At 42.2% G+C, this 72,089-nt stretch overlaps 1 protein-coding gene across 1 annotated transcript; it reads right to left on the bottom strand.

Annotated features, from left to right (window-relative positions):
• Positions 1 to 45,385: 45,385 nt before the first annotated feature.
• Positions 45,386 to 64,056, bottom strand: wscd1b (WSC domain containing 1b). Its single transcript, XM_063486329.1, has 9 exons — positions 63,813 to 64,056; positions 62,140 to 62,787; positions 56,061 to 56,175; positions 54,829 to 55,013; positions 49,968 to 50,089; positions 48,949 to 49,126; positions 48,338 to 48,502; positions 48,031 to 48,231; positions 45,386 to 46,274 (listed from the first exon to the last, which is right to left on the bottom strand). Exons 2-9 carry the CDS (start codon positions 62,531 to 62,533, stop codon positions 45,922 to 45,924), a joined length of 1,713 nt encoding a protein of 570 aa, XP_063342399.1. The 5' UTR covers positions 62,534 to 62,787; positions 63,813 to 64,056; the 3' UTR covers positions 45,386 to 45,921.
• Positions 64,057 to 72,089: the final 8,033 nt, after the last annotated feature.

Here is a 72,089-nt window from a genome sequence, read left to right as displayed (position 1 = left end):
GTTCATAATACAGCGTTACAGATGTCAGTTCCACTGATGTTTGCAGTACATCTTTTGCGTGTTATACTTGGCCAGTTACAGTCTGACTTTTTTCTAATATCATAGCCTTTTCTGTCTGAATGAGCAACTGCATTCTTTTAAAAAGGATAAATTGTGGCAGCTTTATTTTTCTTTGATTAGAGCCTGCAGAGATGTATTTTTTCACTGGTAAAAGATCTTTTTGTTTTCAGGCAGTGATTCAGGCTAAAATGTGTATTTAATTCTCGTCTTTCAAATGCACGGCCATGTTTCACTCGTTTAAAACATCGATTTTCACTTTCTTTGTGAGATTATGAAGCAGTTTAGGTCAGTAACCCACATTTCATTGTTAGCAAACTATCTGGAGAGGTTCTGTTTGTCGGCTCAAGGTATTTTAACTAACTTTAGTATTCACGTTCTGCACTGTTTGTAGGACCAAGCATCGCTATGCACACATATCTTGAAAACTCAATTTGGTTTAAACCAAAGGCTCAAACATCTGCTGTTGTGGTGGATTGTCATGAGAAATATGGTGATATAATAATATTTTGGGCATTATTTTCTATTTGGCAAGAAGTTATGAGAGGGGAAATGACAATCCTAAATTTGTAATGTTTGCTCATTTGAAATTATTCACCCAGAGAAACGGACGCGGGTGTTTCTCGTAGGATTTCTGGAGCGTAACGGTTTCAAGCTACTGTTTGACCTTGCTGCTCTTAAGGTGCACCGTGGGCATCTTTAGATTCGCGACATGTTTCCGGACCCACTCAGATGTTGCTCGATTACCCCTTAATGGTCATTTTCTAGGGAAGGCAGGGCTGATTCACCTGCTGATTTACCTGCTAGTCCCCGGCTTTATTTGCCACAATAACAGCCGTGAAGGCCTCCCACTATCTGGTACCCGACTGTGAGCAAAAGTCATCTGAGCTCCAATAGCCATTTAAAAATCATCAGATATTAATTCATCTCCTCTTGCTTTTGAGTTTTCAGCTTATTGACTGGTACCTCCTAATTGTGTCTGATTGTTTTGCAAGGGCCTAATTAAGGTCTTGAATCAGCAATCATTTTTCCATAGTCCTATACTAATTCCCGTAATTTCCAGTGTTCTCCTTTCCATTGTCAGACGATTGCTTTGATAATGAGCGGCTGTGCAGGGGGATTATCTTGGAGAAAGCATTTGGTGAGGACACACAGAGAAAAGGTATCATTATGATAACTGCTTTCTCTGCCTCCTAAATGAGAAGTCATCCTTAAAGTAGTCGATTACGGTCTGCGCCTCTAGAGAAAGCCTGCGCAAAATTATTTGTGCCATATAATGTACTGAGGTTCTGTGAAATTTACACACCTGTCTCTATGATATTATGTGGCACAAAGAAGCAGAAGACTGGCTCGTAGTTCGGCAGCATCTATAACTACAACACAGGACTGAATGGTCTCTGTAAGATATGTACCAACCTCAAACTTAAATTAATAAAGAATAGCAGCGTCGCCCTTTGTGTCTCCTTCAGGGTGAAGTGTTTTGGATATTTTGTGTTTACGAGTCCCTTCAGTTATAGCTCACCTGCAGTGATGTTTTGCCTGATAATTTCCCTTAATAGCAGTAATACACCTACATATAAATGTTCCTTTGCTTTTTAATGTTGAGCACATAGATCACAGCACACAGCGTCTTTCTAGTGAACGACAACATGAATGACGCGATGTTAAAATGTTCTGAAAAGCCTGTAATGATCAGAGAATGTATTGAAGTACAAGTTAATAATTTTAAAGCTGTTTACACTGTTTGAATCATATTTTAAAAGGTGGCTTCTTCAAAAATAGCTGTATTTTAAAAACTGATTGGATTTTTTGAACCGGATTTTTAATAGACATCAACATCTGTGACAAATCACTTAAATGTTCACTAGCTCATCAGTGATTAGACCATTAGGGTTCAAACATTAGTGTATTTCTTTAAATGACAACATGTTTGTTTAGTGCTCTTTCCATCAGTATGTAAATGGTAACCTGAGCCTTTCGTGTCTCTATTGTTTTTACCATCTGAGCAGCCTGATAGGAGACAGCGGTAATTAAAGCACAGGGGCGGGCCGTGAGGGGAGCCAAACGCACAATAAAAATCTTCTGTGAGATTCCAGGACGAAGGTGCCACGCAGTCCGATCCATTTTAATTGTCGTTTGAATTAATTTGAGAGCGCTCAGGTCGATTAAAAAGATGCATTCCTCCGGCTGCGCGTGATGTCATATTCATTGATCCGTAGAGGTTACTTTATGCAGTCGTGTAGGATACGTTTATGCTTCTGAAACTCGGCCGTTTGGAATTCATTAGCTATTGATCCCTTTTAGCGATGGTAAAAGCAGGGTCTGATAGCAGCCTTGTCTGAAGCCAGGTAATCAATTCAGTGCCATTCAGAAAACAAATGCCCTTTTACTTTATTATTGTTCTGCATCAACATTTGATACTCCAGCAAAAAAAACAACCACCCACTCATATCTCTGTCACAGAGTGACTTTGAATTTACTGTTTATTTGTCGAGCTTTTCTTCTGCCTTTGCATTCTTTTCTCCTCTTGAGTTTGTGCGAGGTTCGGTTGTCTCTGCACAGCCTCTTCCTCTCTCCTCTGCTCTCACTGACTGATTCTTGTCCTCCATCCATGCCTCCTTGCGCACTGATTGGCTGCCTGTTAGTCAGTTGCAGCCAATAAGCCATTTTGAAATCTCAGTGTTTAGTCTGGTGCTAGGCAGTAGGATCAACAGACAGGTGGGTCGGGCAAAGTCATTGCCGCGGCTGGCTGCACAGAAAAGCTGCGTTAGCTTTTAAAGCAACATTACCCTAAGTTAATAGTAACACGGCAGTATTTCTGTAATCCCAAACAGGTTAGCCCATGTTTGTGAGCAACTGCTATGTCACAATGCTCAGAAGCATGTGCTCGACTCTTTCTTTTGGCTTTTCTGCATAATTAAGCTGAATTTGTTATTGCTCCTTACATATACATGCCTGTGTCGTAGCAGCAGTAGCAGGTTTCACATGCCTGACCGTGTTGCTTTTAATTCACTTGTTCATATCAGCTAATCGGCTTTTTTTTAAAGTCATCTTTTTCCTTCGTCAGTCCTCGTAGCTGAACACTGAGAAAGAGGCGCTAGAGCAGGGCACAGTAAGATGAGGCCTCTCTACAGGGGAAACAGAGAAAAAGTAAATCTTGTGTACTGCCTCAACTCTGTTCGCTTTCTTTGCCAGTAATAGTGTGCAGGGTTTTTTCCCAGTATACTAAAACACTCAGCAAACAGAGCTATCCAAAAATATTCCATGCACAATGTTAGATTTCAATATTTGGGGTTTTTATTGGGTTCTTGTCCTTGGCAAGATCAAGTCTCATACTCAGACACAATGAAGTGGCTGGATGGGTACGTTTCATTAATGCGAACTGTACAAACTCTGTCTGGATTAACCTGTTGACTGTTTTTCAGTCACGGCTTGAGGCAACATTAAATTAATGGAGATAAGAGCTTTGAGCCAAAAATAACCCCCTGTCTCTGGTGTGCCTGCAGAGAATAAAATAGCACAAATTATCTTCCTGCTTAGTTTTGGCTGCCAGTATGCAAAGTTTTGGTAACGATAACAAAATGTATAGTGTTTTATACACTTTGAAAATGCCAGGTTTCTAAATGAATAGCTGCTTAACACAGCTTTTACATTTTCAAGCTTATAAAGATGTAATGCTTATTTTTTCCTTTACAAAAGGATGTCTCAGGTGGAGTCTGGTTTGGTGGTTATAACCACTGATGTAGTGTTTGTGTACCTACACAGATGTATGTTGCCTTCACAGTATAACAGGGTTCTCATCAGTGTATAACAGGACATTTGATAAAAAACAAACACTAGCTTTTCTCAGCCTTTCTTATATCCTCGCACATGTAAATCATGTCGTTTCCTCCCCCGCTGACTATATTGCATTTTGTTGATGACAATGTTGATTTTTTTCCACCCCTGTCTGGTTCATAATGGTACGTTCCATACCCAAGGGAAGTCCTTCAAACCCCCACCCCTCTGGTTCTCATTTGAACTTTGACCCTGGCCTTCTGCCTTTCAGGACATGAACTGACCCCCTCATCGGGGGAATGTTTTGGCTGAGCGTGGCTGACGTATCAGATGAGGCGCTCAGGTGGCCGCATGGCCATTTTCTTCTACATCCCAGAGCTAGCTGTCTCGTAGCTATGCAGACCAGTACAAAGTATGTATTTGCACTTATTTTTCCCTTTCTACAACATAGTATGTGTGAGAGAGTTGTGACATTTTGAAATGGATATTGTGGTTAATAAAGATGACCTAATTATGGAGAAAGATGAAAACGGCACACAGCAGTTTCTCCAAGAAGAACATTAGGATGCCGCCTTTTCCTATCAGTAAATAGCACCGTCAGTTCTAAGTGAACAGTCTGAATTGTCGACAGAGAAGTGTCGACGTTTGTGTGCTTGTTTTGCACCAGCGAGGTGTTGACTGCACACGATTTAATCAATGTAACCACATTAGATTCTGATGATAGCGTTGCACAAGTTAGCCCAACAGGTGTAGCACGCTGCTGTCCTTCTTCTTTCTGTTTCCAGGGGTTTAATCAAGTGAAGGTGAGTTGTTTGCTACAGGCTGCTCTTGATGACAAATAATGGGGGGAAACACACATTAATCTTCAGCTCAGAACAGACTGCTTACTGGCATTACAATCCCATTACGCTGGCATCTTTGATGTTGATCTATCGGTTGGAGCCTGATCGAAGTGTTTGCTCAACGTTTATTCTGTACCGTCAGTGTGGTGTTTCTGACTTGGTCTCATTTGTCACGAGAATATGAAATGGGTAACATTAAAAAACAGATCATTTCTTGTTTTGTGTTTTTATTTGCACGCATCTGCAAATGTTTTGTGCCTCTCCTCCACCTGTGTTCTTATCACACTGTCTTCTCTAAATTTGATTCTGTTTTTCTTCTTTATTTTAATGCCAGTTTAGAATTGTCCTTTCTTGCAGCAGGTCTACAGTTATAACTTCAAACGATGTCCTAATCCACTATGAAAATTAGCATCATATAATTTATATAAAGGCTAATATATGCACAGTAATATTTTATATGTTGCCGCTGCATCTTACTGTCTTATCCATCCATACTGGTGAACTTTTCTTTGAATGACTGCTACACTGTGGAAACAAAGGCTTTAGATTATGTGCAAAATGTGAAGTATTTCTCCACATTTTGTGTTAAATTAAAGTAACACGGTGATTGAAAATACAGAGGTCGGGAGTCATTGCTACACTGATCGTTTCCTTGAAGTCATGAGCAGAGCTGAGCAAGTAAGGCAGATGCTCAACAGTCTGGCGTTAAACTGAGTGAGGAGGCCGGCGTGTGAGATGCTCTCAGCACAGAACTGTAGTGTGGTCTCTGGCGGATACCTTTCTCTTTAGTGAGTCACAGGTCCATGACATATGCTTGTGTTACGGTAACAAACCACCTGACTGTGCTTGGCTACTTTTCTGGCTAAACTGCAGAAGCGTGCGGCACAGGAAAACACGCTGCTGATGATGCATGAGTGATTGATACACTATATCCCAGCGTGTAAGACAGAGCTTGTCTCGTCTGCTTGAAAAAAACATTGCAGGAGTTGCCAAGTGGATTATTCCATGAGATTCCTTATACTACCGAGTGTCCTTTTTTATGTTTTTTTAATACTTTCCAGCAAAGCCACATAAAGTGTTTTATTTGATGTATGACGAATTTGATCCAGTGTTTGTGTTTACTGTAAGAGCTCACATGATTTTGATGAATAGTGTTTTAAAACAGAAGCATGTGAACTTTATTTCAGTCAGGAGGTGCAGTGTGAGCGAGTCGTCAGTTTGTCATGTATCTAGACGATTGTATTTACTTTGTCAAGAAAAAAGAAAAATCTGGCATCGGCACTGAAATCTTAAGCAACCAGCACGCCCATGGAGTTGACTTTGGAAGGCGATAAGCATTCCTACTCCACTCCATATTAGCCCCTAGTTCTCGTGTGTTGGGCAGCCTGCCAGGTAGAGGTTGCTATGGCTTCTAACACCGCCCTTTACACTGCCTAACCCCCCCACCCCCTCCCAGAAGGTGCCAGATTTTGGGAGGGGGCAGGCCACGCTTTGATTTAGACAAAAGATGTCTTTACAGTGTCAGCAGAATACTAACTGGGAATGCTGTGGCTTTCTGGTAGGAAATCATGTGATCTTTCCAGCCAAGGTTTTGTGATGGTGCCAGGCGAGGCAGAGGGAGAGAGAGACACACACACGGAGGGAGAAAAGGGGAAAACTTTGAATAATGATGCCAGCAAATCATTTTTATACAATTTTTTTCTCTTCTACTTTGTTTCGGAGAAAATGGCGGACAGCACATCGCTGAACTGAAGCCGTGTTGTCAGTGAGCTCAGTTTAGAAGTGTCCCTCGGTCTTTTCATCATTCCTCCATTTAGCAAAGTAATAAACCAACGGTCCTAGCACCCACTGCGCATAGCTCACACCCAAGTAGAAAGTGTGGATACAGAAAGATAGAAACATAAAGTCTGACAGAATAGTAGAGACGTAGGTAAGTGGCATTTTCTGTTCTCTTATTCCAGGTTTTCCTTTGTCGCACTGCGGCCGTAGGAATATTCTGTTGTTTGTGGCTCTGTGGCACTGGCACAGTTAATGGTAGCTGACCGTGGCATGCTTGATTACACTGGCATCCCTCTCAGGCTCTGCTCTCTGCTATCTGCGGTCTTGACTAAGTTGAGCTAAGCTCTCACCACAGCCACATTGCTGTTGGCCAGGAGGAGGACCGCTCTGGCAATTCTGTGGGCTAGTTTGGGATACAAGTCCGCAGCAGATTGTTATTATTATGGATTTAATTTTGTAGCTGGGAACTGCAGAGACATGTGACACTCCCAAACTGAGGCACAGAAACTTACCGATATACACACATTTGTGTTTGTGTTTTTCTTTTTTCCCATGTGGATGTGATGTTGTCAGAACAGTTACTGACATGTAACTGTGAACCTTTTTTTTTTCGTTTCTCACAACGATAACAGTCATTGTTAAAAGTGAATCGTAGCATTAAGCTACAGGTCCTGGCAGATGCAAAGCATTGTGTGGTATTTAAAAGCAATTCTCTTTTCCTGTTTTTAGAAAAAAAAATGGCCACCCTAGCGAACCCACTGGCCCAACGACCCATCCTCAGAGCAAGATGCAGCCACGATGGGTAAGTTACCACAATGCTGTCACCATCTGTTTGATGAACTTTGATCGTGTGGGGCGAATGTCTTGCTGCTAGCTGCGGTGTATTCACTGGCACTGCCGTGATCTGCATGAACGCCAGTGTTCAGCACACGCGTCCTGTTTTTGTACACCTGTGTTGCTATAGCTGCGAGACAATATTAGTCCTTTATTGAATTATTTTGCTACTTTGGCCATAACCATTTGGCACAAACCCGTAGATCCGATCTTGTGGCAAATCTGACAGCACAAGCTCGCCTCTGTGGGTCTTTGTCATTGTGGTGTGATCGTCGTCCTTGAACCTTTTTTTTTTCTTTAATAATTTAGGTTTTAAACTGCTCCATATATTAATATTCAATCTTTCTCCAATTTTGCAACATCTCCAAAGCGTAAACCTGAAATGTGGGGATAGTGATGAGACACAGTTTGGCTTGAGAATGACTTAATTCAGTACATAGACGAGAGAAACCCTAGTTGAAAATGTGTGCATCCGGGTTGAGGTAGTAGGTTGTATGGTTTAGAATTACACCCTGGGAGTTAACTGTACAACCTTCTAGCTTTCCTTGGAGTACACGTATGACATCAGTTTGCAGTTTGCTGAACATGCAGCACCTCTAAAGTGATGCTGATCTTTAGAATAATGTAACTCTGGCTCACACGTGGTTTTTGTTTCATGGTGGGCCTGCCAGCTCGGCCCGAAACCTGCAGTTAGTGCTCACTATTGCCATGCTAGAGTTCTAGTTAGAACACATTGTACTTAGGCTTACTGCTTTTCTTCATCTGCCTTTTAAGTTCTAACATATTCACTCCTGATAAAAGATGTTAGGAGTTGCTGGAGTTATAAACAGTTGTGAAATTCAGTATGAGTTAAACAGGGTGCTAAAATATCTGCGGCTCTGCCATATTGTCTTATTTTGAAGTGCTTTCTACTCGCTGAGGTGTAATTGTGTGGTGGAACCTATTTCACACAGTGATGGCCTCGTGTTTCAAACCGCCGCTTCATCTTTGCGGCCTAGTATTACACGTCGGCCTTTTTATTCAACACGGCTGTGGCGTCTTTCTAATGTGTGCTGCGTGCCAAATATTATGATACACAGAGGGTTCGCTGTAAACACAAAGTATAAAATATAATAATCCGACTTGTTATATTTAGCAGATCCTCTGTGATTGCCATTTGCACACATATTTTGCACAGCTGACTCAGGTTAGGTACTTCTTCAGAGAATTTAGGTCTAATTGACACACCTAACACTTCCTAAAACTGTCTACCCAACGCAGCCCCACTCTATTATTGCAGTTGGGTGTTTATAGGTTGTTGCCAAGTCTTGTGATACATTGTCCACAGTTCCATACTATGTGCATTTGTGATATGAGGTCCAGTTTCAGGTTGAAGCTTGCCTCAGCGACACTAGAGTCTCTGTTTACTGTGGACTTGTCCACTGACTGACTGCGTCAGACTTCATCTGTGTCTGGCATTCAGCCACAGCTTGTAAAATGACTCCAAAGCACCACACAAGAGAAAAACGGCCTGGCAGATCAGCTTGAGATTGTTACTCTTCAGGACGGTTTGATGTGAGCAAGCTGCCTGCTCAAGCTGGAGCATGCAGCTTTGTTGTAAATTCTGCTGTAGTTCTTCATCATTGTGATAGTGTTTTTTTTATTGATGACACAGATTTTACAATGTTTGGGGCTGAAGCTGAGCAGGCTACCCTTCTGCAACCTTTGTCATTTATCCAACGAGCTTGTATCGTTTTCATTGTTTGATGCTCAGAGTTTCCATTGAATTGCGCTCATGCTTAGCCAGATACGCTGTTCCACTCTGAAATATTTGATGTTAAGATGTTGAAGAATTTCTTTGGCTGAAGGATTGTCTGCAAAGTTAGCCTGCTTTTCCAGTGTGAACAGTTGTGGAAAACCCCTTACCTGTTTCCTATCAGTGCAGCTATTGAATGGAATTAATTGGCTATTTTTAGATCATCAGTAATTAAATCTGGAGTGAAACTAACACCTCCGTTGAAATCCAGCGATCCTTGTCAGCATCGCATGGCTGGTAGAGTCACTGTCATCAAACAGGTTTCTGTGTGGGAATATGATCCTGGTAAATCCCTGGAAACCAAAGAAGGCCTTTTATCTTCCATTTTGTAATCCCACTGTCAGGAAGATCACGCCTCCTTATTCAGCTACACACCACCGGGTTTCACATTTTCGCTGCTGCTGCTGCTGCTGCTGTTCTGACCCACTCACAGGAAGAAGAGTCAGAAGAAGTGTTGAAAAGTGGACAGTGTGCTGAGGAACGCAGAGGGGATCTCGTGCCAGTCAGCTTGAAATGAAGAGTTAGTTCAGGCAGCACCAAATGTAGCTTCTTTATTTAATCACAAATGCAAACTTTGTTTCCTTCGTCTTTAGCTCTTACAAATTTAACAGAGTATGGAGAATCAAGATGTGCCTCGCTAGTGTTTATTTCAAGAGCTGCGATTTTCTCATCTTTCCTCACCTCTGAACCTCAGTCGTTCCTACAGATGTGTCGAGGAAAGCCTTGCTGCTGAGAATCATGCTGCCTCAGCACTCTTCTGTCCAGCTGCCCCAGCTGCTCAGCTAAAAGTCATTGGTTCCAGCTGGGCCTTCATTTATGGGATGGTTAAACAAATAAATTATGGGATTAGATAGGGCCGGTTTAGGTTGCTGATTTATTTATTTTTTTCTGTCCCCACTGCTATAACAGCTCCTTTGAGAAGTACGCTGGCAAGGAACTTCAAGGTTATTCAGATGACTTTAAGAATTAATAAAATAAAGATTGCCTTGATTGAATTTGGTGTGCTGCAGTCCAAATGATGTACAGCAGGAAGAGCTGGCAGCACTGCGCAGACAGCCAATCATGGAGCATCACATTTGCTCTACATTTCATGAGTGAAGGCAGCCAGAAACCTAAAGAGTGCGTGCATTAGACCAGCAATAAGGAAAGTTGCTGAAACCTAGAATAATAATTCATTTTGGATGATTTTTCTTCTTCTTTGGCCAGTTTATAGTTGTTTCCTGTTGCATGTGTTCAGCTAAACTATAGCAAATGCTGCTGCTCTTTAAAGCTCCATATGAAGATCTCACTGAGCTCAAAACAAAAATATACAGTCCCTAAAGTGAATTTATGTTACCGCCTGTGGAGTGGATGCAGTGTTTACATTGTGATCACATTGCAGATTATCCTGCATTTTTGTTTCGATGTCAGAGAAACTGTATATTCAAAGCAAGTGACCCATCACACGAGGCTAATACACTTTGTGATACTTCTCAAAGTTCTGTGAGCCGTTTAGTTGTATTGCAGACAGTGACACTCAGGCACAAAACACTGGAAAATCAGCCAACTGCTGCTTACATCTGTAATCTCTCTGAGAGCAGAGATTGGCTTCTTGCTTTTGACGTCACCAATGGGTGGAAACCTTGGTAACAAATCGTCTGAGACCAGAACGCTGTCGGTTCTGGCCAGAACGCTACTCTAGCTCCCCAACTCATAAAATCTCACTTCCCTATAAAAATGAGCAGCCTCGAGCACCATTTCTTCCCAAGGAAACATATTCCCTTAATGCATTCGGGTTAATGGCAAATGAATAATCATAACTACTTTCACCCGCCCCCCAAACACACACAGACACACACACAGACACATGGGGGTGGGGTGTCATCGATCTGTCTGGAGTGCGCCCCTCTCTGCCTGCTGCATCAGCCACTCTCCCCCTATTGATACGCTCTTGCCCCTTGACCCCTGGGACAGATCGATGCAATTGATTGGAGAAGGGCAGGGACAAGGGCAAGATCTGCTGACTGGCCGACAGCAGTGTGACAAGACATGATCGTCATTAATGTCCCGCTGGCTGGCTGGCTGGCTGGCGAGGTGCTGTGCATCACATATTCCCCGCCGCCCGCTCTCCTCCCCTTCCAGCCTCCATCTTTCTCCTTGACTCTTCTCTTTCCCTCCTCCTACTTGTGCTGCTCCATGTTCCCAGTCTGTGCTGCTTCAGCTGACCGAGATAACTCCATCAGTGGGATACCTGTCTAATGCTCGCCTGGCATCTGCCAGCACAGATATGCATCTCCAGGCTGCATGGAGATATTCTGAGCTGAGTGTAGAAACACGAACAGTGTCATTGCGAGTGTCTGCTGCATAATGTCTTTGGGCTCATTGTGCAAGCTACTTACCAATCACAATGGAGCCGATCCTATTTTTGGTTGCTTTGAAAAGCTGTGTCTTGATGCAATTCAAAGCAAGTGTATCAGAATCTGCTTCATCTCTGTCAAAACAACTTTATGCATCCTCTGATTGGAGGTGAATCCCATCCTAATATTATACATGCATGCACTGATTCTGAATCTGAGAATATGTCACTGATACACAACAGAAACTCAAACGCATCTGTTTTTTTACTGTGTTTACTCTCATGGACCAGTTTAATCACGCTGCGGGATTCTATTTTCCAGTCTAGACTAGAAACAAGGCAGGCGATGTTTGCGTGTATTGTGGAGGGGTGATGGGCAGGATAACTCCAGACTCGGCAGTGACACTGCTGTAATGGAGCTGATTGATCACCTATATGGCCGCCTGCCGGCCCCACTGGCTGTAGCATACAACAAAATCCCTACCCCCCCCCCCCCCCCCCCCCCCCCCCCCCCCCCCCCCCGATCTCTGCGTCACCGCCACCATCGCCGAGCCGATCTGCAAGGACCAACCATCCCCCATAGACTTCATCCTGGCCACGATTTTGACATTGGCAGCAGGATTTACTTGTGCACCTCTTCGGCGCTTAGCTCGCCATGTTTCTGTGTGTTTCTGCAGGACAGAAAGGTACAGACGAATTTGACATCTTTGATGAAGTGACATTTGCTGTGAGAGCCTTTTTCCTGCACTGCAGCAGAGTTGGGAAGCTGATGCTTTCCATTTGAATTAAAGGGCATAATCAATCAATGATAACATTTGCAGACCTCTCTCTCTCTTTCTCTGGCCCCTCTTTGTGACACAGGGTCGTAACCCTAATCTATCCACGGTGTTGAAGGTGATTAAGGTTCGAGATTAGCGCAAGCTGTCAAGGGCAGATCTGGTTCGGGCTGAATGAGAATGAGTAAAATGTCATATTTTTAAAATGTACTCTCTATGGGTTTGTCCCTCGGTATCTCAAACAAAATATCTTAATTACATAAAGACAAATGTATGTCACATTTCTTTCTATTGTTGAGGTTTTTAAACATTAAAATGACCCAATGATGCTTAGGCTAGGAACAGTGAAGAATTCTGGCAAACGGTGAAAGTAGGTTTGATTTTTTGTGACCCTTCGAGTTAATCAGTTTGACTCAAAATTATGCTTGCTGAGCTCCATTATGTATATTTCCACACAGACATAGATGTAGTAGCCGGGCGGCACAGTGACACGTTTCTGTATTTTGCGTGTGATCGTGCAGGATCCAAAAAACATGATCTGAAAATGTAACGCTTGACAAGAACGATGAGGAAATTCTTGGACCAGATATTTGCTTTTGTGTCTGACTCAAACAGCCGTGTGCCTTATGCTGCCGCTCGCTGCTGTCAAGCCTCGGTCACAATATTGTGACAGTGACAGTTTGTGTTCGTGCTTGTGCTGACCACATTGCTGTGTGTGTGTCTGTGTGTGTGTGTGTGTGTGAGAGAGAGAGAGAGAGCGAGAGAGAGAGAGAGCTAAGCAAAGCAGCTGGAGTGTCACTCTGTCTCACTGTTCTCTGTCTGGTTTTTGGGGTGTGGGGGTCTTGTTAGTTTGTTGCTGCCTATGTTGTGTGTGTGTTTATCTGTGTGCAATGCCATTTGTGTGCTCTCTGTCTGAGATGGTAATTTTGTGTCAGTGGCTACCTCTGTTGTGCATGTGTTTGGATGTGACTGTACCAGCTGCACCGATGCTACAAGACAGTGGGATAGCTACAGTGCATCCTCCACCACGGCCAACCAGTCCACTGCAGTGTGTGTGCACGCGTGTGTGTGTGTGTGTGTGCTGCTGAAAAAGAGAAGAAATTGATCAGCACAGGGAGGAACGTGTTCACCAGCAAAGGCTGGATGGAGGGTGTGTGTGTGAGAGAGAGAGAGAGAGGGGGGAGAGAAAGAGCGAGGGCTGTCGCTGCAGACTCCTGCTGCAGTATCTCACTTTGGGCAAGCAGCTGCAGACAGGGAGAAACAGACAAGCGAGACAAGCAGACAGGTACAGACCTGGAGTGATGGGAGGGGATGGGTGGTGGGAGGGGGTGGGGTGGGGTGGAGATAGTAATAGAAGGTAGGGCTTGGGGTGCAAGGGTCAGATGGGGGAGGGGGATGAGTGAAAGCAAAGTAGCGGTTTCCGGCGGCAGTGGCAGCTAGAGGGAGCAAATGTTTTGGGGCTTCTCGTTTTAATTTTTTTATATCCCGTTGTTTGTTTGGCAACGGCAGCGTGTCGCGTCGGACCTGCGATGGGTACGAGAGAGAAGAAGAGAGGAAAGAAAAATAAAAGTAGAGGGTGTAGATAACAGTGTCACGACATGGCTGATGTCCCATCGTCATGAGCAGGTAGGAGGAGAATGAGTAGTTCTGGTGGTGGTGTTGGTGCTGTGGAGGGGTGGGGGTTGAGATGCTGAGATGGAGCTGACAATGCAATTGGAAAGGAGGGATGCTCTGTGCTGGGGAGTAGTGGGTGGGGGTGAGGGTGAGGGGTGGGGTGGCGGAGACGTCCCACCTCACTGACCTGCGTCTGGCTGCAGCTTCCCGCGGACACCTCAGCCTTTACCGGCACCCGCGCCGCCCCCACCATCTCCCCCTCCTTTCTTCTGCCACTGCCCTTTTTTCCCCCCCTCTTTCTGTTCTTCATCATCCTCAGCTCAGAGGCGGATAACAAAAGGCGTAGTCGGTGGCAGACAGAAGAGTGAGCATGCGAGGCAACGCGTCGGGTGGCGCGGCGCATTCATTTCCGGAAGCCTCCACTTTGCCTGGCGTTCCCCAGAGAGAAGGAGACAGTCAGAGACATCTATCCGGCTGCTTTTTTTTCTTCTCCTGGTCTGAGGAGGAGGAGTTGTGGGATGATTGGGAGGAGGGGGAGTGGGGGGGGGGGCAGGGGGGAGTGGGGGGGCATTCACTGGTGTGTTTGGGTACACGACCGGTGAAAACGATATGGGAATGTTTTCAGTATTTACTGCATTTACTGCAGTTTGGCATTTTTAAGTGCAGCTAAGGTCTGGATTGTGACTGTTTGGCTCCGGCCGGGCTGGAGTTGCTTTCCAGTTAATTGTCTCGCTGAAGCGCCGTGCCTTTTGACACTGATAACTTATCGCCAAGCTTGCTGCTGTGGCGGCAGAGTTGGGCTGGTAGGTGGTAGAGTCTGGTGTCGAGGGTATTGCAGTCAGCAGTGGAAAGTGAAATATGGGAAGGGAGGCAAGTTTTGGTACCTGTGCTGAAGACGAGCCCGCCCTTCTCTCGTTCGTACTGCTTTTGCGAAAAGATTTGTTTTTTCTGGAAATTTACCCGCATTCTGTGTAATGCTGAGCAGCTCAAAGTGCCGTGCGTTTTTTATTTTTTTGGATTCAGTGTCTAACCGTACCTATCCGTAGTGGCTGCTGTGATGGAAAGCCAGAGGGTGAGGCTGCTGCTGGTGGCTCTCTGCATCCATCAGTCAAGCAGAGTCTGCCAGCCAGGTCCTGGTCCCGCCACCCTGGAAGCGAGAAATTTAGACTGATGATCAGCTGATGCTCTTTAGGACAAAGGCGAGCCCAGCTGCTTGGCTAGGGGGCTTTTCCTTCCTCAGCACAAAGGCTAGTTAGCACAGAGCAGGCAGTGCAGGCTTGTCTGTTTGTCTGAGCCTCTGCTTCTGCTTCTGTCTGGGCACTGCCACGAAGATCATTTAGGTCTGGCCGTCTCCGGCGAAATCCCTGCTTTGTCTTTCTTTGTCATCTCTGCTGCCTACTGCTGCCACTGCTGCTTTGTTGTTTTTTAGTGTATTTAAACATATGCCTGAAAATCTGTATACCTTTGCAGGTCTTTGTGTGCACAGGAATCAAACCAAGCCGTCGAGAAAAAAAAAAGTTGTCCGCAGTGGAAGAAAGGAGGAACGCTGGAGCATATATCTGTGCAGAGCTACTTTGTTTTTTAATTGCAGCCTGTGCCTATAGTTTCAACTATATTTAAACTATAGACACTTTGTAGCTTTCGGTGCCTTTTGGTAGAAATTTGGTACGTTTAAGTGGCACTGGTTGACGAAGAGACAGTGTGTGTGTGTGAGTGTGCATTTGTGTGTGAGTGAGTAAGAGAGAAAGAAAGGTGTCAGTGCCACTCAGTGCCCTGCAGCTGACTGCGGCTCCTCAGTAGACTCTGTCGTACTTCACCTGCTCCCTGAGACCCTAACTTGTGAGCTCTCTTGATGAAAAATCACGGGTTAGGCTCTTGGGACGCGGGCGGACGGCACAATCGACTTTCTGCTGAATGTTCCACGTGGAATCGGAAAGAATCAGCGGCTGATTTTCTTTTAAAAATGCATGTATGGATGGGACGGTGCAGCGAATGGCTGACACACGGAAAGGAAATAGCTGAGCGCAGTAAAAAAAAAAAGCACATATGTGAAGGGTTTGTGTTCTGTTGGCTCCTCCGTGACATCATGTACGAACCCGTTAAGCAAAACTGCAGCACTGATGCGACTGCATCTGCAGGGCTGCGCTTGTTTGAAATTTTTTTGTTTGTTTTTACCCCCAAAATCATGAAGGACGCCTTTCGTAATGGCGCCAGTACCGCCGCCATTAAAGCGAAAAATACCCAACGATTCTGCACTGGGCTGTCAACCGGCACCGTAATCTCTCTTTGTGTCAACATCTGTGTTTGAATACAATTCTAGTAACACATGATCTGATTAGAAATGACAGGACACCAACCAGTCCAAACCACCACACCCCAGGCTCATGTTGATTAACCCCTGTCACCACCTCCACACAGCCAATATATCTGATCCTCCATTACCAGAGCAGTCACTCTGAAATTGATAAGTCTAGACGCTATAGGAGCACGCCGAGACTAATGCCACATCTGCTGCTGCTGTTTGGAGCACTGGAGAGCTAAAACACACAAGTTCAAAAACATTTTTTTTCTTTACATTTTTCATAGTTGATAATTTCACTTATCTGCTTCATAAATTGATACATTTCTCAGCCAAATGTCAGAAAGTGTTCAAATATTTTACGGTTAGAATATAAATTTTCTACATTAGCCTCAAAATAAGTATAATTATAATTTTTAAAATTTTTAGTTAGAAGTATGCACATAAGCCAGATACATAAACAAAAAACACTCTAATGACTTTATATCTTTCTATATTTAACTGATTTTGAAAGCTCCCGATTGTTCAAATCAGGGGAAATAAAGAAAGATACCATGCAGTATGTGAAATAAAAACCTATGGCCACCCTTTAAAATGTGGAATCGGGTCAACAGAAATCGAGTTGCTCTCTTCATCTGAATGTTTCTGTTGAAATCTGCGATTGTGGTGAGATGAAACGACCAAATTGGTTAATGATCTCAATCAATATTTAAACGGGAGGCGTAGCTCAGCGCAGACAGACATCGTAATTCATTAAGACAGGCTCTTAAAGAGAAAAGGACAAGATTGAATGCTGAATAGAAAATGAAAACACTGGACCCGTCTCTTATAAACATGACTATAGAAGTGCAATTACAATAAATTAGGTCTGCGTAAAAAAAAAAATTAAAAAAAATCGGTTCTTTTCCTTTTGTGCCAGAGAAAGGTGTGAATTCATTTACAATTACAGCTTGACCTGGTTTTTAAACTTTCAGTTTTTCCCAAGACGGCATGCTTTTCTGAAAACCTAATTTCTGCTAAATTACTCATATTAGGAATACAGTTCAAAACAATTGATTTTCTCTCTAATGCCCTCCTCTCCATCTCTCTCCCAGTCTCCAGTCTTTCTCTCTCCCTAATTATGTTTTTTTTTTTCTCCTCTCCCCATTTGGTTTCATAGCGAACAATGCCGATGCCAACTAATAGCCTGTGCCTATGCCACAGAGCCCCCAGCAACAGCTGAAGGAGCGCCATGCCCCATGAATACCAAACAGCCAGGCACAGTGCGACAAGTGCTGAGCAGTCAGACGCAGCACAGGCAGAGCGGAGCTGGTGCCCACAAAACAGCCAGACAGTTTTATTAGGGTCTGTCTGACACGCAGCAAAGTCTGGCAGCACCCGAGCCCACTGATGAAACAACCACCCCCACCCCCCTCCAACAGTAACAAAGCAGCACGCTCAGAGCAATCCGCCAAGGATCCAATAAATATCACCCCGTAAAAATCAGCTCCCAGCTGGTTTGTAACTGCGCTCAATGGGGAATACAAACTTTGTTCAAAGTCAAACTAGTTCTCAATGAGCTACTGCTAAATTGATCTCGATTCTGCCATCCGAGTGACACACTGCATCGGACATAGCAGCGAAGACAGGAAGTGTCGTTCAGGAAAATTTAACGCTGTAAAAGTCGTGATTTTATTGAAAGTGAACAGATCCAAGCCTGTAGGCATTTTAAGCAGAGTGCTGAGGGAAAACATTGACACTTTAGGATTAATATGTTCGTCATTAATAACAATCAATTTAGCAGGAAAGCAGACTTGGAAAAGTCTTTTATTTTGTCAGTGTCAGTTTTGTTATTACTTATTATTGAAGTGTATAAAATGTGACTTTAAAAATGGGTTAATTTAAAATAAGAGCTCCTGATTCAAATTGTTAAAACTTTTTTTTTTTAATGAACTCTTAATTAGGTTGCAGTTATAGTAGATCTGAAAGTGTCTGTCAAGGTTGCACTATCTAACAGCGAGGGGCAATATTAGCATTTCTTTTCTGTTTTTGTTTTCTAAAATAAAACCATTTATGCACCGTGTTTATGCCGAGCCAATCAAAAGACTTTTCCTGGTGCCGGTTTAGACACAGGATGTTAAATATTATGTTTGGACTGATTAAAGCAAAATAATTGAAATGGCTGCACGGATCAGCAGATCTCGTATATTAATATGTTGCGATGCGCTTTTATCTGCACTCGTGTTAAACAAACAGCTGTTGGTATGAGGTTTCTGTTCTCGCCAAGTCTTCAAGGTCCTGCAGGAAACATTGATCCAGACCTTGAATAGGTGGAGATAAACTAAAGACTCCAGCTGATGGCCCGAGTGTGTGTGAGAGATTACGCTCCATTGTTCAGAGGTGGTCATGTAACACACTCCGCCGCTGCGTCGCTCAGCTTTAAAAGCAATAAGGCCAGATTAACATTTATCCGGCACGTTAGGATTTGGGCTGGAGCCGACATGGAAATCAGGTGGATTTTGTGAATTAGATGGCTTATTTTTGATTTTTGGTTGTTTTGTTTGTTTTCGATTGTCAGGCTTTCCTGTTGGAGGATCTCTTATCGCAGCAGGGTGGGGGAGGAGGCGCAGGTGGTGGTGGTGGTCGGTGTGTGTGTGTAGGTGTGTGTGTTTGGGGGTGGGGGGTATCAGGTATGCCTGATAGTGGGGCAGTACAGAATGGAGGGGGGGGGGGCGTCTGAGTTTCCAGACACTGCGGCAGGAGGCCAGACAGTCACCTAAACGCACACACGTAGAAGTCCGTTAGCGACAAAGCGACACACACAAACCTGCAGAAATACACACATTTTTGTACACAGCCTATTCAATTTTGTTTTTAATTCAATCAAGGGGTATAAATCGTAGTGCCACTTGTAATGTAATTATCCTCATGCATGGAAAGCACAAAAGTTTCTTTATTATTCTCAGGGCAACGGGAGATAAACTCCATTAACTATTACAGATTACAGTAAGTGCTGTGGGAGGTGCGGCTGTCTGTTGAAAGGACAAGCGATCTGTGCTGAGACTCGAGGACTTTCGCGGCGGGCCTGTGGGCACGGAGCAAGATTGTGGAAAAGTGGGGCCGATGATTAAAAAGCAAACAACAAAGCTCCGAGGGAGCAGACTGACGGCCTGGCAGAGCAGAGGTCTCGGCTTAGCCAACTGGAATGCTCGCAGACCTGGTTTGTTGCGCGTGTTTGTGCTGTGCGCAGGTCCACAGTATTCGAGGGTGTCTCCTGGCCCTGCTCCCTGCTCGGGTCCCGTGTTTTCTCGCCATTCTCTCTCTCTCTCTCTGATCTGCGATTCACTTCGGAGGCGTTGCCAGGGAAACCTGGTATCTGGCTAGCAGTTTGATGGAGTTATTGAACTGTAACTGGCTGGGATAATTACGCTCTGTCTTGCCGGCTGGCTGTCCAGTGGCTGGGACTTGAATGTGACCTATAGCTAGCCCGGCATTGTCACCGCAGGCTAAATGTTTTTAACCCCTTGGCTGCCAGACATTTGGGCTGTGGTAACTTTGGCACTGATGTCCAGTTTGAGTTTACACTTACTGGAACTCCTGCTTCTGTAGCCACGTCGTTGCTTTTGTAGCTAAAGATTCAGTTAAACCTACGACTGTAACTCCAGCAGACACGTGTTCAGCGTGCTTTCTGTTCATCCTGAAACAGGCCATGACTCGGAATTCCTCATGTGTCCTCAAGTGTATCCACTGATCCCCTGAGCAGGTGGATACTTAGATAATAAAACTGTGTTTCTTCAGAGTTTGCATGGATGGATTTGTATCTTTCACTACAAAAGGCTTGACGTTTCACAGATTCTCTTGTGTAAAAGAAGGTTGGTGGAGTTTCTGTGTTCCTACATTTATGCTAAATTGCTATCATTATCTCTCCTCGTCTAGGAGCCCCGGCAATTGTCTGCCATTCTCCGTGCTTTAAGGTAAGACAGATACCACTTGCATCTGCAACACAATCAACAAAATCCTTACTTTTCTAGTCTTATTCAGTCTGATCCATTATGCCAGCAGACAGCAGCAGATGAGAGTTTAGTTGTGTGACTGCCTTGTTTTGCTTGCAGTAGACGAGTGAGTCAGTAAAAGTGTCAGACTGCCGTAACAGACGGCCTGCGCGAGATAATTAGCCCGGAGTCATTTGGAAGGCGCTCAGCTCTGCCCAGGTGCCCACTCCGCTCAGAAAGAGACCAGACGACCTTTTACTCAGCTCCGTCCCACTGCAGTCACTTAAAACAGTGATGGATGTTTCCCTTTACTCCCTGCTCCCTACCGGCTCTCATTCTCCTTTCCTCTCCACCCGTCCCTCTCCCATGTCACCATTTCCCTCACTTCTGTCCTCTGGTTGCAGCACCTTGTTTGTCCCTTCTCCTCTCCTTGTTTTTCTACCCTCGTCTGCCTCTTACAGCTCCCATTCTCTCTGTTATTCCAAAGTGATGAGAGGGAAGAGGAGGAAGAAAGGTGTGGAGAAAAGGGGGAAGGGGGGATTTAAAGTGAAGTGGTGAAGGAGACTTTTTTTTTCCCCTGTCTTTTTTTTTTTAATCCTGCCAGTTTGAGAAGAGCAGACTCGAGCCCCGCACCCCCTCGGCTCCTCATTAGTATGCACCGGCTGTCGCTCAGGTGACATGGCCACTGGATTCCATCCCAACTGCAGGAACATCAGCAGCACGGTGGAGAGTGGGATAGCAGGTAAGGACAATGAGAACGGAACGGCGTGGAGGAAAGGAGAAGACGAAGGTGGTGGGATGGGGCATGGACTTGTATACACTGCTATAATCCAAATCCAGCTTCTTTAATTAAAGCGTCTACCGCTGTGAGCTGAGCCGTGCAAGTTAAGTCTTCGTTTGTAAAGCACATCCACGCAATTTTACTCGTTAATGAAATATCCCGCACTTCTCTGTACACAGTTCGAACAATTCATGAATTCATGAGCATTAAATGTAGATGTTGGAGCATCTGCTCTTTCTGCTGATTTTAATAAACACCTCTGTTGATTATGCTGTGTGTGTTTGGTTATTTCGAAATGTAATATTTTTACTCCATGTAAGCAAACAGCGGAGGAATCCTGCAGTTTCCCCTCAAAACAGTTTCATTGTTTTCACTTGTGCGATTTTGATTCCCCGTGATATGTAGGATATTGGTTTTGTTGCCAAAGGCAGCAAATAGAGGGGCGTACTACACAAACACTCGCACTCAGTACGTGTGTGTGTCAGAGAAGCCAACAATATGAGAATAAGGAAGGAAAAAAGTGCAAGAAAGAGAGTGTGTGTGTGTGTGTGTGTGTGTGTGAAACAGAGACAAACTGTGTGTGTGTGTACGGGTTCGTACTATCCTGGTGGGGACCAAAATCTGACTTTTACTATCCTGGTGGGGACTTTCTGCACCGTGGGGACCAAAATCCAGGTCCCCTCGGGGTTGAAAGCAATTTTCACACTCAAAATGCGGTTTTACTGTCAGGGTTACAATTAGGTTATGGTTAGGTTTAGGGTAAGGGTTAGGGTTAGGCATTCATTTTTAATGGTTAGGGTTAGGGTAAGGGGCTAGGGAAAGCATTATGTCAATGGGATGTCCCCACGAGGATAGCAAACCAGACATGTGTGTGTGTGTGTGTGTGTGTGTGTGTGTGTGTGTGTGTGTGTGTGTGTGTGTGTTTGGGGAGCAGTGCGGCCAGGCTGCAGATATCATCCATCTCCCTGTCACAGGCCCAAGGGCTGCTGGGAAAGTGGCAGACAGCTCCCTGGCTATGACAACAGAGGCTGCATCCTAATTTTCCGACAGAGAATGCCTGAAAAAAGCTGCGCCTCTCCTCCCTCACCGCCCAGTACGGAAAGCCATTAACCCCTCGATCTGGGAACAAAGCACGGAGCTCGGCCCGGGCCACCGTTGGCTGCGAGTCACATCGGCTGCCATCATCCTGCAGCCGTAACTCCGAGCAGAAACGTTCCGCTTGAACTTGTCTTTCCGAAGCGCTCCGGGCCTGCAGAGGTACGGCTGAGCGCGGCGAGGAGCACGGACCAGCTCTAAAGGTGGATCTGATGAGGAGCTCGCATTACTGACAGATACTTGATGACAGTGCAGTGATTTAATTTGCGAAGTGCATTTTCAAAATAAAAGAGCTCGTGGCAAAAGCTGTTCTAACTGGATTACATGCTTTCTGCTTAGCCATGACTAATTTTGTTATAAAGCTGTTGTCAGATATTCTATGGCTTTTGTTACATACGCCAGCACTCTCTAAGTGTTTCTGCATCTCCTCCCTGGTCCTGGGAGTTAAACACTGGCACCAAGATTAAATCAGGACTCATTAACGTGAAGGAAGTGTGTGAACGTTAGTCTTTTTTCCACTCGTGCCGACTTTGGTTTTAAAGTTTCAGCACTTTAAGGAAAACCAAGCATTCAGAGCCGAGTTAAGATGTGCAAATGTTTAATAGATTCCAGGTCTGATGAACATATGATGAATGATCAAATGTGCTTTGAGTTAAACACAATAGAAAAGTGAAAGAATGTTAGTTAGTAAAGCCTTTTTTGTTACATAAGTGCATAGTTTAGTATCCAGTGTGTCAAATGTCTAATTTGATTTTTTAAGAGTTAAGGTTCATGTATTAATTTCACGAGTTTCACTAGAAATTAATGCTAAAATTACACACAGAGCTTATTTAGTTATTTTTCTGCAGACATAATCACATTTGATTCCAGCTCCTAGAATTTCCAATGAAAGTGTTTTCTTTGTAAGCAACACTATTGTTGCGAGTAATACACCAAAAAATTAAGTGATTTTTTCTCTCTGAAATTGCACTGCAGGATTTTGCAGTAGGAATTCAGAATTTCAGTAGGAACTAAAAAGAAGTATTTTTAAAATTTTCATTAAAAGAAATAAAGCTGAGTGAAGAGTCGATGGTGCCAAATAAATGTAATATTTTCCATGAAGACAGAAGATGGTAGTAAGCAGTGTAACAGAGAGTTTAATCTTGTCCCACATCAGGGCTGATATGGGAACATGTGCTGTAAAGAGCTTGAATTGATGAATTTATGATCAAAGACGCGAGGATGAGGCCTGCTTTAGATCTTTGATCACTGTTAACAAATCAGTGGAACGCAGCGTCGGGATCAAACGTGTTCGGTACCGAACAAAGACTCCACATGTTGGGTGGGAGGCAGAGCGTGTTAGCCAGGTACTGCAGGGTACACAGAGGAGTCGCCCTCTCCTGCATTCTTATGTTTCAGAACTCGCTCAGTGCGTTTGCAGGCACATGTAACTCATACAGATAGTGGGTGATGTTAAAGAATAACACTAATATATGTGTTCAGTGACATTTACCAGTTTGTACTTCATGTGGTAATGAAGTGCTCATTTATACTCTGGACAAACTCTACTGGCTGATGAAAGCCAGCAACTGCAGCTGGAAGCTCAGGAAGATATCTGGCACGGTAAGTGGCCTCCAAGGTTTGAAACACATTTATTGATCATTTTAGATTTGTTTGCTGATGATTTTTATCATTTTAACATTTTTTGAGTGTGTGAAACAGCACACACATAAATGCACTTAACAAAAAAGCCATAACATCATCTTGGAAACACATTATTATTTTGTTAATGATTCACTTATTAAGTACAATTTTAGGGTAAAATAAATCTCTGGTTCCTTATTAATAAACGATGAAAACCAGCACAGGTAAAAAGATTTCCTTCTCGGCAGAGATGCTGCATTCGGGTCTTAAGGGTTAAGTAGTAAATCAGAGCTTCGTGCTTTGGGGTCATAAATGCTTCATGGGAAATGAGTTTCAGTCATACATGTCGATTGCGCCTCCCGAGTGTCAGCAACTATGAAATATGGTAAGTGGGGGGGAGCGAAGTGATACATCCACCTAAAATAAACCCAAAGAACTGCATGACCTCTGTCTCTCTCTCTGCTTTTTTCCCTGACATGAAGAGAGAGAAAAAACACGAGCGCATTGAGCTTTCTGGATTTGTCATTTGTGGTTTACATTTCTATGTTTGGCTCGCTGTAAAACATGAACTCCCTAATCAAGCGCACATGTGAAGGAGCTTACTTTACACACAGCTGCAATCACCGCGTCACTGCAGCCTCACAGCAGCCTTTATTCCGACCAGCCATCTCCTCAGTCACGGGTGGAGTTGATGTCGCTTCGTGTGCAGCACTCCTCTGCATGTGCACGATGCTGATCGGGTCACAGGTCGGAAAAGCTGAGCCTGGGAATCCGAGGCCCGCTCAGCGCAAACGCAACTTTGATTTGTGATGATGAGTCACACAAACATGCTTGTACATGCGATCACAATCTGCTGACTGTGTCTGTGGAAGTGGCCTCGGGGATTCTCACACTCAGACTGAGGGGTTAAAAAATTCTCAGATGTTGCTAATGAGGTCGAAGCCACACAAACTCTTCGTTTGCAAAACTACATTCATGAGCGTCTATGCTCAGATGATGAATCCACCCACTTTATAGTGATGGGAGGACTGAGTAATAGTAAAAGATGATGCAGCAATTCAGGCGGATCATTTCCACAGAAGATACACAGTGCACTTCTTTTTTTTTAAAGCAAACAATAATTTACGATATTTTTGAAAAATCTAATATTATGATTGAAAGGACATCCAATGATCACAATTGAAAAGGTGGAATTTCCTTTGCATGAAAACTAACCTAAATTACCATCTTTTAGCTCTACTCGTGTAAAACACACTGATGGATAAATTAAAACGAGGCACAGTTTCTTCCAAGCAAAAATTATGATTTTTATAAAAGAAGTCAGGCGATCAAATAAATGCAGCAGAGTAAACAGCACAACATTTTCTTCTGAAAAAGTTTGTTTTGCAGTTTTCTGATGGTTTTCAGTTTTTGTGTATTGTTTCCAAAGTGACTGCTCAGACTCTTTTTATTTATTTTTATTATTATTTTCATTTACACAGTTATTTCCCCCTTAAGGACCGGGATTACAAAACTCCTGTAAATAATATAATTATTGCCACAATCACTGGAAGACACAGTTTCAAATCTTTCTTCGTACCACTTTTGTAGCAGTGCTTTCAGCGTGCCTCCCCACAGCTTCCCCAGAGTGCAAATCATACTAACTTTAGTGATCCCTGAGTTTTCCTGTGGTGCAAGCAAATGGTTGACATTTATTATATTCAGTGAATTAGCTTAACAAACGCACAGCTGCGTAAGATTTTGAAGTTATCCATGTTCATGAACTTTCAACAAAGCACCAGCATCATGAAAACCTGAGACTTTCACATGAGACACATAGTAGACTGTTAGTACTGATGTGTCAGTGTGTGAGGGGCACGTTGCCGCTGCAGCCATGTTTACAGGTAGCTTAGTGCCATTTCCGGGTCACAGGGTAAATCAGAGGGGTTGTGTGGTGATTAGGATGATTAATGAGGCAGGAAAAAAAACAAAGTTCTACTTCTCAGATTTCTATTTATTTTTTCAGACATGGAGCTTCCTGCTTTCATATGAAATATCAGCTACGCTGACCTCTTTGGGCCTCAAACAGTTTTATTTAAAATGAAGGCACTGAGTGATGTTGTATCTCTGGTGGATCAGCTAACAGCTCTTAAACAGCACTGCTTTTGTAATCTAGTGTCGTTTATTCCACAGGCTAAACAACACTGAACATAAATACTATATATACCGTATATATATCTTTCAGTATCAAATTGATATTAAAGAGTAAGAAATATTGTCTCACCTGAAATATAGTGCATTAGAAGAATAAAGCAAAAATGGAGAAAATAAGTCTAATGACACACATCAGATGCAAACAAATGTCTGCCAACATTATTATACCTGCTGAACACTGTCAGCACACAGCCTCACAAAGCTGCTAGCAGGTATAATACAAATACATAAATAAAAATAAATGACTTTTATTATTATTATTTTTTATTTTTTAATTTGGTTCTACTGAACAAGCCTTTTTTTCACACTGTGATATAAAGAACACTATACAACAACATTATAGCATCTCATTCTGTATTTCATTTCATTCCTAAAGCCTTAGGCAGTTTCTGCTTGACTGGCACTCCTGAGTTCAGAAACCAAAATGAGCCACCCTGGGCTCTCTGGAGCAGACACGTGTGGAAATGAAGGCTTTCTGCGTCCCATCACCAGGTCAGAGCCAGACCTGAAAAAGTCCAGCAAAGTGACATTTTCACTTCTGCATATTGAAATCAGAGCATATAACATTCAGAATAAATAGCATCCTTCAAACGGTAAACTCTACAAAATGTCACGAAGCGCAACAACTGTTCCACTTTGATGTTCGTAACACTGGCCTGCCTCTCCTGTGCTGCAGTAAGCAATCTTTTATTTATGTATGTATACAGTCTGGTACTGAGGCACCTCCAGGGAGGAACGGGACACCTCATAGAGGCCATTTTTGTTTTTTTAAATAAATCGACAAAATTGATTTTAATCCATTTGATCCATTCATTTTTTCCATTCTTTTCTTTCCTGCTTCACTCTCTAAAAGGCAGCTTTACGAAGATGGAAAATGACCTGTGATTGAAAATGATGTGAAAACCTCGACTGCAAGAACCAAGAAGAAAATAAAATCACAACATTTGTTTTAGGCCAGCAAACTCCTACAGACTTCTGCACTAAAGACACACATACACATGTATATGTCCACATGTGTGTCACATCCCTATATGTGCATGTTCTATAGACAGTGTATCTCTGCAGTGTATTGATTCATCTTTATTTCACAGTCTCACACAACAATGATGGTGGCCACGGCTCGCCACGCAGCCAGGCGAGCGTGTACCTCCTCCTGTCCTGCCACGCACACCGAGCAGCACGCCGCAGGAGTAGAAAGCTCGAATATACAGATGTTTCTGTCCCTCACAGGCTCACTGGTGCCTGCACGCAGCGCTGCTGCTGCTTCTCAGACTACAGCCTGTCAGACGCTCATCCATCAGTGCAGAGACGGAGGGTACAGCACTGCGGCTCCGTCTGATGTGAACGACTGAATGAGAGGACAGACTTGTGTCAGAATTAGCTGCTGGAACAGATAACACAGAGCTGCTGTGTTCTCGGTGTGTTAAGGAGGCGCTTTATCATCGAGATTCAGTGTGAAGATGATCACGTCTTCTCTGGCAGAGAATGTGACTGACAGCTCCTCACACTGCAGACCTCTGTACTCACTGAACACATGTATAGTCTGTAAACCTCGCAGAAGGCATTTCAGTTGTCAGGCATGCTAAATTTCCATGTCGGATGTTCCTCAGCTTCAAATAGCGGTCATTGGTATCATAACACAGAGTCAGTGGTGTTATCTCTCAGGCCTGAGTGTTGTGAACATTGCACTGCCAGCTGATTGAGTGATAGACCTGCATTGCTGTCTGCAGAGAGCTCTGGCACCATCTTGTGGCACACTTTTCAAGGCAGAAACTGTAATAATAACAATATTACAGTTGTAGTAGTATTTAACATGACCAAACTAGAGATGCTCTAATTTAAAGGAAGAAGATTCATTTATGTAATAAGGATTTATAATGACAGGCTCAAACCCAGCAACACTACTGTAACCTTAAAAACTCCACATTCACTCACAAAGACAGGACAAGAACTGATGATATAATCCCTCTAATGTCTCAGTTTTCTGTCTTAGTTATTGTTTTATTTATTTTTTCCTTTTTCTCTTTGTTTATGTCCTCAGTCCAGTTTATTTCTGCATTTTGTTCATGCTATGCAAATGAGAGGTCTGCCATGAGTTAAACCCGTCTACATCCCATACCAGCAGCCAGAGTATGTTCTGAAAAAACGGCCGATAGAGGACATGCCAGACATTGGAGACTGGCCTCATATGACAACTGACAAATGGGAGCACAGACTGCTCTTCCAAGCTCCTAAAATAACAGGTCCTCAGTCATGCTTTCATTCAATTTGGAGGTTTTTCCAAAATAAGACAGACCATATCGTACACCAGTCCAGGTGCCATTGTTTCCTGAACTAACCTCATGCATGGTGGGGAAGACAGCAAGCTATGACTATGCATGTATCTCTCTTGCATTGATCAAGAGTTACAAACCATTTCTAAGACGTTGAGACTCCAGTAAACCACACTGGGAGCCACAAGGAAACTTAGAGCAGTGGTGAACCTTCCCTGGTTCACCACTGTCTCAGAGGAGTGACCGTGACAGTGACACTCACTTCCCAGCAGTGACCGGGATTCAAAAATTACTCCAAATATAACAATGATGTTGATGCACAACAACCGCTCTTACAGGAGGTCACAAAAAAACAACATCTGAAAAACAGGCCCCACTTTTCTCAGATAAGGTCAAAGTTCATGATTCAACATTAAGAAAGAGACTGAACATGGGAAAGCTCCAGTGTACCCCAGCTCTCGCCCTATGATAGCTGGGATAGGCTCCAGCCTCCATGTGATCCTGATAAGGATAAGCAAATGAGGATAGATGGATGAAACATAAAGGTAAGCTAACCCAGACAAATATGAGGATATCTTGAATAGCACAGGCCCCTGCTGTGTTTTGGTTGGACTTTTCTTAGTTTTCTTTTATTGGATGTTCGGAAGGATTTTTGGTTCTCTTTGGTTCTTTGAAGAAGGTAAGGTATGGGGGAAAGTCATCACTGGGCTTCAGCTTGTCATTGTAGCTTGTCAGCTCAGGCAGACTCGGCTCTTTTAGACTGGTCTCTTCTAACTTAGAAGTTGACAAAAGACGTTTTGTCAACCCGCTGTGCTCCTCCTCGATTCAACTTGCGGTGCTGTTGCAGCTCCTTTTATGATGTTCATACAAAAGACATGCAACACATTTTAGCTTTAAATGTGGCAGAGAGTAAACAAGCATGCTGGGATTGTTCCCAGCTGTGGGAAGAATTGAGCGACCACAAAAAGCTTAAAGATGTAAATTAAGTTAATGTGCAGAACTGCTGTGTTTACAAGTTCAGAAGAAGAACAAGCTCTTCTTGCTGCCACGCTGTTAGCCCGTCATTGCTCTTCCTCACAGTGATCTACCAGCAGGTGACGGTAATGCACCTTTTTAAATCGTGACCGACTGCAATGGGTTTGTTTGTCACTGCAGCTGGGTTCAGTATGCCTCTTCATGCAAACACCCTCCCAAAGAGCTCGCCCTCTTCTTCAGTCTGATGTTGTGTGTATACTCTTATAAAGATGTATATCATTAACTTTGCGTCTCATCACTGACGTGTTTGCGAGAGCAGGGAGTGCTGGGACTGTCTGGGAATCAGCGCTCAATCAGCACAGCACCCCGTGAAGAAGAAGGAGAAAATGAAGTGAGCCGTCACTTTGCAGATTACTGAGTATTTACTCAAAGAAGTAAAGTGAACAGTTGTTCAAAGTTGGATCACATCCCGAATCACTCCACAGAAGTCACACTGAAAGGTATACTGTGCATCTGATATCTGCAGCAAGCCTGAATGAGAATAATGTGTTGACAGATAATGGAGACTGAAATATTTCAGAAGATGAATCCCAGTGAATTCAACGATAAGCCCAACATTTCCTGTCATGGTGTTTGACTGAGTCCTGCTGATTTTCCCTCTGTCCCCAACATGATGCAGTAAAACCCATCATTTAAGAGTTTAGGTAATGCTTCTTTGGTGTTCCTGTCACCTCTCTCATTTCTCACTAAGGACTCAACTGTAAAATACAGTGAGTCAGACAGTGCTTGGAGTCCCTTGTCAAAAAAATGCATTGTTTGATTGTAATAGCAGTAGGATTAGCCAAAAAAGAAAAGAAGCCATCTATGAGTTTCTCACATAAACACATTTTAGCATGGTAAATGGACTGGTTCTTACTTGACCGCCTTTCCACTCTGCAAGCACTCAGAGAGCTTTCTATATAACATTCACACACAGATGAGCACATTGGGAGCAACTCTATCTTACTCGAGGATACTTTTGATAACCAACCTTCTGATGGCTCTACCTTCTAAGCCACAGCCACCGCTATGGGGAGCGGTACCAGTCTGTGAGTCGTTTGGTACTGGGCCGCGAGAGTTGAGGCTCGGGTGTGAAATTTATGGCTTTCAGGGCTTTTATCGGTTTTTATCGTTAACTCGGTTTCCCTGGGTCTTTTCCTGTGTGTTATGAATAAATCTTCTTTTTCTTGGTACTGGTTTTATTTTGTTGTATTTATCCGTGACACCTTAAAGGCAGGTCTGTGAAAATATTGTCAGACATAAACCGGTCCGTGGCGCAAAAAAGGTTTGGGGCCGATGTCATAGATAGTATAAAAGATGAATGGAGCTACCGCGACATCACTGTTTGTTTGGTTGTAAAAAAAAAAGCTGGAAAAAAATGGTCTGAGTGTGAAATCACCTACTCGTCATTGATAACTCAATAGCCAATAAGCATACAGTTTCATAGCACAGATAATCCTCCATTTTTAAACACGGTATGACTTAAATTTATGAACTCATTTTGTCTATTTTCTAGAGTGAGTGAGTCCATGAACTCAGTGGGAACGTGTTTAGAGCAATCAGGTCAGAAAGCTGTTTCTCTATTGACTTCTGTTCATGTGACATCATCCGCACACTGCTTTAGAGTTGTACACCTTATTGGATGAGACACAACCATCGGTTGCTAGGGAAATATATGTGTTCCCTGACTGCTGCTGCACAAAAACCTCCCAGCGTTTGCTTTGGTTACAAGCAGTTTGCACCAGTTGCCTGTAGACCAACTCGTGTTCGTCTGTAAACACTCCCTCACTGCTGGCTGAGCTGTGCAATGCAAAGAGAGAAGTAAAAGCTGTGTCTCAGTGCTGCACCCAACATCTTTCAAAAGGCACAATTTTGAACGCTTCACCTGATCTTACATTCTAACACTTACAAAATGGTGGACAACTTAACATCATGTGGTTAGCAGTCATGTATCAGCCTTAAACCCAGGACCCAGTGTCTTTTTGTAGTGGGCTTCTCACAGATTGCAGGTTTTTAGGTGCCTCGACATTAGTTTCAATTTTTCCAGCCTGGATGCTACGTCCATGTTTCACACTGTGCATGCATGTCATCAAGGTCACCTGGTAACTGTTAAGCATTTTGTGTAACATTAGCTCTGGAAATGATGGTGAATGATTTTACCATCTATCCATCCACAGATTTATTTTTTTAAATGAGCAACTTTTGTTAATTTTTATAGCTACTTTATGCAATTACTGTGAGGTTTTTTTGAACCAACATTTTTGTTCATCCATCACAGAACCAGTTACACTGACACTCTTTGCCAGTTATTTTTATCCTTTTATTAAGAAAAAGCTTTCATAACTTGTAAAATCAAAGACAAACCCTGTTTAGTCCTAGTATATATTATATCTGTCAAAGACATTTATTGTAATGGGGAAGAACAAATCTTGGTTTGCACGTGCATAAAACAGATCTGGTAGGATAGGGTAAAAACAACCAACTTTAAACTATAACACTTAAAATTAGAGGTTTCCATCAACCTGACGTACTGAAAGTTGGACTAGTGGACCTCTTACCCATGTTTGTTCCATTGGTCCCTTTTGGATTATTATTTTATTATTTACTGTCTTTGTATGCTTTGTTTTTCTTTGTAGGGTCTTTACCTTACAACACAAAGCGCATTGAGGCAACTGTTGTTGTGATTCAACACTTTGTAAATAAAACTAATTGAATTATTAATGGAACTGTGTGATGAATAATGTTGCTTTCTGTGAAGTACAAACCATACAACTTTGCATTAAAAATTTTGGTAAGCATTTTAGTGTAGTATTATGTTAGACAGTTACATTAATAAACAGATATGCTGACCTGTGTTTTCCACTCAGACAGTTAGCATGCTAACACCTTCATTTAGGAATATTTAGCACGCTAACACACTAAGCTATTGTGAAGATATGCAAAGAGCACCATCTTAGCACTCTTTTTTGGGGGCATTTTCCTAAAGTGCTGCAGCATTGCTAAGGTAAGCTAAAACTTAGCTTAGCTAAAACAAGCTAATTTTTAAGAGGATACTTTTGTATATACAGTATTTGTTTTCGTTACGTGTGAAGTGATTAGGACTACATATTTACAACAACGTGGAATGACTACTTTTTAAATTCAAAACTCAACAAAGAACCCATTGCTTCTCCCAGATAATTACAGCACTGGGGCAGCAACTAGAGTAAGTGCCAGGTTGTTGAACTTTGAACACTACATCACTGCCATCATTACTAAGATGAATAATTAATCATTTACCTTCTGAGGTAAGAAGCCAAATGTTCCTAGCACCATCTGTGGTGTCTGCACGGAGCAGAAATTTGTTTAGAACCTTTCAGAAAGTGCTGCAGGAGAGAGGTCACTTTGAAGCACTTTTTAAGTCAGGAAGTCGGAATGTGAGGATGAATAATGCTATGCTGCAATTTAACATTTATGCCTGAAACTTAGTTAAAGTGGCACCTCTTGAATTTCTACTGACCTTGTTTTTGTCTGTATGTAAGGTTTTCCGTTGGTAATGCAGGTGTACCTCTTCTCTAATGCAGGTCATCCTAACCTTTTACTCATGCTGGTGGAGTGCTGACGGGAATTAAGAGTAAAAGGGCACTCAGGCAGAAGGGCTTGTGTCTTCTCTGGCTTTTTTCCTTTTTTACCAGAGTAAACTGGGACATCAGAGTGACGATTCAGACATTATCATAAAACGTTGTGTTACAAGTCTAGCTGGAAGATTATACTTGAAGTTACACCGAGAGAATCTGAAGATTTTATTTATTTATTTACTTTTGTGGTTTGTGCATCCCGTAGCTCCTGCTGCTTTATCCCCCGCATAAAAAAAAAGACAATAAAGAGGGAGGTCGGATGCTGGGGAATATGGCAGCAAACAAGGCAACAAACAACAGGCCATTATCTCTCAGCAGCCTCTGGCTGTTTGTCCTAAAACTTGGCACTGCTCTTGGCCTTCAAATATTCTACATCAAGTTTCAAGTTTTTCTGAGCATCAGGCAGTCAAGAGAGCAAATGCAATGCAGTCCGTTAATACTGATTCTCTGAAAAGTGCATTCCTCCACGGAGCTGGTGTAGCTCGTTTCTGAAAGGAAGATAGAGAGATCAGACTGAACAAGGCAGATCAGTGTTTTTTTTAAAGCAGACCTCTAGATTTGTTTGTAAAAGTGTGGTTTATACACAAAGATATTGGTATTCTCAACATGCTGTCAACAATGATAAATCACAAATACTCTCCATGACTCTGACTGTGCATGACCAGACTCATTTACAGAACCCGACACCAAAAATCAATGGCCTTTGTGCATCACAGTAGTCTTTGTGCACTATATTAAAGTCTCTAAAATGTCATTGCCTTATAGTTGATGGATGCTAACTAGGTGTGTCAGTGTTACCTGATCATCTTATTCTGGCTCCAAATTTCCAAGATAGCAGCAGACAAAACACTAAAACTGACTAAGACTTCAAATGTCTTGTCCAAAAATAATGGGTGAGGTCTGTGAAAAGCTTATAAGTAAAGTCATATTTATGACTAATTAATTAATTAATAATAATTAATAATAATAATAATTTTGTGGCCACGTGAATGAGGTAGACAAGTTAGCAGGTCTTGTCTATGCCTGGGGAACTGCTGTAGTTTTACCGCAGCTTCAGGATGCTCCCATTGGGGTCACCACAGGAGATCACCTACCTCCATCTCACCCTCTTCTGTCACACAAATCCTCTGTATGCCATCCTTCCTCTGCCTGACATCTCCAAATTAGTTTTTTTTATTATTATTATTTGGGTGTTTTTGTTTTTTGTTATTGGATAGTTGACCCGACAAGACAAACTCAACAGTAGGGAGAAAGAGGAAAGATACACAGAGCTGCATTTGGGCCATGTAGTAATGGTCACCTCCTCACCCACTGAGCTAAATCGCATGTTATGTTACAAAAAGTGTACTACACTATTGCAGAGTCACGCTGCTGGACTATGTACAAAATGTGGTTTCCCTGAAAAAGGCGTTTACGCAGTGTAACATTCACAGTGTTGGAGTCATTACCCTCATCTTCTAATTAGAAGTAATGTAATAATGCAAAATTGCACAGAGTTATGATTATTTATTTTGCATACTCATCGAGACATGAACTCCACAAAATCTCTCAAAGTGTCTGTGAGATAAGGCACCTAGAGTTTAGCAGCACAACATTTAGGTTGTGTAAGCTGCACACTTTGCAGTGTAACACGGTGCAATATTCTGCTAAAAGAGGCCACTTCCTGCAGGGAATACTGCTGCCATGAAGTGGTGTACGTGGTCTGCAACAGAGAAAGTAGCCTGTGTGAAAGTAACTTTCACTTCAGTGCCAGAACCCAGCCGCACAATGTCCACGGCATCACACTGCCCCAGTTCACTTGCTTTCTGCACATAGGGCATCCGGCTGTCATCTCTTCCTCAGGTGAATGACATGCAATTACCAAGCTGTCCACATCACCAATCACAAACACTCACATGCAAATGCTGGAAAGATGAATCATGAAAACATCAGGAGTTACATTGAAGTGGTGAGACCTGTAACAGGACAACAAACATGTATAGCACTTAATTAGTAATGAGTCATGTTGATGTGATGCAATAATACAGATGCATCCATTTTTCCTCTTTTAATGTTTATGTAATTAGGGTTAACAAATCAGTCAGTGACTTTAAATATAGGTGCCACCAACTTAGCTGGAATCTAGTGAAATAGCAGCAGAGCTTATGTTTGTCTGAAAGCAGTGCAATAACCAACACAGCAAAAATATTGAGCTGTTGTTATCAATCTGCTTACTTAGACTTAGGTCCTCCTGCATCGTTTGGCGCATTGGTCAGCTGCGGCTGACCAAAAGTGCATTGATCATCGATGAAAGTCCTCATGTTGTTCAGGGCGGACTGGTTTGCATTTTCCGTGGGGTGGGTTCCACATGATGGCAATCTTGGGCAGTCTGTGCGGGAGTTGGTGTAGAATGTGACCTCCAAAGCACGTACGCCACTCAGGCACAATGTCATGGAGGGGACGTGTGGCAGTGACATGGTCCTTCGTTGCCAGGTCGATCTTTGGGGTCGACCAGATGGGCCGGAGCCTATCAATCTGCTTACCAGATCCAGAAATCTCTGATCATCAGCTGCAGGTTCTCTGTGGGTTCATCACTATGAGATATTCCTTTTTCAAATCTTACACTCATGTGAAGGTTAATGATACATCAGATCAACAAACCTCACTCGTGTGGATGCACATGATGCTGTCACCATCTCACCAGCAAGGAAGTCTGGTTTAGATGCAAACCACCACATAAAGGGGCTGGTCCAGAACACCTGTTGTTTTGATGATGCTCTGAGCCAGGGTCATTCCGTCGCTGTCTTTTTCCTCTTCCAGCAAATCAGCTTCAAGAATTGGATGTTCACTTGACAGGTGCCATTGTAACAACAATGTTTTTTATAGGAGAATATGTATCGGAATTTCAGGAGCGGGACCACGCCTCCAAACATGCTCCTTCCGGTTGTCATCTATATAGGTTCCCCCAGTTCTGCAAGCTGTTCATTCTCGTTTACGTCCCCCACCCTCCCTCCTTGTTTTCAGTTCTTTAACTTCTTCACTTCTATTTAGTGCATGGGGATCTGCCAGGCCCGGGAGCTGTCGCCAGTCCCCTTCGAGGCCTTCCCCAAACCGCAGCTCAATTCATGTCCAAGCATTCACCCTTACCTACTAAAACTCTGTCAAATCTAAAATGAGGACGTGGGCCCAGCTAGTGAAATGTTATATGTGTTTAGTGCATATACTACCAGGTCAACAAGCACTGTCACTTTTTGGTTGGGAAACCCCTTTATGATCATCCAATCCAATGCTAGCCTAGAAATAAGCTGCTATTTAAAATCTAGTTTTATTTTCTTGTTAGTTATTTGTTTTGATTATTAACCTCCTAGGATCTGGCGTCCACATATGTGGACATCACATTTTGGGTTATTTAGACCAAAATACTCAATTTTGCTCTACAAGGGCCTGATATCCACTTACGAGGACATTATACTGCTACTGTTCTATCAAAATTTTAAACAAAACTTCTCATATGTGGCTCTCATTTTTCTTAAAAACAAAATAAAGTAAAAAAAAAAATCTGGCAATTCTTTGTTTTTACATTCATCGGGCCCTAATATGCCCAAATATCAAAGAGAAATTAAAAATGCATGCCGTGGAAGAGTTCGGGTCTTAGGAGGTTAAACCAGTTCCTCAGATTCATCTATCTAATTTAGTTTTCCTTTATTAACTGCAACTGGAATTCTCATCTCCAACTGATAACAGTCCAAACAAACTTCTCAGAGCAGCTGTTCACACTCACTTCAAGAGCCGTGCTTTTACTGATTCTCTGTTTCTTATTAAGTCAAACTTTTTGTCACTGTAGAGTGAGCTGAACGGAGTGAATTAACAAGTCAGCAAAATAAAAGAGTGTATTCAGTGTGGGTCCATCCAATCAGACGTTAGGGGGCAGGATGACTTACAGACAATATTATGTTTTGAACATCAGTACAAGCAAGACACATTTCAAACTGTCCTCTGGAACAACTGAAGCTGAGCTAATGGGTGTCAGGGAGTCATTTGGCCTGTGCTGCCAGATCAGTTGGCTGATCTAAGTTTTTCTTTAGGGTTTCGAGACAAACACAGCCAAGAAAACAAATGACAAAGTGGAAATCACAACTGTAATCCAGTAATATTGTTGATTTAATGAAGCAGCAAAATAAACAGTATTTGGAAAAATTAGGGAGATTTTTTAATGAGCTTTATGGACCTAAACGTGCTGTGCTGTGCTGGTTATGACAGTCTGCCTCCTGGAGTGATTGATATGTGTATCCAGATTTGCCAGCTGTCGCGCTTCCAGCATGAGGAGCAGGCCTCTAATTTCAGTCACACCCTCCAACAATTTACCCGAATGGATCTTATGTGGAATAAAGAGCAGCCTCAAATCCAGTCTTATGTGACAAAAACATGACACACACTTTTAATCTTGACATCAGCTTTTTTCACATTTCATTATTAATGACACGCACCAGTGAATGGAGCCTAATCCTTCTTTGAGAAAACATTCATGGACCTGAAGATGTATTTGTGCTTCCAGCTTATTGAAGACCTGCAGCTTCATACACTACGTATTTGCGCCTCCAAGGTGAGAGATGTACACGACAGAGTGATCACATTGTTAATTACTCATAACAATTATTAATTACTGAACACACAGAGACATAGGTTGCAGTCAACTAGCTGACTGAGTGAAGTGTCTGGGTGGCAGAGAGAAAAACAAATTCATTAAGCACTTAGTATGTTCTTTATTACCTCCTTTAGTGCGTCTGTTTAAAGCAGCCAGGTAAAAATAAATGGTTCAAAGTGTTTGACGTTGTATTTTCAACACAGCAGACACACCTCAGCAACATCTGCCATCACACACTCATAGATCCTAAACACACGTCGTCATCCTGTTAAATAAGCATGATGTGATGTAGTTTCCAAATTTAACTGAAAACTGATTAAAGTGGAACAGAGAAACCATTGTGTTTAATTTAAACAGACTGTTCTCTATTTTAGTCATCCAAATGCACTATCCAAGCATAATGTTTTTGCATTTAAGGGTAGTTATTATAACTATTGTTTGCTGCTCTCTGCCTTTGTGAAGCAGTGACTCTGGCCTGTTATGTGCAGTATGTCTTGGGTCCTGTTATCCTTGTGGATGTTGGTCTGTGACCCAGCGTTTTGAATTTATTCTGTATTTTTGTTTTTCCTTATGTTAGATTGTGTTAATGTTAAGTTCTTGTTATTTAGTTAGGGTTTAGTTGAGTGATTTATTCTAGTTTATGTTTCATGCATGTCTCCCTGTCTTCTGTGTAAGTCTGTCTTGTCCAATATGTGTAACGTGTAGTTATCTCCGTGCTTTCATCTCCCTTATCTGTTCCCATGTGTCTCTCCTTGTGTTCTGTGTCCCCCCAGTCTGTCATGTGTGCGTGTTCCCATGTTCTATTGTCAAGCTCGTGTTGTCATGTCTACGTCCTATTATGTCTCCTGTTTTTATTTTGAAAGGTCTGGTGTTTTCCATGTTCAGTGTGTTTAGTTTCACTTCCCCTGTAGCTTCATGTTCATTTGTGTCAGCTGTGTTTCTCCGGGTGTTTCCATTTCCCTCATTACCCTTTTTTGTATTAAAGTCCTGTCTTCCTCTGTTCAGTGTCAGGTCGTCTGTTGTTTTTGCGTCAAGTCACGTCTGGTCACAGAGTTTTTCTTACTAATGCTCAGGTTCATGTTTGTGTTTTGCATGTTCCTGTTCAGTTTCATGTTCTTGTCTTATGTCACTGTTTTCATAGTTTGTTTAGTTCTTTCCCAGTTTAGGTTTTAGTTTAGTTTTGCCCTTGTTTTTGTGTTTTTGGTATTCAGCCAATTAAACAGCTTACTTTTTGTTAAACTTCTGTTTTTCTTTCCCGTGTCTGCATTTGGGTCCACTCCACAAACACATCGGCTGCTCCGCTGTGACAACCTTTGAGTGTTGAGTAAATTACTTTGAAAAAGTAATTATTTATAGTTACTTGTTACTTCTTCAAATAAGCAACTGAGTTACAAAAATATAAAAGTAGCTAATTATTAGGAAAACCTGTGTTACTTTGCGGGTCCAGGGTATAATTGGCCGTTTTTGACTACTTTTGATTTTACCTCTACATTTCACCTTTAAAAACGTAATTTACCCCACCTTGTTTGGTATCATTCTTTTCAGCACAACCTCACACGTCTGAATTTACATTATTTTTTCATTTTGATATATTGTATTAACACAGTTGATCTAAAATCAGACAAAAACATAAAATCAGAGTAGTAGTACTGTAACAACCACAAACATGTTTAACGAATTATTTTCATAACTTGAAATGCAAATAGAAATTGTAAATTTTAAAACCCTATGCACAAGTTTTGCAAACAACAAAGTTATATCCAACTATTTACCTAAAAATTCAGCCAAGGCATTTTTTTTAAATAACCATTTCAAACTATTTACAGAACAATCAGATGTTCTGCATCAAATAAGATGCCACAGAAATTATTTGTGCCACTCCCAAAAATAATTTCTGTCCACTATAAGGCAGAGGAGCACATCACAAGCCTGACACCGGCCTGACAAGAGGAGGTGTATCACTGTCCTGTTTTCCACCTGGAGACAGCGTTTACACCGTATTCTGCCTTTGGTGGCTTTTTGGTGCATTTTTGGTGACATTCAGGAGTTGCCTCATTGTTCTGACACAAAACAAAACTATCGTCTACACTACACACTAACTACACACTCCAAACACGCTAAACGTCACAAATCTCTCACATCTCAAAACTCTCTCTCTCTCTCTCTCTCCCCGCCATCAATCCTAAAACTTCCCCCTCTTCCTAAACAAGGAAATGCCATGTTGCCATATCATTTTTTGATTGGTCGACATGGTACATTTTTCCACCAATAGGAAAGGGGTGTTTTTTGTTTTGTTTTGTGTTATTTTTGGTCGTAAGCAGAGAGTTCTTGCTAGCACTGGCCTTAGACAGTAAACCTGATGATAGTATTCAGGCATAGCATCTTGCTGCTATGTCATCTTAAATTGGTCATTTAATTGGTATAACATGACTACTTTATTGTTCCTCAGCCAATCAACAGCACTTGTGCGAATGTTTCACCCTCCCCTAGCTCCTAACAAGCTGAAGACAACTTCAACTGTCTCTGTGTTAAAAAATACTAAGGCGTTCACACCGCATTTTCTTGTTAGTAACAGTAATGTCGTTGTAACGATATAAATAGTAATTAGTTAGATTACTTGTTACTGAAAAATGTAACAGCGTTAGTAACACTGTTACTTTTAACACCATTATTCCCATCACTGCAACTTTTACATGTACACCTACCTAAATATTGTTACAGACCATTTACAGGCCATCAGTCACCTCCCTGATGACTGTGGCCTCTTTGGCAACGGTGAGTTTGAGGTGTTGACTTGGCCTCCAAATTCCACAGATCTCAGTCCGATTGAGCATCTGTGTGATGTGCTGGACAAACAAGTTTGGTCCATGGAGACCCCACCTTGCAACTTAAAGGACTTAAAGGGTCTGTTGCTAACATCTTGGTGCAGATACCACAGCACACCTACATATGAGCTATAACTGATATCAGGATCGACTCCTTGGACAAAATATAGAGTTAAAATACTGCGTGTAAAGTGTCACTTGAAAGTATAATATATTTAAGGATGTAATAGTTACTATTGCTGAATGCTGTACCACATGTTGAAGTAGAAAGGGCACTACTTCCCGCGTTGACTACAAGGCTTTTATGGCTTCAGTATTTGGGGTTTTATGCATTAACTCTTTTTATTGTCACAGAAACTCTTCTTTCCTCGCCGTACTTTGTGACTACACTGAAGCCTTACTGACAGTGACATTGCATGTCCTTTGAGATCCCTCATGAGCTGTCAGGACGGTCTCGTCCCACTGTCTGTGCTGGTCAAGTAACAAGCCTGATCGTGTCTGTGTGACAGGACTGAGTGCAACAGCATCTGCAGTCTGGCTGCAGCTTCATTTTCTTCTTCCTGTAGAATGTTCTACTTTCAGTGAAATAAATCTTCTCTTTTTTTGCACTTTTAATGATTTTTATGTCTGCAAATCAGTACGAGAAAAAGCCAATAAAGGAACTACTTCTGACATCCCATACTGTTTAAGCAGATGTTGCTGCATGTCTTAATATAACCCAGTCTAGCTGTCAGTCCATGCAGTGTTTATGACAGACACCTGACTGTGAGGCCTTATGGCATTGCTTCGCTAATTGAGCTAACTTTCAAACTCATTCAGTCCTCTGGGAGTAACACAACTGTTTCAGACAATCAACATGATGAGGCTTGTCAACTCACCACCGGTGAACTACTTCAGCTTTAGCAGCTGATTTGGTTCCCCACCAGAAACAGTCTTTATTTAACGTCTGCGTGCAACTGGATCTCAAATATTTATCAAATAACTTCACAAATATTATCTCGGCAAAAAATGGTGGATAAGTGGTGATGCTAACACCAAGGTAGGAAACAACAAAGTGGGATTTCAGGATTCTAAATATGTCCATGTACTTCAGAAACAAGAAGCACTCAGAGAGCTCAGACCTCCGCCACAGCAGCTCACTCGCTGGCTAGTGTTTACTTTTAAGGGACAATTATTTAATTTTTTTATATATTCATTTTGTTTCATTTTTGTTTCATCTGTTCTTTTTAGATGTAATGTAAGAAGTTTGTGGTGCAATAAAAAGCGTAGCATGACTAACTTGGCAGCTCATTCTCATTTTTCTTGACAACCCTTTCTTTAAAGATAGGACATGTTTTGGGGTCATCTTGAAAGAAATGTTATGTAAAATGTTAAAGTGAGGTCAGAGGTCAAATGTGGCATGATATTTGGATGCAAATTATAATATGACCTGAGTTTGACTTTGAAAGCTTCTTCCAGTTTGGATTCGGGAGACAGACACTATCTCTACTTTTAAGATTAGGCTTCAAACTTTCCTTTTTGCTAAAGCATATAGTTAGGGCTGGATCAGGTGACCCTGAATCCTCCCTTAGTTATACTGAAATAGTCGTAGGCTGCCGGGGGATTCCCATGATGCATTGAGTTTTTCCTTTCCAGTCACCTTTCTCACTCACTATGTGTTACTAGACCTCTCTGCATTGAATCATATCTGTTATTAATCTCTGGCTCTCTCCCACAGCATGTCTTTATCCTGTTTTCCTTCTCTCACCCCAACCGGTCGCAGCAGATGGCCCCGCCCCTCCCTGAGCCTGGTTCTGCCGGAGGTTTCTTCCTGTTAAAAGGGAGTTTTTCCTTCCCACTGTCGCCAAAGTGCTTGCTCATAGGGGGTCATATGACTGTTGGGTTTTTCTCTGTATCTATTATTGTAGGAGCTACTGTACAATATAAAGCGCCTTAAGGCGACTGTTGTTGTGATTTGGCGCTATATAAATAAAACTGAATTGAAAAAGAGGTCAAAAGTCCAAAGTAATGTGATATTTAAAATCCTCATAAATCATTTTCTATATGTTGTCAATACAATGACAGTAAGAAACATAGCTTTTAATAGCTCTATATAACATTATTATCACATTGACCTTCAGGTCAGTGAACTGACCTTGAAGAATCTTTATACTTTTATATGCTCACAATACACAGCACACTTGTAAGAATAGTATGTTTCTTGGTTCTAAGGCTCTTTGTCAGTTTTTACCAATGAATCGTTGAAACTTTTCGAATTTCATGCATGCAGGCAAATGCTACTAAGTGTTAGCCATCCATCCATTCTCTTCCACTTATCCAATTTACACACCTATCCCAGCCTCTACAGGGGTGAGACAGCTATGGAGCACCGTTTGTAAACAGAAACACGCTGAAATCAACGGCAACATTTTTCCACATTTAGCTCAAAACCTTACAAAAACATGTTTTTTCGAGTCATTTTTCATAACATTTACTAAAATATTTGTAACTTTTTTATATTTAAAACACAATATTAAATGTTAGATGTAAATGTTAAATGTTAAATCTAAATATTACATTTAAATCTAAATGTTAAATGTTACAGGAAACTAAATATTTAGCTAACGTGCAAATTTATTGTACGGGTCAACGGAAATATCAAAATAAAAGCTTTACGAAAACCTCTGGCGCTAAAGTGTGCCGGTGGTGGTGGTCAGGTTGTGTCCGCTCTCCCCTGACGGTCACTTCTCACTGCCATGAGCTGCTTCACTTCTTGCCTACCAGCATTTGCAGCGATTTAGCTGGACATGTGCTGCGGCGATTGTGAAGTGGAGGCTGTAGCTGCTGAGGGTGCTGAACCTTTGGATGGCCGACAAAACGGCTCTTCCAATGTTTTCAGCTAAAGGAAGTTGGAGTAGGCGGACTACCTGGACAGAACCCACACATGCAGGGGGCAGAACATGCAAACTCCACAGACTCCCAGGACTTTTTTAATGATGCTGAATGTTGTATGATGAACCCAGGACCTTCTTGCTTCAAGGCAGCATGGCACTGTGTCACCGAGCTGTCCCAAAACAAGTATCATATACTGAACATCATTTGGATAATTACTGAAAAGTTATTTTATAAGCCAACTATTTGCCAGTCACTGAATATTATTGATTAAGATGTCATTGACTGTTACTAATAAATACATATTAACACTAAATGCTGTAAAAAAAATTAACAACACTAAATGAAATTTTGAATGTTCACTTTTTTTGTATTTGATCCTCTTTGAAACAAATCAGTGAAGATGGTATACTAACAAATGGCACACAGTATTCAACAACTTTACATGATTTTTTAAATCATCCATATTATTTAAATAATGACTTTTAGATTAGTTTCCAGTGTGTACAGCTTTCTTTGAGTTAGAAACGTGACATATTCAAACCTCTGGCAGTGATGACCTGCTATCCTCTTTGATTTTGAAGTGTCTGGTGTCATCATGCCAAGGACTGAAGAGCTCTTCAGCCTGTCTGTTCATCTGGCAAAGGATACGAAAAAGAGCTGCAAATTATTGAAAAATGAATAATTCCACAGTAAAGACAATCACCTACAAGTGGATTGTAAATGACTGCCAATTTGTGTGAGACTGGATGTGCCAACAAATTCAGCCTAACTAGTCTGCTGTTTAATGTGAAAAGAAGACTCCAGCATCCCCATCAGGTAACTGTTAGTATCAGAATGCATGTGTCCGCGATCATAAATGCACGAGCGGTGTCCCAGAAAACTTCTTTGCTGTCCAACAGGAACAGTGGAGCTGAACAACACTTTGTGAACATGGAGGCAAAGACCTGGCCTTTTGAAGTACAGGCAGTCTGGACATGAAAGAGAAATGTGTTTGATCACAATAACAGCAGTCTTGTTTGGCACAAACAAAGGGGAACTATTCTGGAGAGTAATTCTGAAGCATAGACATGTTCTTGTTTGGGTTTGCTTTGCTGCCTTGGAGGCTCAACAGTTGGTTATTCATCTATGAACCCTACATCCTTTGAAAAAGAGGCTGGTAAAGGCTATCCAAGATGGACTACAAGTAGACGGTTCAACAGGACAAAAATACTGGTTCAGAAAGAAGGCAGAGTCATTGGCTGGTTTAGTCACAATGCAGATTTGAAACCCATCACACTGTTGGAGGTTTTGAGAGAGATGTAGCACGTGGACAGAATTTCTAAAACAACTTGCAGCAGACTGATCTCAGACACTAGCTGATGTTTAAGCCACATGGTCGCTAAAGGGGACTTATTTGTTTCATAGAAGATGGATATATATGCGTGTATCCACCTGAAAGAGCCTATTTTCTTTCTGGTGTTAAGTATACCATCCTAATCCGAACACTGGACGGACTTCTTTTTCATGAGTATGTGTGTGAATTATTGCACAACACATAAAGTTTCTATTGTAATGTGATGTTGGTGTGAGGCTGTGCTTTGTGTTGTCTGGAGAATCTCCCCTGTAAAACCACCTTGTTAGCAGCAGCATGTCCACCTTCTTGCATTCTGTCTCTTTTCTGTGCCTGATTTTAGAAGCTTTCTACTGTCTCAAATCTTCTCTTTGTACTCACCTGTATGTTCTGGCGTACTGTATCAGATAGGTGTTGGTGGGCTTATCTAGTGTTAGGCAGACAAAGAAGAGGTCCAGATTGTAGATTGTCAGCAGTGGAATGGGATACTTGTGACAAGAACAAAGTTCTAAGTGGTTAGTAGTCCAAAATGAGCTCATAGAAGCAGGGACTGGATTTTGGAGTAAAGCTTACATTCACATGTGGCTGATAGAGGAGGCAAACATTTAGCTCGTTGCTGGAATCAGTTGTTTGCATCTCTGTTGCAGTGAATGAACACAGTGACAGCAGCCCTGCATGAATCTTTCATTTTCAGAGGTGTTTTTTTTTTTTAGCAGTGTCAGAGAGGTGCTGATTGTGCTACAGTGGTGAAATTCATTCAATTTATGTCTCCTTGATATATTTCATATTAATATCAGATACAAGAACGTGACTCAAATAAAAAATAAAAATGTAATGGTGAACGCAGTGAAAGGAATTTGCACCAGTGTTCGTGGTACTGATAGATGGTGTTTCAAATTCAGCCACCAGGTGGCACTGTTCTCCGAGGTTATTCCAGGAACGATTAAAAAAACATCTGCACTTCTGCAATATGTGAGTCCTTTGCTAAGAGATCTACAGCGCACACACGTGTTTGCTTTCTTTGTGACAAACTGAACAGCAGATAGACAAACCCTCCCAATGTCCTCACCTGGTAACAATAAAGTGAGACACGTTTCAAGTGATGCCAGTGTAAACAACTGCACCCAGCTCAAAGTAAACGCATTTAATGAAATAAAATGCTAATAGAAAGATTTCATACAGTTTGGAGAAGTTTTCATTGTCATCAACATATTTCTGAGTTCATGTCCATATAACAGCATGCAGCAGCTCTGAAGGACATACAGATACATCCAGATCTGCTGGCTAACAAATCCTTTCTGAGTAGTCATCATATTTGCTGCTTGCATAGAGGCAGTCCTGGCCTTGATGCTTTCATACCTGTTCTCTGTAGAATTTCACAATGAACTGAAATGTTTCTCCAGTGACCTCTAAAGAGTTTCTGTGATTCTACGGGCATTCACAGTGTGACTGGCTTATTAAAGAGTCAGGTGGGCCGCTTACATTAGCCAGCGTGTGTCTGCTCCCCACAGAGCACTCGGTGGAAACCTTTCCTCTCACACACGTCTGCTGTACCAGTCATTTAAAGAACTACCTCATGACCTTTTCACATCATCATCTGGGGAGGTATTCTTGTGGAAGTCCGCTAAAGTTCCTGCTCTGCAGCGCCTGGTCAACAGCATGAATGTGGGAGTCAATCATCTGTCTCATGTCAGGAGTAAATGGGTCAAAAGAGGGCCGCTGAGCCCCTGAGCGTTTGAAATGCCCGTCTTGGTTGCTCTCTGCACACAGAAACCTCTCCTCTGTCATAGTGACGTTTAGAAAGGCTGTGATGAGCCGGAGCTGGGCTAGGAGATCTCGCTGCAGCTCCTCGTAATGCACCACCAGGAGGCGACGGCCAAACTTCAGCCAGCTCACAGCATGAGATGCCCACCAGGGGGCATAGCTGGAGACAAACTCTGGCCATTCTGCAAGTGAAAGAGGGTACAGTTGGATTATTTATAGCTAATATGATCAGGAATCACACATAGACGTTGAATTTTATCAATATACTGCATGCTCCTCAGAATTTTCTTTTTTTGTGTCTGTGTCAGTGTTGAAGGAACTGAACTAAGTAAAAAAAAAAAAAGTACGTGTCCAAAATGATCATCTGAGTGAATGTGGAAGACGCGATGACTCAACTGGTTATGACACAAACTACGGAAAAAATATGCGTAAAAACTGTGGAGAGCTCCACTGTGTGGATATCAAACGGCTGTACAACTTCAACATAGTTACTCCCAAGGTGAAGACTATAAATCAAATGATTTCATGCACTGCAATCAGATGATAAACATCATTCATCATCGTGTGAAAAAAAAAGAGAAACTGGAATGTCAGCCAGGAAGCAGGCAGAGAGGAGACAATACAGATGGCAGCATGTGTGTGTATATGCCTGTGGTATAGACAGGCTGGCTCGTTGTTGGATCTCACTAACTGGTTGTGGAACTGGTGTTTTATTTTGTTTGTGTTTTTTGTGTAAGAGCAGCCAATAGCCACATACAAGGGTTGATGAAAGCATCGAGGTGTTTTTAAGCTTGGGACTCAACTGTGACTGAAATGAGATATTTTAACTTTTTTTCTATAACATTCATTACGTTCTTAAACTATACATGAGACATTGTTTCTTACAAAATGTAACTACAAAGAAAAAAAATGTCAAGAAGTAATGCAGCATGGTGATGGTTTAGCAGCATGATGCCACAGCAGTAGCTTTCAGTCCACACTCATCTGTATTCTGCATTATCCTCAGAACACTCTGTCAATAGCTTTCAGTGGGACCAAGAAACTGCTTTTTCACTGTCTTTTGAAAATCAAACATTTTCAGTGCTGTGAGCAACATGAATGTTGTCTTCTTTAACCCCACAGTATGGAGTGGAGACATTTAAAAACTCAGAGCAAATAAAAACTATTAAATAGGTGAATGTAGTCCCTGTAAACTCGTTTCAGTTCAAGTGACTTGTAAAAAAGTTAAATTAAAACCTGCGAGGAGAGATATTAAAGAGATGATGTTGAGATCTGTTAGAAAAAAAAGTGAAAAGCATAAAGCTACAACCAATCAAGAACCTTCTTCCTGTGAAATGACGACCCTAACCGCAGCGGCGCCAATAATGAGATTTACGATCCCGCAAAGGTCCGTCTGCGTACACGTTTACGGTTTCAACCACTCCTATCCAGCCCTCCAAGATTCCCTTCTGATTGTCACAGGTAACGCAAGCATCTGCTTGGAAAGCGGTCCCCTGGCTGGAGTGGACAGTGAACACATCACCTATGCTGACCATAAATCTCGCTATACCGCCCAAGTATGTGGGAACAATATGACCGTGCAGAGACTCGCCCAAAAAGCCACAAATGAGACACAATGAAGGGTGTGATCTGATGTCTGCTATGCCTGAATGCTACATTCCATTTTTTAGACTTTACTCAACAGATAATTGTTTAGTGGAACAAACTAAAACGACAACTTTTGAACAAAGTTTAGACAAACTTTGACTCTTCTTAAAGGGTGGATGTCTGGTGCTCAGGAGTGGGTCCTGAGTGCTGGCCTGTAAATATAAAGGTGCTTCACGACGTTCATCTCTTGTCTGCTCTTGTTGTATCATCAACAGCAGAACATTATGCAGCAGTAACTATAGCAACCTTCAGCTGAGCCATAAACCACTTCATTCTATTGGACTACATCACCTTTACTCTTCCACTGGGCATCTGTGGCGTGTCCTAAGTGTCCGGCGCACTTGCGGTTGAATTCAGCCATTAAGGAGCGGTAAGGGTTGCGAATCAGCAGGATGGCAGAGTCAAACATCTCAATTTCTTTCTGCCCACTTTCATGGGTCTTTACGCAAATGCTGCGGCCACTCTTCCAGTAGTCCTTCTCGCCTTTGAAACCTGGTACCAATGAATAAATGAATAGATAACAGTCAGCTGCAGGGCAATATTTCATCAAGCACCCACTTAAACTCTCATTTCAGGACACGGACTGTGCTCTCCCCACCTCTGTTGTACAGTGTGCCATCGAAATAGAAGCTGCCAGTGTAGTAGCCGGTCACAAGCTCGATCAGGTGTCGTACCCAGGTGTTGCCTGCCCCGGGAAAACTAGAGAGAGCCACAAGGGAACTGGATCTTTGAGGCAGAAACATCCTCTCTTTGCACCTGGAGTCTGGAAGCACAGACTTTTTTGTTTTGTTTGTTTCAGCTGTTGTATATCAGCAGAATATCAGAATATATCAGAATATGTATGAGAATATATAGTAAGTATTGTAGCAGAGAGCCTGAAATTGAGTTTTTTCTTTACGTGGCACAAATTGCAGTAGGATTGCAAGTCACAGATCAGAGCTGAAATTTGGGATGAAGACTGTTTTCATTTTTACTAAGCATCTGACCCCAAGAAAACAACACAGTAGTCACAGAAAGTGTCTCAGCTGGGACTTTGTTCCTTTTAGGAACATTTTAGAATTAAAGCAAGACTGGAACTTTACCTACACTGCATGATCAGCAAAAAATGACTGACACGGCACAGTGGAATGGGCTCAAAATAATACATTTACAAATAAAAACACGTGCAGATGACTGACACATTGTTGCATTGTGTAACAAATATCTCACCAAGCACAGGGGTATGGTAAACTTGGTAGTGGTCGGGCTCTGTGGAGGCTGTGAGTGCAGAGGCGACGGTGTGGTTCCCCACACACTGCTGGTTGTCCGACTGCTGGTTGAGACTGAAAAGAGATGACGTCCATGTACAGAAACAGTGGGGTTTCTTGAACACAGCCAGTGGGAGCTCCTACAAACCAAAAGCACAAATGTTCTTCAGGTTGTCATATGACTCATCACGCCAATTTTTCTCTCCAAAGACTTCTAATCTAGCCAAGGGTGAGCTGTCATCTCAGCTCAGATGCCACCTGACAGGTGGCAGAGCAGGTCAGCCACTAACCAGAAGGTCGGTGGTTCGATCCCAGGCTGCTCCAGTCTGCATGCCAAATATCCTTGGGCAAGATACTAACCCCATGTTGCACTCCGATGCATCCATCGGAGTGTGAATGTGTATGAATGTTAGATAGCGCACTTAAGAGCTTAGAAGAAGTGCTTGTGTGATTGGGTGAATGAATTAGTTGTATAAAGCGCTTTGAGTGCTCAGACAGAGTAGAAAAGCGCTATATAAGAACCAGTCCATTTACCATTTACTCAGCTGAAAAAATCTGCAGAACATCCCAACTCTCTTATTTTTCCTCACTCTGCCAGGTAACAGGAGGTTAGAATGCTCAATGTCACAACACGAGGACACTGGAGCGAAACTTTTTTGGAAATGATATGCATGCATAAACACACACCGCACGGTGAGAATTAATCATAGTGCAGTCACTGCCAATATTTCTACCATCCATATTTCTGTTTTTTTGGAGGAGACACAGCTGCACAGAGTAAGATCTCAGTGCAGGATGCAGAGTATCTACATCTCATTACAGACACATTAAACCTAAAATATTCAGCAAAAATCCAGAGAGCTCTGTACTCCTACATGTGTTCTCCTGGGAGAGAAGACAGCTCCCTGAGTGGAGAACCACAAGTAGAGTGTGCAATAAATTGATCATCATTTCTGTAATTTGCAGAGGAGAAATTCAAACCTTATCAGTGCACGTCTCGATGCAGGACTGCGTGGTTAGGTTCGGCTGAAAGGAGTAGACGGGGAAGGTGCCGATGATGCTTTTCAGCAACTTGAAGCAACCCCGGTAGTGCACATTTCTGACTGCAAGGAGGAAAAACGCACATGGGGATGATAAGGAATAGCTCTCTGCTAGTGACTGCAAAACACATTTGAAAGGTTTGCCTTGCTTTGGTCAACATTAGGGAGCATTTATTTCTATACAAACAAGTAGCAAATGTCAGATTTTCAAAGAAATGTAAATGCAAAGGGTTTCTGCGATAATTATCTTTCCATACTTGGCTGAATTCTGGTACACAGTGTAATACATTCACAAGTCAGCTGCAAATCTCCAGAGACGCCGAAGCTTCCAGTCATGAATATTAATATTGTTTATGATCATCAGCTGCTTATATAATAGATTCGCCCTTGACTGCAACAGGAAGAGGGTGCAAATCTTTACACAAGTGAAAACAGTTTTTATAAGAAAAAGTTATGGATAATCATTATAGCTGGATGTGTCGTGGTCATTGTGGGGCTAATACACAATTAGTTTAGTTCAGTCAAGAGTTTAGCCATAAAACAAAGAAGAGTAATGAGCTGTCAAAAAGGTTTTAAAAGGAAAATGAAGCATTAAGGACCATCCAGAACAGCAACACAGGTTAAAAGCTTGACATTTTAAAAGTGGCAGATTAACTTTGTGCAACATCCTGCTAAGATAATACAACTTTAAGTATTTACTTAAATTTAAATGTCAAATAATATACAGTCAGAGGTTTATGTACACTCATCATGGGCATGAATGTCATGCTAATTTGAAGCTTTTAATGATGTCTTTGAACTGTTTGTTTTTCAGGGTGGAATGATTATACAGGATACGTCTTTAATGACTATAAAAATAAGTTTACATTTATTTTGGATTTTCCCTAATGCACACAGACTCAAAAGTACACATACAGGTTGAAGTACATAGATATATACTCTTAAATATTTTAATAAGTGGTGCTAAAGGTTCTACGCTGATTTTTAACTTTTAACAAGACCAATGTAATTAACTCTTTGCTAGCAATCATGGTAGACTATACTGGTAGTTTCTCTTTGCCAGCAGAAAAATGATTTAATTTGACAGACGTGACTGGACTGACCAAGACTCACAGCGATATAACAGCAAGAAGGGGAACTGTAGATCAACATGAGCGGCATGGTCTCTTACAACCATTTCTAAATAACTGCACATTCCAAGATCATCAGTTCAAACAATTTTATGTAAGTACTAGTTATGTAGATGTGTCACCACTTTGCCAGGATATGGAAGACCTAAACTGTCACCCTCACCCACATAGCAGACAGGTCTGGCGCGGATGTGGTCTCAAGCCGGCACTGCTGGCTGACTTCTGGCATGGTAAGTGGTATGTCATCCAGATATGGGCCAGGCCCATGGTTTGGTTTATGTGGCCCAGGCTCATAGAAAGCAGGTCTTCCCCAGATCCGGCATCAAGCTGGCACTTCTGACTGACCGGTGTCATGGCAGGGTGTATGTCAACCAGATGTGGGCCAGGTCTGGCAATGATGGCACTATTTATGTTCCTATTTTCCTATTTTAGTTAGAAGACCCAAATGCCATGTTGCAATACTATACTGCTATGGTAGTCAACGTTTCAAATGCAGGTTTGAAGGTTTGTGAGTGTACACTTTATCCAAAACCTAGTGAGGGTTTACTCATGTTCATCACCAGGTGGCTGTAGCTCAGGAGGTAGAGCAGGTCTCCTACTGATTGGAAGGTTAGTGGTTAGATCCCTGGCTCCTCCAGTCTGCATGTCAAGAGTGTGAATGTGTATGAATGCAGTTAGGAAGCACTCAGTTTAGAGAAAGTGCGTGATTGGGTGAAAGTGGCATGTTGTATAGAGCACTTTGAGTAACCTGCGAGAGTAGAAAAGCGCTATATAAGATTCACTGTCATGTTACTTTTGCACTATTATGTTCCGGCACATGTTGTTATCACATGGGCTGATTAAGGTACACATTAGGCTGACATCTGGGGCCAGAGCCAACGCTCAAACCTGTCATGAACTGGAAACTGCTGTAACACCAGCGTCACTGTCTACAGTGAAGCAAGATTTACATGGTCTAAGACGGTGTCGACCAGGAAAGAAATCCCTGCTTCTTCAAACTGAAATTTGCAGATGATCACAGAGATAAGCTATTATGGTCAGATCAGACAAAACTTTTGCTATTTCGCCATAATGAAAAGAGACATGTTTGGGGGTGACAAACCCAAGAAGTGGACTTGACTCCAAAACAAATATCACCAGTCAAATTTAGAGCTACACTTGGCATAATACTGCAAAGAAGCAAAGGAGTGGAATAACAACAAAGCACAGTTGCCAGTTACACAGTAAGACAATTTTGTCAAGACCATCTTCCCAGAGGAAGCAATGGCATGAAAAATAACAAAGAACAGGACGTTGCTGTGTTATATTTTTCTTATTATTTTGCATTACAAATACTACAACAATACCAGAACCAACAGGATTTGTCACTCATGCATGTCTTAGGATCAACAGATGACAGCTCGCAGATGGCTGTCACAGCAATGCAATGCCGCTTTCTAGGTGTGCATCAGACAAATATGATGACCGCAGGAACAGCGATGGAAGGATTTGTCAATTTAAACATCAGCCAAAGAAATGCTGACACATCTCAGCCAGTCTGTCATACAGTCTGAGATGACTCAGACAAGGACATTTAGAGTGGAGAGTAAACATTATTACATGCTTACATTTTCTTATGGAAGGAGTTCAGTGCATTTTTTTGTTAGTAGCATATTAAATGTTTGCTCATTATTTATTCATGGTTTAAATATGTGCTCGCTGTTGCTCCATTTATTACTTAATTTAGTTTGTATTAGGTGTAAACCTAATACAATGCATCATTCTAGTCACAAGTGGCATCGGTTCATTTATGCAAATCAGGTCAAGCTGTGTGTGTGTGTGTGTGTGTGTGTGTTGATGTACGGGCTGATAAATACCTTTTTATGATAATCCTTTATGAATAAAGCCCCCACCGTTTCACACACCTTCCCCTTTCCTTCTGTAATACTATGCACTAAGACAAATCCTTATCCTATCCTGCTGTGCTTTTCATTGTAAATCACTTAACTTTCTTCTTTGCTCCTAGCTGTGAATCCCAAAAGTTATCTGATTCTTTGGTTCATATCAGACGCTTTCATTTTTTCCGGAGTGGTTAGGTTAGACCAGAGATGGGCAGTAATGCATTACTTGTAATGCGACCACTTTTTCAAGTAATGAGTAAAGTAAGTGATTACTATTGGAATAAAGTAATTAGATTACTGTTACTTTCTAGAAAGCACGCTGCATTACTGCGTTACTAAACCGTGATTTTGTTTGTGAAAGTGTCTCATGACAATGGCGTGCGAGCTTGCGACGTCCGTGGCAGCAACAGCGAAAAATTAAACTTCAAATCTGAGCAAGCACCCAGCACGCCACCACGGGAATGTGAAAGCAGAAAAAGAGTGAGTGTAAACACAAAACATTATTTAATTTTATATCTTGGAAAATGTAGAAAATAGGTTTAAATATTATATGCAACAGTCAGAGACTGTTGGATATAATTTAATTTTTGCTTGATGCATAAAAGTTTAAAACTAATAAAACTATTTTTAAAAAGTGACTTTTCCATTTGATTCAATTTTATATGATGGATTATGCAGAAAAAGATAGATTTGGGTTGAAAGGCCTAATGCTTTATTACTTATTCAGGTTGTGTATCATGTTTTTAAAAAGTAACTAAGTAATAAAGTAACTAATTACTTTTGAAAATAAATAATCAGTAAAGTAACGGGATTATTTTCTTGGAGAAGTAATCATTAATTAGTAACTAAGTACTTTATTCAAGTAATTGGCCAACACTGGGTTAGACAGGGTAAAGTTATGGTTAAGTATATGTAGACACATTTAGAGGACGTAAATGACTGTAAACCTTCAAAATCTGAGTAATGTTGAGTGGTTCCAGACAAAAGATGACCAATGTGAAAGATGCTTCTCTGGTTGTGTCTCCAAAACAATCCTCCCTCATCACATCGACAACGCATCTTCACTGACCAACAAAATGTGAATAATGCACCGTGGAAGTGACACGCTGACCAACTTGACAACATCTCTAGAGCAGGGGTGTCCAACTCCAGTCCTCGAGAGCTACTGTCCTGCAGCTTTTAGACACATCCTTGTTCCGACACACCTGAATCAAATGAATGACTAGTTACCAGGCCTTTGCCAAACTTGATGGCATGCTGAAGAGGTAATCCAACCATTTGATTCAGCTGTGTGGGAGTTGGACACCCCTGCACTAGAGAAAAGAAAACAACAAAAACTGATGGCAGTATACCTCTGAAACGTTGGATTCACCAAAGAAGAAAATGTTGAGTTGAGACAGTAGAAACTTTGGATCGTGTGGTACTAAATTCAGTTCAATTTAAACTCTGTTTTATTCATAAAGCGCCAAATCACAACAAGGTCCTTTATGTGGTAAGGTCAAGACCTTACAATAACACAAGTGCTATCTATACCAGTCATCTGATTGTTGGCGCTTTCTCTAAGTTAGTTCCTGGACAGAGGAATCAAATGTGCTGTATGTATAAGGCTTTGGTTGCACAGTGGCATGTGGCAGCGTTATAGATGGTGGTGTGGGGAGTGAATAGCTTTAAGTTTTCTGTGTTGTTGTGTTTTGAGAATTTAACTTCAGTCATTTCTTCACTCGTCTGCAGAGCCCGTGTAGGGTATAAATAGTAAACGGTGTCGTGTCTTCCCTGAGGGAAGTCGACTCACATTTTCTGTGACCTGGCAGCTGCTCCTCCACCTTGTATATGGAGAGACGGCCCACGCCGCCACAGGGAGACCCCCTCTCACCCCGACACACCAGACTACAATCCTCTTCCGGAGCCCGAGGGCTGCTAATCCGATTCCCGCAGTGGCACTCGGCTCCGTACTCCAGACCTGCAAACTGGTAACCACTGCACACACACACACACACACACACACACTGATAGTTATTGCCCTAGCCAATGGCAATCCATAACCTGAAGCTATTGCCCTCTGGCTATGCTTTCCCACAGGACTTTCGATAACATTTCAAACTTATCTTTTAACTCAAAGTTTCCGGGCTTACACGTACAGTTTCCCGTGATAGCCATCAGTGCTTTTCATTCTGCACTCTCCTGACTGTGTAATGCTTCTTCTGGCTGCACTGCAGTCACCTCTGATCTGTACTTTACATATCAAGGCTCTTGTGACTCATCCCCCTTTCCTCTTCCTTTATCCAGGCTCCTTGGGAAAGACAGAGACCTCATCAAAACTGACCTTTTCATGTATGTCCTTTGAAGCTTGCTCATAAATTGCCTTGACTTTTTACTTTTGCTCATTGCGGTAATTGGCTCGCTCAGGTAATGAGACTGCCTTCCATGTGGACAGGCAGAGGGCGGGTTTGCATTTGAGATGGAAGCGCCAGCTATCCGCCTGGCAGCATCCATCTGTCCTCGGCTGTTCCCGTTTCACTGGGGATGCACTGCTTCCTGGCTGCTAACATATAAAAAGGAATAATTCAAGCAGGTCATTCCTTGAGTTGTGTTTGAAAAATTCCACCTGTCTCTACATGTTTAATAACAGGTTTGTTGAGGATGTGGCAGTGCTGATTATTCGGCTCACGCTGACCCAGTCAGAGACTTTCACACCACAGCACGTCCACAGGAAAAGCACATATCTAACCACTGATTTATTCACCGACTGCTGGACTCAGCTCATTAAGCGTTCTATAACACACACACAAACACCTCCATTCTTCCTTTTTCTGCAACAGATCGAGCCTTCTGTCCTGGCCTGCTCTTCATTCTCCCCTCTCTCACTCCTCACCCCCTCATCTTTTACTGTCATCCAGCCACCTGGCTCTCCGCTATAGCTCAAAACACAGGAGGCATTCATGGAGGAGACTGAGATCCAAAGCATTTACTCACACAGCGAGCTTTCTGTGGTCCCTTCACAGGAGCCCGCTGTGAACGCATTACCTTTCCGAGCAGGTGTCTTGACACAAAGAACTGGTCATTTTGCGCAGGTCGTAAAGCATGGTCCCTCCCAGAGCTCGATCGCTGGCGTTGTGAAGGAAGCATCCGATGTAGGTTCCTATATGAAGAAAAGAAATGTGAAATTAAAATTCATTCAGGCAGAAAAGTCCTGTGGTGGCACTCAGCGTGCGCAATCACAAAGCCAAGGCAGCTGAATGAAAAGTGCACATTTATGGTCAAATCTAATAAGAAAACAGGAATCGGGTACTTGTCATTCAAGAATCGGATGGATTTCCAGCAACGCATTTCTTTTTTCTTTTATTTGACCTTGGAATTTTCCCTTAATTTTCACCTTGCATCCTTTATTGGCCAAATTAAACTGAGTGACAGACTCATAAGGTATAAAAATAATCACCATTAGCACCACTGACAAACTAAATAATGTCCTACGTAGTGCCTCGCAAACTTAGAACACATTTGTTTTTTAAAATCAAATGGAAATGAGACAAATTGTATATGTCCTTTGGTCCATGTTGCACACACACACACACACACACACACACACACACACACACACACACACATACACACACACACACACACACACACACACACACACACAACTTGATATGGCATCTTCAGTTTGGCTCCGGACACATTCTCCAAGACTGGCAGAGCCAAAACAGCCTTTGCGTCATCACTTACTCACAGTTATTATGCACAGCAGCACGTATCGTGAGCCATAACATCCAACTAAATTATAACATGGCAAGGCTTGATTTATCCAGCAATGTAGATGATTGGTATTTCTACATTACTGTGAACCTATTTACTTCCACTAGAATAAAAATCACCCGTGCAGAAAGAAGGATGTAACGCATAATAGGCTACGGCAGACTATTATGATGTACTGACAAGATTAAGGCACCATATAAGATGTAACCCAGATTCAGTCTTTGATGTAATCCCTGTCTTTGCCACATTGCAACATCAAACTCTGCTCAGCTGACACATTAAAGTTTTCTTTATAAATTTCATTTTCAGTGTGCGAGGGAGCTGATGCATTTCTTTGTGTGCAGATTTAATTTCCATCTTCCTCCTCGAGTCTGACACTATTATGTTTTGAGGCCACATGCTAGATGTTGTTAGTCCTTTAGGAACTGAGTTTTTGGTGGATGGAGTGCGTGCACATACTTGGCTTTTAGGTATATTTTGCAATCCCTAAGATGAATTTACATGTATTGATGTTTATAGGTTTTAAGGACACGAAGGGCTTGGCTTTCTGTTTTCACTTTACTACCAGCGGCGAAATAGGCTGATGCCAACTGGTCAAAGAGAGGATTTAATAAGTGTTAGGTGCATGTGACGGGGACTGATGGAATGTGCAGCAAGGTGAGCAGACAAGACGGAAGCACGCAATGGGCTGTGAAATCTCTGGCAGGCCAAGCATCACCGTATCGAATTTGTGATTCAATCAGTCTGCAATGTCTTCTGAAGCTCGTCCAGCCTGTTGTGCTGGAGTCAGGCTGAGTCACCAGCCGCCGGCGCCGAAGAAACAAATGCAGGAGTACAACGGTAGCTGCTGCCTCAAAGTACTGAAAGGCTGGGAGCACCAAAGAAGAAACTCAAATGGCATCACCCAAGGTGAGGCCCCCCTATGCCTCTCAGCCATCCGGCGGTGCAGGTCATTGTTTTAATCAAAGTGAGGAAGAGGCCCCGAGCAATAGCAGCTCAGGGTTAATGGAGGGAATCAGCCTGAATTCCCAGACATGATAGAAACGACTGCACTTTTGGCTTGCCACTGTGCTGCTTTCTTAAACACCAAGACAGATGGCTGAGCTGGAGCTGATTCTTCCCCGCAGGATTGGATGGAGGAGGCTAATGACAGGATGGCCAAGAATGAGGACATGTGCTGCTGCCACGGGTAGCAACTGTGTGTGTCCATTAAAGTCCGCTGAAGGGGGTTCATAGCCTCGCTGCTGGATCTACATACTAAAACCCTCACAAGTGTGAGCAGCGTCATAAAAAAAGGACAACAAGGAGGGTTTTGATGCATTACAGGCTGACCTGAGACAGGATGAGAGGAGGATCATCTCAACGGGGTGTCGGATGCTGAAAAACACAACACTCCTAAGACTGTTAAGACTTTTTCACACACACACTGCAGCCCTGAACTTGTCTAGACATTATGCGGAGGAGCTGTGTGTGAGAATGATGCACGCTCTATACAGCCGCCACTGCTCGCCAACCAAACCGAGTGTTTGCAGTAGTGAGAAAGCATTTAACAAGGACAAAATCAAGCGCAGCATTAATTCAGGAAAGCCACAAAGTCAAGCTCAGCTGCAGATTAACTGATTTCAGCAGCAGCACACATCCGATACACTTCCACATATCCAAATGGTTATTTCATAGAGGGCATGCTATTTAAGCTCCTTATCTGCAAACCCACCTTGTAACCGACCTCCTGCCCGGCTCCTCTTTTTCTGACTTAATCTCCTGTTTCTGTTTCTGACTTATTCGGTGTCATATCTGTTGCCACTGACGCCTGCTCTGTTCTGAACTGCTCCTCTGCCTAACTCAAACATTCCACATACCAGCATGGAAGGCTCCAGGAAAGAGCCATGGTGCAAAATATAAATTACTGCAGATGGAAATAGCTTTTCTTCTTTGTCTGAAGTTCAGAGTTGCCAGTCACATCACAGAGTTAATGCAGAGACCTTCAGACGTTCACATCAGACTCCCAGCGAAACCAAGGGGCAACTTGGACTCTTCCGTGTGCCTTTGGGCTTTGGGAGGACACGGAAGCATGAGTACAGACCACTGCACCGCTGCCACCTGTGTGTACAAATCACTTACAGCACTGAGTGAAACTTTGCCGGAGAATCAAATACTTTGTAATGTCTCCATCTACACATCTCTCCTTATTTGTACTTTACATATAAATACATTTGTCACTCATTCCTGCTATGTGTAGGGTTTCCAGCAGCAGATACAAAGTATTATACATCTCTGACTTTTATTATAAAATGTTTGAACAGGTAGAGCTCCTGAATCCATGAATATATGAAACTGAAAATGCATGTGCAAACTTCTCCATCTGGCTGTGTGATGTTATTACTGCTACACCCTCTGTGTGAGAGTAGCCACTGAATAAAGATGGGATAAAGACTAAAATCATGAAAATACCTTTTGGGATTTTGCACCTTTTTGGAAGTCCAGAGCGGAGCGGGACTGATATGTCAGCAGATCGCAGCCAATAAATGAACTACCATAGAGAGATATGTTTAACCACCTACAGTGTCTTGTCCTCACATTTGTTTTTAAAATAAAAAAATCTTTTAAAGGATTTTTATTGTAAGTATTTGTTTTCATTATGTGATTAATACAAACAGGGGACGGTAACTCATGATCACATTTTTAAAATTCAGATAATGTGTGCTGGCCCGAAGCTTTTGGGATTCAGTCCAGAGATTTAAGCTGTGAAATTTGGATAACGAGACTGTTTTGGATGGGTAAGAGCTGTTTAATGGCAGCCTACCTTGGCTGAACCACCTTATGATAGTCCTGATTTAGCTTCTTATTACTGCTTGACTCACAGTAAGTAGCAGCATTTCCCCTCTCCATTACACTACCTATTCTACTAAATAGGAAAGCGCTTTTTAAATAATTTTAGACATGGTGCTGCAACTGATATTGATGTAACACTGTCTCTAAGACTGTACCTATTTTCATTATAATTTGATCTTTCGATTAACTCATTTGCTACCAAGTCAATTAACTGTCATAAGTTTTCACAGCCTGTCTTTATTCAGCAAGTAGTCCAGTACACAAACATTCACAATAGCAGCAATCACATCTCATTTGAGGAGCTGGAACCAGCACATCCTTCTGCTTTTCTATTATTTTGACGACACATTTAAAGGTTTATGCAGAAATATTTTCCTTTTGCAGAACTTTAGATGAAAATAGTGATCCTTGTTTTATCTCGCTACACTAAATATGAAGGTACAGACCGCAGGCTGCTAGCTTAGTGTAAAAACAGCTAGCATGGAGATTGCTACTTTGGTTCTCATTTGAGGTAAGAAGGCCACCTATCAGTAAGGTCTCCAGTTAACATTTTTCACCTTTCTGTGTGTGTGTGTGTGTGTGTGTGTGTGTGTGTGTGTGTGTGTGTGTGTGTGAATCTGCCATCATGGTGGAGTTTGTTTGCTTAAAACAAAAACTAAACGGTGACTTTGTGGGGTGCTATTTACAGAAATGCTTTTTGATCAGAAGCAGTGACTTCTTGGAATCAGGCCACTAGAGGTTCAGTAAGATATTTCTTCCCTCAAAGTCCAGCAACAGCAGCTGGAAGCTGCTGACAGGACCCAACAGCATCTGGTTTTTATGTTAAGCCAGGCTAAAAATGTGTTAGTCATGGTGGGAAGTGACTGCAGCAGACGGCTGTCCATCCACGAGCCTGGTTGTGCTGGAGGTTTCTTCCTGTTAAGAGGGATTTTTTTCCCTTCCCACTGTCACCAAGTGCTGGTTCATAGGGGGTTGTCTGATTGTGGGGGTTTTCTCTGTGTTACTCGAGGGCCTCTACCTCACATGATAAAGCACCTTAAAGTGACTGTTGTTATGATTTAATGCAATATAAAGACAATTTAATTTAAATGTATTTATTAAATATTGTATTTACATGAAAATGATTTTCATTTCAGTGTCAAATACATGTTGTGGAATTCGAGTGATTGCTTCATTATTATCTGGACTGATATCCTGAAATAATGCATGTACCTGGTGTAGAAACGGTGTCAAAAATACACTTTTTTCTAAGCCCTTCAACCGGCTACTTTCACAGGGCTTGTGGCACAATAGACTTGGGTAATTGAATTCTGTGTCCTGGGTAATACTTTTTAAAAAAGACCCTTTGCCAGATGGCTGTTACTGAAACTGATCTCTTTCTTGCCTCAAACATTTTTCATCTGTATTATCCTACTTAGTGACTGAATGGTCATGTAGTGTCTGTTTAAAAAAAGGATTAAGAGCTTTTGCAGGATGCTTTTCAAGAATGGGCTGAAAGAACAAATGTTCCACCGAAGGTAATTCCAACGTATTTATCATTTCAGCAAAATGGCAAAGGCGCTGACAGGCACAGTTAAACAATAGAGTAAATCTCCATGGATATCCCAAAGTACTCAAGTAATGGTGAGGGCTCCTTAGCAGAGAGCGCAAGTAAGAAATTATATCGTTTTTTTAGCTTCATAATTACTAATTTATTTTCTGGAAGCTACTTTAGTGCTCGTCTGCATTTTTTTTATACTCTTCTGGTTTCGAGAGGATCAGTGAGCTCTATCTTTCATCTACAAGATCTGAAGCAACCAAATGTAAAATGTTATATAAATGTATAATGAAGCTCTTTTAAATGTTCTAAGGTCATGATTATCTGTTCATAAATGTCGAATGAAGCTTGTTGTGAGTGCACTATGTGAGTCCTGTGCAGAGAGTGCGGTTCCCCAGCCCCTGGCCATCTGAACAAAAAAGAAAGCCCAAAAATAGAAAATAAACATGCATATGTGCTCCTGATATGTTGTTCACGGGGAAATCCGTCGGCTCAATACGCTCATAAGGTATTTTAGTCACTTTTTCCCCAGAGTGTTGTCATAGACTTAATTTCATGGCAGAAGAGTTGTCCAAGCTTGGCCACGGTCACCTGTGTGGCCTTCCCACGGTTTGTGAGAAGGCCACACAGGTGCAAGTCAGTGACATAGCAGAGGTCCCGGTGTTTTAGAAAAGCAGATCTAAAATGTGTTAGAGTGTTTAAAATCCCAGATTTACATTCTCAGCAGAAGTCATTGGAGAAGATCTTTTTACACGTAAAGAATCGTGCATTTGTCATGATGCACGTTAATGGCATTAACACTTCACTGGCACACTAATACATCTAAATAGGGCGACACAGTGGCCAGTGCTTGTTTTGTCTGCTGGCTAGTCAGCTATACTAAATACAGCAGTGAAGCTTGTCAAGCCACAAGTGATAGAGGCAGGACAGTGTCAGCTCAATGCGCAGACAAATTCATAGCTGTGCACAGTTATTTACCTTTGTGCCTGCTGCTTCTCTGGACGGAGACTCTTTGCTCTGGACTCTCTGGCAGCAGACTGTGAAACCAGCGATGATGCAAGTGTTGGACCCCCAGGCTTCGGGAAGCAGTCCAGTGTCGCCCTCCTGCCTTGGCTCCCCCTCCAGACGCAGCCTGAATGGCAACCCATCTGGAGCGTGCCCTCATGCCCAAGCCTGCAGTCCTGAGGGCAGTAGGAGGTGCAGAGAGGGACCACAGGGGGGGCAGGCTGGCCAGGTTTGGCTGAGCCACTCTGATGCTGGAGCGCTGTAGAAGCAGGATGCTGCCTGCCATCAGATAGGCGATGCCCAAGCAGAGCAGCAGCATTTGAGCCCGCTTCAAGAGGCAGTGCAGCTTGTAGAAGGGTGCCACCATTCCTATACCGTTTACTGTCTCGCAGCTCAGTGGAAGGCCATTTGACGAGTAAGAGAGAGAGCAGATCTGTAACCTACTTAGAACTTCATAATAATGACAAGACCTGCAGGATCTAGCAGAGGTGCACACATTGTCTTGGTCCTTTTGGAGCCACAGAGTCTGAGATCAGCAGTGTAACAATGGATGTGTCACACCAGAAAGATTTAATATCCAATGCTGTGGTCAGTGACTCCAAGGGGATCCTTGGGTGTAAGCTGGGGGGAGAAAACAGAAAAAATAGCAGCAGCTAGATTTAATGCAAGCATATTTCTCTATATGTCAGCACAATGAAAAGGAAAAGATGTGCCCGACTGGTGAGTTAGATTCACGGCTTATGTTGACATATCGGCTTGTGTTTCTGTCTTGCAGTGTCTTGCAACAAATCCCATGGTGCTGCTCCATTGCTTCCATTGTTGGCATTTGTTTTTATATCATATTGCTGCCCAAAGTTGCGATTCCTGATTTTAAAATGACACCGAACCTTTGTGGTTTTAAAGTGCATTCTTGACCCTATCTCCCAGCTTTCAAATCTCAACTATCTCACTGAAAAAACTATCATGTGATAAAAACTGTCTGGAGAGCGCATTATGGGTGCTTATGAAATGGGGATTATCATAGCAGTGTGCGCAGACAAACTCTTGCCTCATCCGTGGAGAGATGAATAAGTGATGAGTGGGGGAAAAAATGCAAAGATGAGATGTTGAGGACCGCTGAATATGTAGGCTAAAACACTGTGGTGTTCGCAGTGTTCTCTGAAGCCTGACACTTTGACTGAAGAGTGGAGCAGTGAAGTGAACATCCGATGAGATCCATTAATGCCTCGTTGTCTCGGTGGCCGTCACACACCGTCATGCCCTTCAGCTCTACTTTTCATCTCAGGCCTTCTAAGACACACTCCACCCCCCCCCCCCCTCAAAAAAGTAGGGGTGCGGTGATGCTCCCCGTGATAGAAGCAACAGTTTGCTCAGTGAACAGTCTCCGATCATGTCCGAGTGCCCAAGTTATGTTCAACTCCACGTTTTTACGCGTAAAATAACTCGCGGTTGTGCATTCGAGGTGAAAAACAAAGACGCGTGGCTGAATTGATTTAGTGGAACGGGATGGGAGGTTGAAAGACAAATGAATCACAAGCGAGAGTAAACACGCATCACCTATTTAAGAAGCCGAGGTCTTCCATCTTAAAAGCCCCTCACTGTGCCTCCACCATTTACAGTATTGAATGTTGGACCGTGCGGCTTACCTTCAGCACCGGAGCGGCGCGGCATCCTTCCACTGCGCGATCACTTATCAGTTTATAGCCGTTAAGATCGCTGTTTTCCTCGCTTTATTGTGCACCGAGCGTGTCCTCGGCGTTTCCCAGAGCTGTTATATAAGCTCGCTCTCCCTCTCTCTTTCTCTCAGCCAGCCAGTGCTGCTTTCCGTCGCCCCGAAAGGCTGGCACGGCGATATAAAGCGCAGGCAGTACGTGTGTATGTGCTTGTGTGTCAGAGAGAGAGAGAGATGCAGAAAGAGGAGGTGATGGGGACGAGAAGGAGGGGTAGTCAGTCTCATTTGCATTGGTGATGTGGACGCGTCACAGCTCCTCCACCGTGCAAACGGGAGAGTCGTGTCCAGCAGTCCACAGGCTTTACTGCACATAAGGACGGCCTTAAAAGGCGTGCAAAGGCTATGCTGAAGCCCATCTCCATATACTGAGCTCCATGCCCACAGTGCACTATGTATTGAGGTACAATGCAGAGGGCGGCGGGGCAATAAAACCCCACGCGTGAACCATTTGAAGGACGTTTCTGAAAACGCCACAGAATAATCAGATCCACGTCTAAATAAATAAATAAATAAACTAGGACTGAATCTGACAATATCAGCATTGCTCAGAGATCCAGAGCACAAATCATGCAGTGGTTCCCGCGCGTGTGGCCCTACAGGTTAGGCTCGTTGAAGCACTTAATGAACTGCCGTGACTCACGCGTCAGTCAAGCGTGGATGACGTCCTAGCACTACAGCAGCACAGTCAGAGCCTGGCCTCCGTGTTCCTGCCACCAGCAATGCAGCGCAAAGCAGTACTTAAATGCCACGGTAGCTGTGTTCACGACTGAAGGTAAAGAAAACAACCACACTTACCCGTGAAGTTACCGAGTAAGTTAGTAAAGGTGGGTCAAAGTGATCACATAGTGGAAAGCTATTTCGTGATTTATTAATGAATTATGCAATAAAGTATGAATCTGCAATTTCATTTACAAATTACCTTTTCTTTTGTTATCTACACATTCATAAAGTAGGCCAATTCATTATTTGATCATTTAACTGACAATAAATAGAGGAATTATAAACACATAAATTCCTAAATGAACTAATAAATGAATTAATAAATACTTTTTTCGTACTTGTCCTCCATCATAATATCTTTATGTTCTTACAAATGGTTTTTCTGTCCAGATCATTTATGTTCTACATCAACTTCTTCAACTGGAAGGTGTGTTAAGAAATCCTTTAAGTAACAGGTGGATGCTGGTGTCTGTAGCTGCTAGCTTTGCTGGCTTTACAGTACCTCTAATAACAACAAGCCTGTTGTGCCGTTGGTTTTTTTCTAGATCATATTTATTGCAGTTACAATGCAGTCTGTTATCATTTAGACCAGGGGAACTCCAGGCCTCAAGGGACGGTGTCCTGCAGGTTTTAGATCTCACCCTGGGTCAACACACCTGAATCAAATGATTAGTTCATTACCAGGAATCTGGACAACTTCTAGTCATTTAAATCAGCTGTGTTGGATCAAGGACATATCTAAAACCAGCAGGACAGTTTCCCTACCCCTGATATAGACGGTCATGAATGCAGCTTGAAAACCTGGCTGGCTAGCTTTAGCAAATAACTTAGCATTGCACCGTCTCACCCAAATATGATTACTTATGGGGACCAACATGAGAGCAACAAATGGTCATCTGTAAATCTTTGAAATGGAGCTTTACAAATCAGACATCAATTGTCTTCCACTTTTCTAATTTGGGAGGCGATCCCTAACTGTTATAGGGCGAGAGGCAAGCTACACCCTAGCCAGGTGAGAGTCTATTATAGGGCTAATGCAGAGAGAGAGAAATCCATTCTCACCTACAGTCACTTAAAAAGCATCAAATCACTTAATTACCCAGAGAGATCATGTAAACCCGCACAGAAAGGGTCAGGCCTGATGGTGCATTGAAACCTTCGATTCTAACCCAGGACCTTGTTGCAGTGAGGCAAAAGTGCTAACCACTACGCATCCATGCTGCCCATGTCACAAAAGATTTGGGAATTTTGATATGGTCTATGCTCTGCCCCACCCAAACCATCACACAATGGCAGATACTTCAGTCATGAGAGTGCTGGTAACATATGAGTTATAACAGCTTGTAGAAGACAAATCACCCACAGGGTCACGGGTTGTTTGTAGAAAGAGCAGTATTATATATTTTGGAAACATCCAGTTGTTAAGACACTGTTGTCATCAAGGCATAATGAGGCCTCTAACACGATGAAGAATATTTTGCAGTGCACTGGGATTTAATGTCTCTTGGAGATATATGTAATGTCACACCTCTTAAACAATTTTCCCAGTAAAATGTAATAGCTGCTCTCATCCAGAAAGCAAAAGAATTATGATGGACTGAATGGAGCTGAATTATTTGACAGAGCAGGTCTATCTTGTTCAGCTGTTTTTTTGTTTGTTTGTTTTTTGTTTATTTTAATTTAATCCTACTTTGTGTAACAGATGGATTTAGACAAATGCTGGAGTCTGACTATTTGTCTGATCCAAGATAAAGTCTATCTCCATGCGGTTTATCAGTGTCTTGTAGAGGATGTTGTTATTTGTGGTGTTTGTTCTTGTAGTCATTTAAATAAATTCTCATGCTCCAGTTTGTATGCGCTTGGTTGTAAAGCACATTGAGCTGACTGCAAATTAAATGTGTTATATAAGTAAAATTTCATTGATTTGACTTCAAACTACTGCGTGCTGTTTGCTTGGTATGTTCTCTAGTGGGAAAAAGCTGTAGTAAGCCGTTAGCTTGCTGTTACCCTGAGTTGTCAGGTGCTTTGCTGGAGGTTTGTTGCACATCCACTTTATAAAGAGCGACAGTGCCTCCCCCACCGAGCCAGGCACTCCTGTTATTATTCCAATCAGCATTAATATTGCTTGATCTCAGGCTTTCTCCCTGTGGTTATAGCTGCTGTTGAGCTGCAGACTTGTGCAACTCGTCCTCTTTGCATGGACAGCTGTACAACCCCCCCCCCCCCCCCCCCCCCCCCAAAAAAAAAAAAAAAAAACCCAACAAAAAACATGGGAGCTTATCCACAGGAGTCTGTTGAGGAAGGACAGAGTAAATCCACGGCAGTCTGCCTGCTTGTTTTCATTATTTTTTTCCCTTTCAGTATCCACATCCGTCTCTTCTCCCAGCCCCTGCTTGCTTTTTCTGAGACACAGAGCCATCTGTCCCCAACATTGCAGTTGATTTAACCTTATTCAACCCTTAAGGTCAGCTCGCTTTCACTCAGACCATCACAGAGACAGGATGGTGGAGCTGTCAGTCAGCAGTCCAGACAGCGGAGCTCATCTCCCTCATCTCTGCCTTTCTGTGCTGCCTCACAGGCATTGATCACCTCAGACAAGACAGAAACACTTGCTGCTGTCTCTCTGCAGCACAATGCCTCAGTCTCTGCTCTATCCTATAATTCTGGCTCTCTGTTCTAGAACACTGCCATTCCTCTTTTTCAAACAGACAGCAGTGTTAAGTCTTAATTTGAAGCTGTTGCTTTACAATCATGGAATCTTTGTTTTTTCCTACAGGTACTTGAAACAGAGTCTTGTAGGGAAGCATTTGTGTATGCAAATGGCTTTGCTGTAGCTTAAAAAGCAGGATAAAATGTGCACAGATGCATAGTAAATATTTAGGTTTTAGTATGGATTAGTGTCTGCCTTTAATGGAGGGTTTGAGTATTTCAGATGATTCAGCAAGAAGAGTTTTAGGATCAGTAAACCGATGTCATATGTCAGAATGGTGGATTTTCTACTTGTGTTTTCCACTTTGAAAATATGGTTTTAGTTTTACAGTAGGTCCATAAACAAGCAGCATTTGAACACAGTCCATTATTCTGTGCAGTCTCTGTGACTTGGATTAGTCTGCTTTACTTTGAACAGTGACATTTTTGTGTTTTTATTACATTGTTGTGTATCTACAATCACAAACCTGTAATAACAATAATATTCATCCACCCTCTACATGCACATAAATCAGACATATAGGTTTATGGTTTCACTATGGTCTCTGTATTCTAAGTAATGGTGGCACATATTTGGTTTACACCATTATGTCATCAATGGATATAAATGGCAACAGTTACTTTTTGTCTGTCTTTTGAGTTACCCGTCTGCTACATCAGTCCATCCTGGATTAATATAAGAGGAGGTGGAGCTGGTTGAAATGCAGAGAAATGGCCTGAACCATCTGCTGCGACAGCATGGGGGAATGAGTTTCTTTGTGCCGACTTTCTTGTCCTTGTGGTGTTTTTCCCTTCGTGTTTATAAGGTTTTGCACCACTGAGTTCTCTCTTCCTTGGGCAGGTTATTATTATTATTATTATTTTACATCATTTTTGTCTGTTTGAGGTACAAGAAAACCCACTTTTCGAATGTTACTCCTGTGCCTGAGTGGTTGTTTATTTACAAGAATTAATGACCAGCATAAAAATTAATGTTCATATATATGTATAGCTTAAGTCATATGTGCTACATTCAGGTACACTGTCATTAACAGTCGTGGCCTTTGCTCTGATGAGTGTTCCTTTTCCATATGTTTCTCATGCCCAGTTTTTAAGTTATTATGTTTTTGTTTTATGAAATTCAGCCTCATTGTATGATCTTGCTCATAGAAAGGCACATAGACATGCAAACAGGACTTTAGGCATCTCTCTACCTCAGCCTCAGCTACTGCTTGGTGAAAGGATAAAAACAATAATGAATATATTGTAAATAATACATGAATAAGTATTATAGTACTACTTTGCCATCATTTATTGAACATTCTGTCTCATCTTTACCACAGTCTTTAATTTTTCATCTTTGATTTGATCATCTTTCTATTAATATTAAAAATATCATCTGACATTGTATTCAGCAGTTTGCCACCAATTCCTGTGTCAACTTAGAATTTTAATCTGGCTTTACTTCACAGCACGTCTTCTTAGCAGAATCTGCAGGCTGTAGAACTCCTCCACAGACTGCACTCCTCCTTCATTAGCCGTCCTCTGTTCTTCTTTTGACCTTCACTGTCATGATTTCCTTCCTGAAGCTTGGCTGTCTGAAAACCTTGCAAAATTAATTGTAAAAGCCTCCCAGCTGCTGTCACAAAGAGGCAAAAAAGCTTGGCTCAGCGGAAATTTTTAGCACACACAAAAAAAACCCCTAAAAAAACTAAACAGCATTTCTGTGGAAACTTGCCTCCATCTCCTCCTTTATGCACTCTGCCCCGCTCTTACACAGCAAAGGATTATGTATGCGTTACATCTGGGGGTTCTTTTCTCCTCCATCCTTGTATCCTCCTCTGACCCCGGTGATTCAGAATGTTTCAGTGCTGATCTCAATCTTTCCTCATCCGCTATAAGGTTTTGAAATCTCAAACCTTAGTTGGGGGAAACACGTCCACTCTTGACCTCCCCCAGCCCTTCAGACAATCACTGCCCATCTGCTTCTTTTCCATTAAGGTTCAACTCAGTGTGAGATGATGTAAAATCAGTTCAAACATAATCTGGAGCTCTAACACTTATCAACAGTGCCCTCTAGATTGTTTGGGAGAAACAATTTGATTTTTTATGTCCTTTATTTGCAGCTGTGCTTCACAGCTTTCATTTGGTAAACAGACAATACGTCTTGTTAAAATGCACTAGTAAAATTTTACGAAAAGCAATTTGTTGATGTTTTTGTATAGCAAGGAGAAAATTACAGCATCTTATAGTCTCCCCCTCTCTCACGGCACCATAATGTTTGGGAAATTTGTGTGGTGATTATTTAGGTGTGTTGAATTGCTTCATTAGCAACAGCACAAGAGAGCTGTAGCCTACCTTCTGATTTCTCAGCTCATGCATCCTCAGTGCCTCTCCTCATGTATTAGTCCATCCTCCCACATATGCGAGTGGTTAAAGCGAGGAAGAGACATGAGGTGATAGTAGACAAGGCAGCAGGTATTTTACAGTTTTACAAAATGAGACATCCTTGTTCCCAAGCTGTCATTTTGAAACCATGTCAATGACATATGACATTTGTTAAAACTATCACCTCTTCTGTTACAGCCTAATGCTGTATTTTATGATCCTAGATATGAGGTGAGCATAACAGTGTTTGTGACACTATATATTCACATTTACATTGAATGAAATGTCTAATTATGCAGTTGGTTTTACAGTAAATAACCAAAACAACTAATAAATACAGGAATAAAACAGCTGTGTGTTTTCTGTCCTCCAGCGAGCCTCCTCACGCCTCTCTCAGGTCCATTTTAGGAAATCATTTAAGATATTGCACAGAAATTGATTTCCAGGTCATCAGGCAGGAAAGAGGAGGCCAGAGGAGATGAGGAAAGACTAATTAGAGAAATGAAAAAACATCCTAGGGTTGCTTCTTATCTTTGTGTCACCTTTGATTCCAGAGCTGTAGTTAGACTCTGGATGATCTGATTCCAGTTTGCAAAAAAAAAATAGATGTTGGACAGATGTGAGTTATGGTGAGAAAAGTGTGGAGGAGTATAAACCGATCCAAAGAAACCTCTTCCGTTCATCATGCTGGAGGGCTGTTGCCATGGTCTACATCACCATGATTGGTTAGTTTTCTGAAGTTGCTCAGAAAAATCAGAGGCTGATCAGTTGATCATAATCTGGACACATTAGTTCCTGTTGTTAGCTGATCAATCAATGCATCTCTAGTAAAAGATAAGCTTATTAATGGATCTTACTTAAGGCGGGACCAGGAGCAACATTGTAACATTTTCGTTAAAAAAAAAAAAAAATCTCAAAATACTCAAAATCTACTAATCCTCTTTTGTGAAAAGGGACATATCTACACAAACTAGTAATACACTTATTATCTTTTTACTACTAAGGAGAATGCTATAATCATTTTAATGCAAAAAGACAATTTTGCAGTTGCTTCCACCAATGAGAGCAATCGTAACACTGAAATTTAAAATACAGAATATTAATCATACTAATCTACTAATCACATTACTGTAGTTGTCTCTAATAATGCAACTTTAAAAGAAAAAGTTGTCCCATGTACTTACAGATTTGTTGAAATGTCAGGTACTGCAAGCTGTGTGATCAAGGCATAACATTATGACCACTGACAGGTGAAGAACACCGACTGTCTCTTCATCATGGCGTTTTCTAGTGGGTGGGATAGATTAGGCAGCAAGTGAGCAGTTTGTCCTCAAAGTTGATGGTAGAAGCAGGAAAAATGGGCAAGAGCAAGGATCTGAGTGAGTTTGATAAATTGGGTTGTCTAGACTGGGACAGAGCATCTCCAAAACTGCAGGTCTTGTGGGGTGTTCCTGGACTGCAGTGGTCAGTATCTATCAAAAGCGGTCCAAGGAAGGAGCAATGTTGAACCAGTGACAGAGTCATGGGCAGCCAAGGTTTACTGATGCTCATGTGGGGAGCGAAGGCTGGCCTCTGTGGTCCAACGCAAAAGATGAGCTATTGTAGCTCAAACTGCTGAAAAAGTTAATGTCTGTTTAGACCTTGAGAATTTCAGCAGAAGTGAAGTAACTGCACTTTTCCCATAAACAGAGAAAGAATCCTGGGCTTAATGAGCATTTTCTGATTACATGTAATCACTCAAGTTTGTTTCTGCGCAGTGTGGCAGATGGAACCAAACGCATACGCTAAGAGCAAGAAAAGGAAAAACAAACCTTTATATGGCCCAACAGAAAAACCCAGGCACCGAGTGAAAACAACGACTACTCAGGGAGCATATGAAGAACAAGTAGTATGACCAGTGTTGGGACTAACGCGTTATTAAGTAACGCGTTACAGTAATGCGTTATTATTGTGGTAACGAGCACGGTAACTAGTTATTATGCCAAAATCAGGAACGCGTTAATCGTTACTGGAATTTAGATAGGGTCGTTACTTCGTGTGGTGGCTATCGCGGAGCTTCCACAGATTCAGTAACATTAGCAAGTGGTGGAGGCCAGCAGGTGGATGAGGTAAAGGGGAGGCAGGAGGAGGAGAGACCCGAGGCGGCCGCTGGTCCGAGTGTCAGGTGAACTGAACTTCAGGTAAGAAGTTATGAACTGCGTACTAGCTAGCATGACGGAGTTTCTATACAGCTGGGTGGGTGCTATGTTACTGATGTTGAACTTTATTTTATTCATAAGGTTAATTATTAGAGTTGCCAACTGTCCCCTAAAAAACGGAATCGTCTCGTATTCAGGGAAAATATTACGCGTTTCGTATTGAGGTGAAAAGGAACACAGTTTGTCCCGGACTTCAG

The sequence above is a fragment of the Pelmatolapia mariae genome, linkage group LG10_11, assembly GCF_036321145.2.
Source record: "Pelmatolapia mariae isolate MD_Pm_ZW linkage group LG10_11, Pm_UMD_F_2, whole genome shotgun sequence".
Taxonomy (NCBI): Eukaryota; Metazoa; Chordata; class Actinopteri; order Cichliformes; family Cichlidae; genus Pelmatolapia; species Pelmatolapia mariae.
Note: the sequence above shows the minus strand (reverse complement) of the source record. Positions and strands in the feature narration are given on the sequence as shown.

Coding starts and splice junctions, on each gene's coding strand:
- wscd1b (XM_063486329.1), bottom strand. CDS start 62,533: ATGGTGGCACCCTTCTACAAGCTGCACTGCCTCTTGAAGCGGGCTCAA. Junction 56,176..62,139: donor GAGAAGCAGCAGGCACAAAG/GTAAATAACTGT, acceptor TTCTTCATATAG/GAACCTACATCGGATGCTTC. Junction 46,275..48,030: donor TGCCCAGTGGAAGAGTAAAG/GTGATGTAGTCC, acceptor TTTCACTTGCAG/AATGGCCAGAGTTTGTCTCC.